We start from the raw sequence: 72,089 nt of genomic DNA on the forward strand, positions 1-72,089 counted from the left end.
GATTCACAATGGACTATTAAACCATTACGTCACTGAATCTGGGGTAATTGTGATGTTGTGATACTTTCCCTACCTCATTTACAAAGAACCACTTTTGACTCGTTTTTGGAAAATTGGACAAAAACCTTCACTGTGTTGAAATTCTTCAAGTTTTAATGAACATTCACCAAAAAACTGCATGAGGTTTTCAAACATTGCACCATCATAAAATAAATGGCGACCAATTTAGTTCTGTTTTTTCATGGAACATGTCCTTCAAGGGACTGATAACTCAGCTGTGTGAGCTTTATCCATCATTTCTCTTGGGAAATCATTTCCATTTTTCTGCTGAACTATGTGTCTGTAAATGGTGTTCCCAATTGCAGCTCTTCTTCGTGCACATCTGCTCAATTTTGCAAGATATCATGTGACCCATGACTGCTTGCAAACACCTAAAATGGTGCAGATTCTGTAAATTATTCTGGAACTTCGTCCTCCTTGGTGAATGGCTGTGGATGGCGCGAAGGGGATTTCTCTCATCCTAACTACTCTACTGACATTTAATTTTAAACTGCCCGGGGTCTTACCCGGCCAATCGGCCATCTTTAAACTATGTGGTTCTAAAAACCGAATTCCCATTGACCACCTGGTGCCTTCCAAAATTTGGGTCTCACTCCCACTGAATTTTCATACTGTGCCCTTGCACAATTTCGGGGCTGGGTCGTGTGGCTCCACTAGCAGGTCCAACTACCTGTGCACCTCCGCCCCTGAAGTCACCACCCGAGCTTACCTGCTCCTGCGACTACCTAAACTGGGGAAAGTCCTTCCTGGCAGTTTACCCCCTGATGCCCACCTTGGCATTGGGCAACCCGGGTCCTTCCCTTGGATCCTCGGGCCCCACTGAACAACTCATAACTACCATAACTGGCTCCCAGAGCCTACCTGCGGCCTCACTTGGCCGACAAACTACCAGTGGCGGAGTGCCCCAATAACCATACGCACCAATTAAGCCACACGCCTAGTCATTTCACTGACTCATGCACCCTCCAAAGCACTACATTGCCACTACCTGCACCACAGGTGTCAATATCCAAACAATTTACCTGAGCCCTCTACCTGACTTGACACTACCCCCCCCCCCCCACCCCCCCCCCCCGGGCTTTCGCGAATGGGTTCCACTCTTCCCTCATTCAATCCTTCGCACCATGCACTCCAAACCACTCATTCCACACAAAGCTTTCCACACTACTCATTCCACACCATTTATTTCACACACCTTTTATCTCACACACCAAATTCGCACACCTTTTGTGCTCACACACCTTTTTCCATACACTTCAACACAATTCCTTTGGTTCTCCATACACAATTCCTCAAACACACAGCATCATCTATCTAGCTGCTTTTCCCCTAAAACTCGTGCTTCCCCGTCATCCCATTAAACTAAGCACTCCCTTCGTCATTAACATCCACCTAATCTCTCGACGTCCCCAATACAGTACAATGATCTTTTCTACCCCCGCTAATTTCACCCCAATTCCACTTTTTTGAAATACCAACTTCTGTCCTGGAAGTCGTTGGTGTCCTTGTGTTTTATACTTCTCCCACCCCCCCCCCCCCCCCTTCCCACGCCTCCTCCCCCCAAGCCCTCTCCCTCCCACACATCTCCCTGCTCTTAAATGTTGTGTGCTCTCAAGTATTTGTGTGCTTCCCCTTCTCTTGGCTTCCGCTCCCTCTTTTTATATATTTTGTTTGTCTGGTTGATTTGTTTGTGAAGCAAATGTCAGCTCTTTCACGAGCCTCGATTCAGTATACAAAAAAAAAGAAAAAAAGAATGACAATAGCATGGCATGTGTCCACAAATGATTTCTTCTTCGAGTTCATCGCCTTCACACATTTACGAGGAGAGATTAAATGAAGCCATATTTAAATCGACAGCAGATGAGCAAATTCAAACACAATATTCATCTGTTTAATCAGTTTTATTTGCAGAAACAAGACATTCATGCAAGAGCATTACACAAAGAGTATAGGATGAGCAAGCAAATCAGAAGAAGAATGATAAAAGGTTAATTGACGTGCATAATATGAAGAATTTGTCAAAAGACTGCCCCATTATTTCACTGATGAACCCAACAGAATACCATCTCCCAATTATTCAATAAATCATTCATATAATTATGTTAAGCATAGCATTTGCACAGAGACAACATTAGCAGAAATGCTGAATGATCACACATTTGTTTCATGATAACCGCCACTTTGTTTTGGAGACCCGCCGCCAATTTTATTTGCATACCCGCCGCCAATTGAATGCCCGTGGGGTGGTGGCTCCAGGTCCAATTCGATAGGGTAATGGTCCATGATACACAGGCCCTGTGGGAGTGTGAGCAAGAGGAATGCATCAGCAAGGTTACTGTCAACATGTCATCATAAACATTTCAAACCTCATCTTTTCCAAAGCAACCTGTTGACTTGTGAGATAACATCTATTGTTGAGAATTTTACACTCTTCTCTGAGTATTTCTCATCACAAACAAACATTGATCATCTTATGTGTTTACGATGGACATTTATCTCCGCCTGAAATTTTGGTCCAGGTTTATTGAACCCTCAGTTACAATGGGGAAAAAGTGTAATCTTAAAACAGAGATTTCCATTAATTGGGATAACCAAAAAAATAGTTGTGTCCATGGAACACACACAACTGTATTAGTTGTAAACCTGATAATTCTAAATCAAGTAAAAATACAACATTTTCATCCTTTGAGGCCATATAAAACCCGATTGGTGTACCTCTGCGGATTGTATGGAACGCCAGGTATAACCAAGTACAAAACTATGAACCGTCAATATCAAACTTCACGATGAATAATCGGTATGTTCTGAATCTCCCACCGGTGGTAGGTATACACTGCATCATACCTCCTCCTGACTGAGAGAGTAATTGATCAAAAAGTTGAAAGGTTTTGCTGATCCAGGTACAACAGCATTTTGTACTTCCGTTCCGAAAGCAACAAATCTGTAAGTTGAATAACACGTGAGTATTATGTCTCAGAAATGAAGGGGAAATGTGGGGGCAATAAACCCTTACACACAGAGGAGGGCAAAGAGGATGATGGGTATTTTTTTTTTTTTTTTTTTTTTGTATACTGAATCGAGGCTCGTGAAAGAGCTGACATTTACTTCACAAACAAATCAACCAGACAAACAAAATATATAAAAAGAGGGAGCAGAAGACAAGAGAATGGGAAGCACACAAACACTTGAGAGCACACAACATTTGAGAGCAGGGAGATGTGTGGGAGGGAGAGGGCTCGGGGGGAGGAGGCGTGGGAAGGGGTGGGGGGTGGGAGAAGTATAAAACACAAGGACACCAAGGACTTCCAGGACAGAAGTTGGTATTTCAAAAAGTGGAATTGGGGTGAAATTTTCGGGGATAGAAAAGATCAACGTTTTGAATGGGGGAAGATAAGAGATGGTGGTGAACAGCTGTTTTGAAGACCTGGAGGGTGGAGTGGGATTGAAGAGAGTGAGGGAGTTTGTTCCAGAGGCGGGAGAAAAGAGGAATGAAGGAGCGAAGGTGAGCAGAGAGTCTTGATTTTGGCAGTTTAACCATAAGAGGGTTGCAGGCAGATCTTGTGCGACCTGTAGGAATATTTGCGGGACAGAGCCCAGAGAGAGCTGGGGGGGCAAGGCCAGAGAGGAGTCGGTAGAAGACGGAAAGACCACCAACCTGCCTGCGGTGAGTGAGTGAAAGGCCCTTGGAGTTAGCTTCATCGCGGGATATTCCAATGATTCTGAATGCTTTGCTTTCAACAGCGTGAAGACGAGCTAGGTGTGAGGCAGGAGCACCAGCCCAGAGGGGAGAGCAGTATTCCATTGAGCTGCAGATGAAAGCCTTCCTTGTACGTGGTGAGGAGCTCAGGTGTGCCAAGGAAGGACTTCGCACGACGGAGGATGCCCAGTCGGCGACTGGCTTTGGAGGCCAGATTTGAAATGTGGTTTCCCCAGGAAAGATCATGGCAGATAGTGAGACCCAAAAGTTTGAGTGACAGAACTTCTTGGAGAGGATTATTCAGAAAGTAGATGAGAGGGTTGTCCAGTCGGTCTTTTCGGAGAGACATTGTAAGAGTGTGAGATTTGTCAGGATTGAAAGACATGTTCCACTTGTTTGCCCAGTCTGTGATTTTGTCCAGGTCTGCAGAGAGTGAGGAGGCTGCAGACTGTCGATCTGAGGGATGAAGAATGGAGCGACAGAGAGTAGAGTCATCAGCAAAGAGATAGAGAGGATTTTCAAGAGAGTCGGGGAGATCATTGATGAAGACCAGAAAAAGCACAGGGCCCAGAACACTGCCTTGGGGAACTCCAGCCTGAACAGGAAGAGGAGATGAGAGAAACCCATTCAGCGCCACACGTTGTGGGAGTCAAAACGGGAGTCAAAACGGAGTCAAAACGAGATTTGCGATATACTAGGAAAAGCGACATGGTGTGTCCCAGAAATAACTGGTCACATGGGTCATGGGCACCATTTGGTATACATTGGCTGCTCATTCAATGAAAACAAGACAGCTCATCGTTATTTCTACATTTAAAAAAAAGGAAAAACCTTGAGGGATGAAAGCGCACAAAACAACCAAACAAGGAAGGAATGACACCACAATACAACACCACAATGCTCTTATGGATGACCATATTTTGACATTTTGCTTTTGTTGTGGGATTGTGATGGAATACAGTTTCCCTTGTTTCCAATAAGTGATACTCATTTTGCCAACCTCAGAAGGATGACAGGCTGAGTCAACCCACCTGGTGTTATTGAATAGCATGACAGGGGTTTGAACTCAAGACCCTAAGATCTTCAGCCAGCCACCTCAACCGTAAAGCCAACACCAGGCTTGCGTATAACAGCTGAAGGTATGTCATTGTTGCAGGAAAAGGAACCAAAAGGAAATAGGTTGAGACCAAGGGATACAAAGGAAAGGGAGTCGGGGTAGGTCATGTTTAAAGAATCAGGACAGAGTGTGGACGGGAGAACTGCAATTTAGCGATTTTTGTGAATGTTGAAACTGAATATTCCCAAATAGTATCATCATAAAGTATTGTCGGTGCTCATACTATATAATGTCCCAATGCAATTGAGGAATAGCAAACAAACCGGTCATTTGCGTAGTTGATATCCGTTTCCACCATGGTGTCCATTTTGCCATCAATAAGCCATTGGAATTTGTCATAATTGTTCATGCTTTGCTTTTGCGTATCCAAATATTTTGCGATGGTGGAAAAGTCTCCAAGAAACATGACATTCTGTATGTAGAAGAAATAGAAAAAGGTCACATTATCTCTTTGAATCCTCCATCACCAGAATTATATATTTAATTTCCATCCTTCTTTCCAGTTTAAGGATTGAGGGATGTCTGATCGTAGTTGTGAAAATTTATTTGAATCCAAGAAACTCCTTTAATGACAGCATTAATGGCGTTTGCTTGTTGGATCCTTAAAATAAGGAATGCATCCAAACACACGTACGTATTCAAGCCGAGTCTTTACAACATGGGTATTAAACTTTATGGAGCACGTCTCAAAGTTTCGCCAAAGATTAAAGGAACAATATTTGATTATAACCTCTTGAATTTATAGTTGTGATAAAAATATTTCAAGAGTCCGAGAGTATGTAGAAAGGCTATTCAATTTGCAATAGGACAGCTGCCCAAGTGATAAAAACGAGTTATATATTGTTCTTACCTTGTTGCACCAATGCTTTTCAACTGAATCAAACATATCAAAAAGTTCATCAACTTCTTTTTTCACGTTTGTAGTTGTCAAAACAGGGACAAGAATGCAATCACTGATACCTGAGAAAACCAAAATTTATTGTAGTTTCTAATTGAGAAACTCAATTCAGTAACAGACATGCACAAAAGGTAACACCAGGTGCATCTCCAATAGAAACAATATATTTTTTCTATTTTCCAACTAAACATTTGTAAGTGTATGTTGAAAATATAATATTCCTTGGTGTGTGCAGGGCTGTTCTGAGTCTCGCTCATAAAGCTTTTTGAATATAGCTCATATCAAAATGTATTCGCATGTTTATAAATACGTCAAAAACAGAATATTTCCATTTCCTCTCGGTATCCATCCTTCCCTGTCGTACACAACTTCTCCTGTACTCTGTCTCTGACTCTGACACAGGCAGGGCCGGCGCTACCATTAGGCCAACTAGGCAGCCACCTGGGGCGCAGACATCAGAGGGGCGCATTACTGAACTTGTAGCAATAGCTCGAAGACTTCCAAAGTCTATGCTGCCACAAGAAGTACTTCTCTTCCGACTACAACAAAAACTCCTGGATAATGTGCCCAATGTTTCCGTTGCTTTGAGGATCCTTCTCACACTTCCAGTATCAGTGGCACGTGGTGAACCTAGTTTCTCAAAGCTCAAAGTTATAAAAACTTACATACGCTCTACAATGTTGGAAAAGAGACTAGTTGGCTTGGCAACGATATCAATTGAACATGCCCAGGCATCAGCACTTGATCTGGTTGAATTTGTGACAAAATGTGCAAAGGAAAAGGCACGCAAAGTGAGATGTTGATGTGTCTGAAATTGAAACTTTTATGAGACATTTTTAACTCTGTTTGTCTGTTTTTTTGTTTGTTTCTCTGTCTGACTGTAAGCGAAATATTGTGGTGACATGACGGGTTGGTTACGCCAAGTATCCTTAAATGGTATATATACTTAAAGGTGTGTGAAGTAAAAGGTTTGAAAGTTGTGTTGCCAATGGCTGAGGTATGCATTATACCGAGTGCCCTTTAGTTCAAAATGATGTGTGCCAAAATATTTTATTTTGTATTTGCGAAAGATAATCAAAGATTGATTATTTAAAATTTTGATTTTGCATATCTAAAACTTATTGCTCAAACCAAAAACTGTTTTGTTTATCTGTAATTTCCATTGACACACTCATAAAGGGACCACTTTGTTTATTTTGCATTGCAAACCACATGAAGTGTCATATTTTTTTTAAGTGAAAGCCCATTTGCCCCAAAGCGTGGGGTAACAGGGCCACTGCCATATTAATGGATATTGCGCCTTTAATATTGGTGCTGTTGGCATCTTATGGTACTTATTCTTGCAATTTAAAATAAATTTAGCAGTTTCAAGTTTTCTGCTTTTTATTTTTTCTACAAAACATCTTTTTAATAATCGAAGTTGGCAAAAAAATTTTTAGGGGGGAGGGAGGGGATGCAAGTAGCTGGCCTTGCAGAGGACGCAAAATAGTCTGGCGTCGGCCCTGCACCCAGGACCAGACGGCATCAGCTCACGTTTCCTGAATACGAGCTCTGCTTGTCTTGCACATCCGCTGTCTTCTGTTTTCACCCTTTAATTTACGCTCAGTCATCTCACATCTGCTTGAAAATCTGCCAACATCACTCCATTCAATAAAAAGGTGCAAAAACAGATCCCACTCAACTACAGACCAATCAGCTTACTTCCAATCATCAACAAGGTCATGGAATCCATCATCACAGTTGATGTTAAATCCTTCCTTTTGTCCAAAAACCGCACCTTGGATTACCAATTTGGTTTCAGTCCAGGTCACTCCACTTTGGACATGATGCTTCTATGTTCCCAGCAATTGATGGAGGTCCTCGATGTCAGACATGAGATCTTTGCCATCTCTTTGGATAAATATTGTGTTTTCAACAAAGCCTGGCATCCCACCTTGCTCTCCAAACTTTCTGCCTATGGCATCCGAGGCCAACCCCACATATGTCTTACTGACTACTTCTACTCTCGTAGTCAATGTGCATCCATTAATCTCCTCTTTTTGTCAAGGCTGGAGTGCACCAATGCAGTGTTTTTTGCCCAGTCATATTCCTGATATTCAGAAATGATCTCGCTGACTCTCTGAAAAGTCCTCTTTAGCTATTTGCTGATGACTCCTCCCTCTGCCATGACATCCTCCATCCTTCAGACAGAGAGCCAGATGGGCTCTCTTCAGACCTTGAAAATAATCACAAGATTGACAAACACATGGAACATGTGTAACAATGCTGACAATCTCTATCATCTCTCAATCTCTCTCATGATCTCTTTCTGAAAGGACCATGTGGCAAACCCTCCTATCTACAAAACCTCTTGAGGAAGTGCAGTCATTCAAACTCCTGGGTTACACTATCAGAAATGATCTTTCTTGGAAAATTATATTTCAAAGTTGGTCTCCAAAGCCAGCCACCGAATGGACATCCTCCATCAGACAAAGTCTTTCCTGCCTCTATCTTAGCCTTCAGCGCTGCTGTTGGTGGTCCCTTCTCTACTGTTCCTTTTGGCCTGTTGTGGCCTGACCATATTAGTACTCGCTCTTCCACGAACCTCGACTATGTATACAAAAAAAAGAGTTCAGGTAATTCCCATTACTCATCTAGACTGCCTAAACCTGAAGTAAATGCAGAACTCCCTGATTGGAAGAATGATTGTTGTGTCATCTTTTTAGAACTCTGATGGTGCAAGATAAACCAAAAACAAGAATGTTTCTTTATTTTCTGACACACTGGCGAATGTCTCCACCCAACAGAATGATGATGTCTGTCAAGCATAACCTTATCACCTCCACCACAGAAGGTGGATAGAGGTTACGTTTTCACCCCTTTCTGTTTGCTTTTGTCCATTTGTGAATGGGATATCTCATAAAGTTGTGGACGGATTCAGACAAAATTGTCTTTCGATTCGATTTTGGTGAAGATCCGGATCCACATCTGGATCCGATCACTTCGCCATTGAGAGATAAGGGGAAAAACCGATATATAGCATGATATTTCATGAAGTTGTAGATGGATTATGACAAAACTACAGGGATGAGTTGGGAAGGCGACAAGAACAAGCCAATTCGATTTTGGCTCCGGTCCGAATCCGGATCTGGCCCATCAGTGGGATACAAAACGTAAACTGTTCAGCCTGGCAGAGGTTTGCGCTCCACCAAGTGTCGTTTTAGTTTTGTTCATCAATTCATCCTGACATGAGATGCAAAGGAGAGTTCAAAGTTGATACACGCATTCAACAAAACGTTCTCCTCCCCTAATATCCTTGGGTTGTAACGGAAAATAATTACTTTATATTTAATTTAATCCATATTTTTGGACACAAAATCTGGGCTGAGGGAAAGGGGAATATTGGCGACATCCATGAGGACACAAGTGTTCTCGACTTTTGTAGTATTCAGATCTTCGTGAACTCTGATAGAGATGCTTTTTATGAAAAATATTGGTCAATATTTTATTTCTCCAAATGTATGCTTCCACCTCTGGAATCTTGTCTCAGGATGGCATATTTCAATTTATCATTCGGCTTTTCGAAAATTACGACATTTTATCTTGCTTCTACATACACATTTAAATACCTTTCCATGGAATTTAAAAAAAATCCTTTTCCTTCCATGGGGTGCGTAAGGCTACCGAAGCAGTTTCATTTGGAATGTTACAATCTTGGATGGGTCACCATTCTGATGCAGCATGGCCAACTAGATGTGCAGGAATTTGGAACTTGTTCAGGTAAATAATGCTGGCAGATGAGAGGCCCAGTTTAACATCCATCTGAAGGACGGAACACACATTGATGAATCACCCTGTCTATGAAACCCCAGGATGACAGTTTATAGCTTGGTCAGCTTCGAACCCAGGCGAGATAGCTTGGAGGTGAGTGTGCGTATGTCTCAGCGATATTGTTCGGCCATTTTATACTCCAAGTACAAAACATCAATAGAATACAAAAGGAATCCTTTCTCCACAAAATAATAGTCAAAACCATCTGATCAAACACATCTCAGAACTATGGCTGGAATATGTGAATGATCCCACAGTCACTGGGTGAATATTTAGGAAGCAATCACCATCACTCTGACCAAATTCCAAATATTCCTGCCTAACCAGACAAGAGGCTCTCATTGGTCACCATTTATTGGGGGCTCTTGATGCACTCAGTCCACAAAGAACCAAAACCCTCCGGCAATAAGACATGTGTGATATTTCAGCGCTTTATATTCAAAGCTACGTCTGAGTATCGTCAGCTATGAAAATATATTTTGACAACCTGAAGCGCTCCTTAATTTCAAAATTATATTTGTTCAGAGTAGCAAATATTGTTTTGTACCAATAAAAGAGCATTATGTAAAGTAGAGCGAAGGTTTTTCATACTGACCGCTGTTCTGGGCCTGAAACCTGATGAAGAATCTCCTTTTATCAAAGTTTTCATAATGTTTCATTCGCCGAGCTTTTGTTGAAGCAATATATGTCATCTCTCCCAAGTCTGACCTGCAAACATAAAAACACCATTAGAGGCCATTGTTCCCCGCAGAGCAGGGGTTGGCCTTTTTCGGGCACCTTGGTCCCCTTTTTGAAGCAATGTTTTATGGCCGGATGCCCTTCCCGCCACCAGCCCTGTGAGTCGCCTCTTGCGACACACAGGGAATTACCAGTGAACTGGTACTCAATTTGCCGACCTCGGAAGGATGACAGGCTGAGTCAACCCCGCTGGTGTTAATTCAGCGATCGATCGCGATGCAAACCCAGGATCCGAGGATCCCAAGCCGACACCCTAACCGCTAAGCCAACACCAGGCTAACCTGCAAACATAGAAAACGAGTCATTAAACTTAGATTGACTCATGTACCTGATGTAATACAAACGTCCTGCTCACATTTCTTACATGAAGGGTTTTCAGCTTATTTAATGTTTGGGTTTACCCCATGACACCAGGATTGCAAAAGCAAAGACCCCTTTCAGGGACTGGTCCCTCTCAGGAAATTAATACTTCTTTCAGACATGAAAGTTCTTTGTTACTGACAAAAGCGCACAATTTCAAAGGATTATTTTTTCTACTTTGACTCAGACTCCTGGAGAAGTTGCACAACAAATCACACACACACACACACACACACACACACACACACACACACACACACACACACACACACACACACACACACACACACACACACACACACACACACTCATGCAGACAAATACACATGAAGCAACCACTTGTTCCATGATTTTCAGTCATCTCACTGTTCTTCATATCCGTTGAATTTTTCGTTGTGGTCACATGGTAACTGTTGGGCCGTACTTCCCTGGGTCATACTTCCAGCACTAACTAGATTATACTTAAATTGTTTCAATGTAGATTGTTTCACTCTTGGCCATTTATCTCATGGTGTTGTACCACTTCATAAATGTTCTTTGACTGAATGTTTTTCTTTATCTCCTGAAAATTGCCCCTTGAATCTCGTGAACCATTTTACTCATGTGCATTTGTCTGGTGGTCTGCTGAAGAATATGTGCTCAGGGATGTTATCAAATTGGTTCCTTCGTCTGAAGACTTGTAACCTCTCGGCTGTCTTCTTCCTCTTCTTTAAAATTGGGATGGTTTTTTATCTTTTTGCTGAATGAAATCCTTCACTTCATCGATAAGTTTTTTTTCATTATACTTTGCATCATTTCCAGTGTTTCCTCATCTTTATTTAGGACGGGATTCCAGACTCGTGAACAATATTCCAACTTGTGCGTCACAATGACTTCTAAAGCAGGATAAATGTTCTTTTGTCCACATATTTCAATTATCTCTTTTTTCTTTTTCTTTTTTGTATACAAGATTGAGGCAAGTGTAAGAGCTGACATTAATCACAAAAAAACCGGACACATAAAACATATAATAAAGGGAGCGGGAGACACGATGGGGAGAGAAGGGGAAGGACACAAACACAACATTTGAAAACAGGGACGTTGGGAGATCTGTGGGAGGGAGAGGGCTTGGTGGGAGGAGGCACGAGAATGGGGGGGGAGGGGTGGGAGAGGTATAAGACACAAGGACACTGCTAGGACTTCAGGAAAGAAGTTGGTATTTCACTGGCTCTGGGGCTCTGGCTGGCTGGCTCTGGGGTGGCTCTGGGGTGAATTACGAAACGAAACTGGCTCTGGGGTGAATTAACGGGCGTAAAAAAAGATCAAAGATTTGGAGGGGTTAAGATAAGAGATGGTGGTGAACAGCTGTTTTGAAGACCTGGAAGGAGGAGTGGGATTGAAGAGAGTGGGGGAGGCAGGAGAAAGAGTCCAGAGGCAGGAGAAAAGAGGAATGAAAGAGTGAAGGTGAGCAGAGAGTCTTGATTTTGGCAGTTTAACCATAAGAGGGTTGCTGACAGATGTTGTGCGACCTTCAGGAATATTTGGTGGACAGAGCACAGACAGAGATGGGGGAGCTAGGCTTGAGAGGAGTCGGTAAAAGACAGAAAGACCACCAACCTGCCTGCGATGAGTGAGTGAAAGACCCTCGGAGTTCGCTTCATCGCGGGAGATACCAATGATCCTGAAAGCTTTGGTTTTCCACAGCGTGAAGCCGAGCTCGGTGTGCGGCAGGAGCACCAGCCCAGAGGAGAGAGCAGTATTCCATTGAGCTGCGGATGAAAGCCTTGTAAGTGGTGAGGAGCTCAGGTGTGCCAAGGCGGGACTTCACACGATGGAGGATGCCCAGTCGGGGACTGGCTTTGGAGGCAATCTTGGAAATGTGGTTTTCCCAGGAAATGTCATGGCAGATAGTGAGACCCAAAAGCATGAGCAACAGAACTTCTCGGAGAGGATTGTTGAGAAAGTAGATGGGAGGGTTGTCCAGTCAGTCTTTTCGGAGAGACATAGTGAGTGTGTGAAAAATGTCAGGATTGAAAGACATGTTCCACTTGTTTCATCAGTCTGTGATGTTGTCCAGGTCTGCAGAGAGTGAGGAGGCTGCAGACTGCTGATCTGAGGGATGAGGTATGGAGTGGCAGAGAGTGGAGTCAACAGCAAAGAGATAGAGAGGATTTTTCAGGAAGTTGGAGAGATCATTGATGAAGACCAGAAAAAACACAGGGCCCAGAACACTGCCTTGTGGAACTCCAGCCTGAACAGGTGAACAGGAAGGGGGGGAGGGGGAGAGGGGGATGAGAGAAATACATTCAGGGCCACAATTTGAAGGAGAAAGGGTTGAATGAGTATGGTGAAAACTAGAATTGGAAAGGTGAGTTTCAGCTGGAGATGGAAGGAAGAGGTGGAAGAAAAGGAGATAAAGGGGGTGGGGCGAGACAACAGCCCTCAGGCAGGGCCTGCGAAGAGAGAAGGAAATAAGAATTTTTATTTTATTTTATTTTTTTCGTATTTAAAACGTTGGACAAAGGGGAGATGTTCGGGGAAGTTCGGGGGAGAAGAGAGAATCAAAGAAACAAGCAAATACAGCGAAGCAAAGAACTTAAATTCACAAAAACACCGACGGCGGGTGGAGGGGGGAGGGAAGCCGAGAGAGACCAGGCCGTGCAATGCGGTGCAAACATAAAACGATTAATTACACACAAGTTGGCATGAATTACAAACCAACACTAACTAGAAACACACAGTAACACATACACAATAAAATAACCAATGGAAATTTGACGAAGACACGAATGGGAAAATACTTAAACTTTGATGACGTGGAGAGATCGGAAAACGCTTCCTCGCCATGGGAACCAGAAGCGGAGGTCCCATCTCTTATTGACCCAATGTATAGAGTTACCTGTTGTTGCAGCTCTACCTATGTGCCCACTTATTTCAGTGATGGGTCTTATGTTACTCTGACGTCTCTTTCTTGCAAAGTTTATATTATGGCAAAGGTATGATTAAAAAAAAGACATGAAGAGATCGTTATCTTCCTTGTGTTCAACATTGGCATCCCTCGGTATCGTTTCCTTGAGTTTGCCTGCAACAGAGCTGAAGTTTTACAGGTTGATAATTGTCTTGTTCATTCCTCTTTCCTTTTTTTGAGCAACACTTCATCAGCTTTACTCCAGGCTGATGGAACTCTGCCTTTGAGAAGGGATTTCTGATAAATTAAACAGATGTATGTACCGACTTCATTCAGAGCCTTGGAATGGATCTTATCTTGTCCTTGGAACCTGTCTTGTTTCAATCATTTCAGTTGTTTTGTAACTTCCTCCTCAGTTGCGTAAATGCTCTCTGCAATATCTGTGACATGTACCTGATCTGGTTCTAGAATTACTTGTCGATATTCAATGGTGTACACTTGACAAAAAATAGTGTTCACACTTCATTGAATAATTCAGCTTGGTCCTTGTTTGGTTCTTCACGTAAGTCTAAATATTGTAATGTCGGTTGGGTAGGCATATCTAGATCTAGGTAGATCTGTGTAGGTATTATGCTACGTCTGTCGTTATAGCTAGAACCACCTAGATGTTCAATAAGTAGTTCTGTGTTTAGCCCGGTTTGTAGGATCAAGTGTATACCTGTGATCATACAAGGATGTTCGTGTGTTAAATAGTTGTAGGGACTAAGATAAGACCCCTGTGTGTCAGACCTGGTGATCATTCCTTTGTCCCTTATGGCAACGCACTCTTATAGACATCAGATAGGCCCTTAGTGCACACCTTCATTAAATCACCCCCCTTACAAGAACTGACTGGAAAGACAAGCAGGCAGCGGCCGCGCAGTGGTACACCATGGCTTTCACGCATTGACCAGGCAGGCTGGGATCCACGCCCGGGAGAACTCTTGATTGGACAGGCGGACAGGCGAGCAGCAAACACCACACCGATTGGCAGAGTAGGGCAGAGAGCTTCCTCGTGATTGGAGAGAAAAAGAAGGACTTGTGGTTGGCCATCGACCAACGGCATGGAGCAGGGCACCAAGAGCTCGGCCAATGGGAAGGGACGGAGGAGATCAGAAGATTTGGGAAGGTTAGAAGCGCCGCACTGGTTGGAGGGGAAGGAGCTGACGTCGGAAGACCGGAGCGTAAAACTGCTCGCTCGCCAGCATTTTCCTCTCTCTCTTCTTCCCTTGGCCTTCTCGTTCCTGGTTCCTTCCTGCCCAGAGTTGTTCCTTTTGCCTCTTGCTTTCCCTTGACTATCCCTTCGTGTTGGACCTGTTCCAATGTGTGGACATTCGTAGGATGGTGGAGAGACCACCGCTGACGCTCATCCTCCCCTGTGCCGTGCTCCTGGTGCCTGTGTGCTGTGCTGTGTAGCGCCAGACGGACCATGCAGAGTGGGGTGTTCGCGCCAACGCCCAAGCGGTTCGCGCCAATGACCGAGCCATTTCGCGCCAACCGGAGCCATGCCCAGACTGCACACTTGGGTCCCGAACACCGGAGCCTGGACGATTCCTGACGGACGCTATATCTACACACAGCTAAGGCGCATCACACACAAGCACAACAAAACGTTAATTTTATTAATTAATTCCTGTGTTGTGTATTTGAAGTGAGTTGTGGGGATGTCCCTATTTAGGACATTTATTTTCTGGCATGTTTCCCTGTCCTGATATTTATTTTGAATAAACCCTTTTATTATTTTCCCTTTCATTCCAAATCCCGTGTTTGTGTGAGATTAATTTGCAGGATTGAAGACTGCTCGGATCGTGTCAGGTAAATCCCCACTTCTTATTCTTCCCCTTCTTCCTCCCGTAGTTGCATAGTCAAATCCGCCATTGACCCGGACGCCTCGTTAAGCCTGATTAGCCATCCGTGGCGTCCTCTCGGTGTTAAATGAGCGAGCCACAGGACAATATTATTGGGGTTTTCCTTTATGTCTGCTGCAATCCCTCTCTCAAATAATTTTCATGAAGACCTCATTTCTGCCATAGTTTTGTCCTTGCTTGTTTACAGCTTTCCCAGTTTCGTGCTGACTTGATATTTTGGTGCTTGTTCCAAACTTTGTGTTTTCCTCCAATTCCTTTATGCTGGGATTTGGGTAAACGTCTCTCTAATGTCTGGCTGCCTCTGTCTTTGAACAGGTTCCAGGCGTCCTCAGTCCTCATATTTGAGTTCTTCCTCCTAATTAACATTGCTGATGTATTTTATCATAGTCTCAAGACCGACCTTGCAGTAATGCATGTGATAACACCAGACTTGACTTCAAACAAACACAGCCACTGAGCTTGAGGCACATGACGAACTTCCCAGCAGCATTGTGTTTACTTGCGACGCCATCTTTGTGTTTCTTTCTCTTCACACCCGGATAAGATTGAGATTTCCTCCTTCCCATGGATGCCAATATATGGTGCTTTTCATTGATCTATTCTTCAAATGTTGAGCATCAAGCAAGGAAGTCGTACTCACCATTTATAAAATCATTGCTATGACTCGCTGAAGTGCAGAATCACACCGCTGACCTCCCATACTCACACCAGATGCGCTCACCATACTTACTGGGGTCTGCTTTAGTATTTTAAAATGATTGGTATTTTATAAATTTGTGTAAGCTGATGGTTGTAACAGGAAACAAAAATTGAAATCAAAGCCATATTGTGCAACAAAAATGTACACATTCCAATTGAGATTTAAATTTGATACTTTTGATACTGATAATAAGACACGATCGAGGAAAGACACGATTGTTCTCCCTCTTTAATGCCTTCATCCTCCCTTACCTGAACTATTGTAACCTTGTCTGTGCACGTTCTAGTTACAATCAGCTACACTCACTCTCAGTTATTTAAAAGAGTGCTGCAAGGATCTGCACCCTCTCTCATCCACGTGACCACACTGCACCTTTTCTTTCTTTTTACCAAACTTAACACATTGACACTTATTGACATTTAATAAATTACATACAGGGATATTTATGTTCAAGCATATCAACAAACTTCTCCACAAGTCTTTTCATGATATTTTACAGCAGCTCATGATATCCACACTCATTTCACGAGATCACAAGATGACTTATTTCTCCCTTTTTCTCGCACATCATACTCTATTGATACACGACGTTATTTTCGGCGACGTCTTGGGAATAGAACTGATGGAGCAGTGAAGGCAAAGTCGTCTGTGTGCCGGTTTAAGTCTTCATATAAACAAAATTTGATCTCGTGTTGTTGAAAGTTTCCTTTCCACATGTTCATTTGTTGTTCACTCTTGTAAATCTCTGCGTTATTGCTATTTCATTATTTTTATCTGTTTATTCTAGTTATTGTTATTTCCTGTATTCTTGAATGTTTTTTCCTTCATTTTTTACCTTTCGGTAGATTTAAACGAATTTATCGTTTGTCATTTATATTGTGAGTGCATAAGCATATCAACACAAGCCTTGGCTTCTGATGATGCCTCCATATTTGCTTCTCTTCATGTTGTCTTGATTGTATCCTTCTGAGGTCATCAAGTTCCGGATGTATTGCTTTCGTATATTTTTGTTTGACTCGTTATATTGGCAACTATGGAAATAAATGTTTCTTTGAATTGAATTATTGAGATGGTGGGAATGGAGTTGTGAGTCAAAAATCCTAGTTTTTGCAGATGTAATGTGCAGAAAGCCACTAAATAAGGTTTTTTGATCCACGATTCATGTCCAATTCTCAAATAATCTTGGTGCACCAAACGTCACCTCTCGATGTTTACAGCAGTGAATACAATTAATGTCACATCCTTGTATTTAATGATCAGGATGATGAGATGACGTACCGATAGATGATCAAACACACAGACTTCTGGGATTTCCTCGAGCCGATTCTCTCGTGCCGATATCCTGTCGATCCTGGGAAGATGTCACACTTGATGTAAGCGAAGGTCTTTCCACTGTATTTCCTGTGGGAGATGCCTCAATTAATAACTAACAGTAAAACCTGAGTCTTTGTAAGTTTGATTTCAATGCCTTGTAAATGTTCTTTCAAAGATTCCAGGCATTTTCATGAATACTCCTTTCAAAGGACCAGGTAAAGGTAAATATAATCAAAAAGGTACTAATCACGTGAAGATATGCAATGAAAAACAGGCAATCTGCAAAGTAATTGTAAAATGTGATGAAATAAAGATCCGATCATGAAGCATGCTCTACACCGAGCCTCGGTACTGCCGAAGCAGTTTATATGGCTCGAGTTACAATCCTGGACAGGTGGCTACTCCGACATAAGAAGTCAGGAGAGAAATTTGTAATTTGACCAAAGTGCTGGAGATCGCTCGTCAACCCTTCGCTGACACTGTGGGATCATTAATGTCCAAAAACTAATGCCAGCAGATGAGATGTCCAGTTCAACGTCCACCCAAGGCATTGCACACACACACACTGCATGTGAAACACCGAGATGACAGTTTATAGCTGTGCTGAGATTCAAACCGAGACGAGACATATTCGAGGTGAGTGTGTGTCGCTCTGGGTCTGGGCCATCCTGCCAGCCCATGACATAATGGAGTAAGTAAATAAAATAGATTAATAAATTTAAACTGAATTATCCATTAGTTTAACATGATGAAACATAACAAGATATTTAGTCTCCAGATCTGTCTCAAAACATGCTGTAGAAACCAAAGCTTTCATAATCATTGGAATCTCCGGCGATGAAGCTGACTCTCAAGGGCCTTTCACTCACTCACCGCAGGCAGGTTGGTGGTCTCGCTGTCTTCTATCGACTCCTTTCTGGACTAGCTCCCCCAGCTCTGTCTGTGCTCTGTCTGCCAAATATTCCTTCAGGTCGTACAACATCTGCCAGCAACCCTCTTCTGGTAAAACTGCCAAAATCAAGACTTTCTGCCCACCTTCACGCTTTCATTCTTCTTTTCTTCCGCCTCTGGAACAAACTCCCTCACTCTCTTCAATCCCACTCCCCCCTCTAGGTCTTCAAAACAGCTGTTCACCACCATCTCTTATCTTCCCCCATCCAAAACCTTGATCTTTTCTTCCCCCGTTAATTCACCCCAGATCCACTTTTTTGAATTACCGACTTCTTTGCTGGAAGTCCTGGCAGTGTCCATTTGTTTTATACCTCTCCCACCCACTCCTACCCCCCTTCCTGTGCCCCTCCCCCCAAGCCCTCTCCCTCCCACAGATCTCCTCATGTCCCTGTTCTCTGCTGTTGTACTTGTGTGCTTCCCTCTCTCTCTCCCCATCTTGTCTTCCGTTCCCTTTATTATATGTTTTCTGTGTCCACTTATGTTTTTTTGTGATTAATGTTACCTCTTGCACGAGCCTTGATCTCATATACAGAAAAAATAAAATTTATTTTTTCCCCTCTTGTTCATCTACACGTGCAAAGTTCACACAAGTTCTTGTTCATGCTCATATAGCCACTTATAGGGTCAGCAAAAACATCGATTTTGTAAAATCAGTTTTTGGTGAAGTTTCCAAACCTGTTCAGGTTGTCGACAAACATTTGTTCTTTGTTTATTTTTTCATGCTTTCGAGATTTCTTTCCAGATCCGCCAACCCTCGCTGGAGCAGGGAAAATGGCCTCAAAATGCCTGTTGTGTTGTTGTTGAGATTTCTTTCCAGATCCGCCAACCCTCGCTCCAGCAGGGAAAATGGCCTCAAAATGCCTGTTGTGTTGTTGTTGAGATTTCTTTATAATCAGGAGGCTGATGTCACAGCGTGAAACCATCTGAAGAGAACAAACAATAATATACTGATGATGGGGTGCATTTGAAAAGACAAAGTAAGCACAAGGATTGATGCAGGTCCATATTTAGACTCAATTAACCTTAATTCATTCAAAACAATGGATAAAGTAAATTTCACAATAGTAGTGTAGAATGGTCGGTTCTGGGACAGGCCACATCCCCGTATCCCCCCTTGCCCCCAAAACAGGAGGTGACTCACCACAAACCGCAAGTGGTCGAATTATTTAATTAATTAAATTATTAAATAATTAATTTCACCTTTTCGCATTTTCACGATTTCCCCAAAATGTCCCAAAATTTCACATTTTCAAATTTCTATATATGACGCAAGTGGGGTAAAGGGTGCACCTAACTAACATGTGACGCAAAGGGCAGGCTTCCACATCCCTCTTGTTTCCCAAAATAGTAGATTTTGAAAATAACATGTAATGTTTCGAAAAAAAATCAATTTTTTTGTTGGTATATATAAAATGAATGAACAACAAGACAGAATATTTCAATATACACTTAAACGCAATTAAGCGTTTGGTTGAGAAACTTCTAATATGTATAAACAATTATAATGCAAATAGAGATAACGCACAGGATGAATGATTAAACGTTAATTCTTTTTAAACATATATAAAATGAGTGATTTTTTACCCGTTTGGGAAAGTAAGAGAAAATTTAACAATCATGAGAATATCCCAAATTCATTAAGATGTCTAATTCGTTGGTTTAAGCAGCTGTGGGAAAACCTGTTTGCTTTTAAAGATGCTCCTTACCCCAAACTTTTTAGACTATGAAAATTTAATAATTTTCACAAAGTCAAGTTTTCAACCAGAGTATCAACTACTATCACAAGGTTTTAATGCAGGGCTTAAAAAAGAAGATATAATCGGGTATTTAAACTTCAACACAAACTAAATGATTATAACATTGAAGATGTAATACAACTATTTTGTGATACTCAACAAAAGGGTAAAAATAAATCAAAACCCACATCGTCTATACCTATAACTTGTATTCTCAGAGATAATACGGATGATATACCTTTACCCCAAGATTTAGATGAAACAAAAGAGAATCTCGTTATCTTTGACGATTGTGTTAATGAGAGAAACCAAACGGTTATGGACAGTTACTATACAAGGGGGCGACATTCTTCTTGTAATTGTATTTATCTCAGTCAGTCATACTTTCAACTCCCTCGCCGCTCAATAAGAAACAATGCTAATACTTTTATTTTATTCAAACTAAATTCAATAGATATAAATAATTTTTGGAGAGATAACTGCTCTACCTTATGTAGTAAATAGGAATTTGAGGGTGTTATGAAACATACGGTTGGAAAATATAAATATATTGTTGTTAAAGAAGATGATATAATAACCAATAATTTTCTCGTATAAATAAAATGAATGCCGAAGACCAAGCAAGAAAATTTAAGGAATATAATCAATTGCTTTCAAAAGTTGTTAAACAACAGGAAGAGATAAAGAAGAAATGGAGTCGGAAAGTATCGGGTGAAGAAATATTTGAAAGAAAACAAGAGAGGTTTTTTTAAACCTCTTTTAAAATCTGCCGAACAAAAAGCGGTTTCATTTCAAAATCCAACAGTGGAATTTACTCCCCAAAAACGACAAATGTAAGAAGACCTTAGCCAAAAAACAGAGCAAGAGCTTAGAGATATAAGAGATATAAGAGCTAGAAGAGAATTAGAATATCCAAAATATGATGAAGGATTACTACTTCAAGAAATTGAAGAGGTAAATTTAACACCATGTTATGCCACAATCATAATCCCGATTATGTTGTAGCAGCCATTCAAACCAGTGATTATATAGAAGACTAAAAAACCATAACGGGTCTCATTCCATCAAAAAACAAACCAGGGGTGTTTTTTCTTGTGGAAGAACCGATATTGATATTTGGTGATGAATTGATGTTTTTAAATTCTACTCACCCAAATGTTAAATTAAACCCAAGATTAATGTTTCTTCTCACAAGCGCGGGGTATGCTAATTCAAAATATTTTGATAATCCCCTTGATATAGAAAAGGATGAAGATATGGGGTATATTGAGTTGTTAAACTCACTTGGTTATAGTGATTATAATAAAAATAAAAAGAATAAGAAATAAAAGCATATTAACGATGCTTTAGATATGCTTGGAATGGCTTCAGGCTCTGGCGTTAGTTTTCTTCCGAGTGGCTTATCACAATTAGTTAATAGATTATTACTGTTGTTAGGTAGTAAGGAGGTGGGAAACAACAATTGTTTTAATGAAACATCTGCCATTCTAGATCAGTTGATGAATATGAAAATAATTAATAAATGTCAATACAAAGATATTTTATCACATGTTAAATAAAATGAGAAACATACCTTTAAGTTTTAACTTTACAAAGAGTGATTACACGGCTTCATTGCCATACCCATTACAACTTGATCCCACAAAGGAATATGGAGCGGCGTTAGTGTCTGTGGGAACTTATAATACATTGTTTAATATCACGGGAAAAAATAACAAGTTTAGTTATAATCCAGGGAGTGGATATAAAACTATAGACGTTAAACCCGGAGCTTTCGAGATTTCTACATTAACTTCTGAAATTGGTCGTCTTATAAAAGAACAGGGAGATGAACCAAAAAATATTGTTATAGGGATTCAAACACACATCAAAATCAACCATTAAACTTAAAAATAATTATAAAATTGATTTCACGATTAATAATTCATTCAGAGAGCTATTGGGTTTCTCCTCAAAAAATATTGAAGATAATAATACGTTTGTCGGTGATAACGTCATTGATATATCCTCAGGTACAATTTCAATGTTAATTCACTGCGATTTGATTGATGGTGCTTATGACGACGGTGTGAGAACAAATACAATATTCTCATTTATCGCTTACTCGACCCCGATTGGTTATAAATTCAGTATGGAACCAACAAATCCCAACTATTTGCCCGTGTCAAGAAAAACCATTAATAAAGAACATTTTAGGATAACCGATCAAAATAATCGTCTGATTTATTTCAATGATGAAATTATAACCATCAGAATTCACCTACATACGTGAAGTTGTTCAACAAATAGATGGAACCCACCTACGTGGAGTTTTTCAAGAATTAATTGACAATATAAAACAATATAACATGGAATTTTTTTTTTTTTTAGTAAATAAAAACACGATGGTTGTTGTTTAAAAACATGAGTTGAGAAAATATAAAATCATTACGAAAGATGGAGATGGGATTGAGGAAGGTATGTATCTTTCACCGTACTATAAGGTTGAAGGTATGTTTCTTGGGAGAGGATACTATAAACCCGAGAGACAATGGGGCGTAGGACAACAATTTAGAAATAAAGGAGATGGGTTAATTGATACTCTGGTTAGATGGGTATTGGTTCAACTATTCTTAAACATAAAGATCTAATTGGTCCAGTCGCTTCTGCCGTAGGAAATGTAGTGGGTGCTGTAAAGAGTATAAAAGATGCTCAGGAGTCTCATAAATTACAGGCTCTCAAAGAACTTAAAGAAATTAAAAGGAGTAAAACCGAACTAACCCCGCAAGCACGACAAATACTAAAACAAATACTTCTCGGGTCGGATTTTCAAAAGTTTTAAATATTTTTTTATGATTCTTAAATATTGTCACGCAACTCCAATTAACATCAGAGTTGCGGATAGCCTAAACGGTCTTATTCAGAGGCAACTATCCAAACACGGATTCGGCTATGGCCGCGCGGGAGGAAGAAGGGAAATGGAGGCTGCGGCGAAAGCACTTAACTGCAGCTCCGGTCCTGTGAGAGGAAATTAACTCAAGCGGCACAGGTTTGAATGGGAAAGGAAACAAATACAAGGGTTTATTCAAGGAAAAGCAAAGACAGTGAAAAAGCACGTGTCAGCAATAAAATAAGGTAGCTAAATTGGGATCCCACACACAACAGATATCAAACACGATACAAGGGAGATCAATTAAAGAAAAGAACACGTCACGTCGTGTACAGTGTACGCGGAGCTTGGCCTTATCTTGTCTTTGTCGTCTTGGTGGCTGCCGTCCAACACCGCTCCTTCCGGCCCGATCGCACACCATGAGGTCCCTCGCTCCAAGTCCCACAAGGCCTCGCTTCAAACGCCACGCATCCCACGCAGGCTAGCGGCTCCACACGAGGTCGATTCGGACCAAAGTCCTGCCGCATCTCAAACCAACTGCTCAAAACGGACTCGGGCTCTGCACTTGAACTGCGAACTGCGCACTGCTTGGGCTCTCTGTGCTCAACTCGAACTCCTGATCCAACCTTTGGATCATCCAGCTCTACCTTTGACTCATCTGTACAGAGCACATTGTTCCAGAAGTGCTGGTCTTTGCCGAGGTGTTCATTGGCAAACTTTAGTCTTGCCCTGATGTTCTTTCTGGACAGCAAAGGTTTCCTCCTGGCACACCTCCCATGGAGATCAAATTTGTGCAGCCTCTTTCTAATGGTAGACTCGTGCACTTTGACATCAACAGTGGCAAGAGCTACCTGTAGGTCCCGGGATGACATTCCGGGATTCTTAGAGACTTCTTTCAGCATCTTGCGGTCTGCTCTCGGGCTGAACTTGGTGGGGCGGCCTGGCCTGAACAAGTTGGCAGTTGTTTGGAATCTTCTCCACTTGTAGATGATCTTCCGGACAGTCGAATGGTTGATTTCAATTTGTTTGGAGATCTTTTTAAATCCCTTCCCAGACTCATAGGCATCTATATCATTCTTTCTGAAGGACTCAGAGAGCTCTTTTGATCTTGGCATGGTGACGCCGCACACTTCAACAACAAAGATCAAACCAAACTAAATGTCTGAGGTTTAAATAAGACAGGTTCCTCCAAGATCCACTCTAACGATGTTCTAATCATTTGCACCTGAGCTGGTGCACCTGATTCTAATTTTAGGTATTTGAAGTAGTGATAAATGTAGGGGTATACTTACTTTTTCCACATGTGAAATTTGCATTTATGTTTATTTAAATTATACAATGGACTACAAAATGTAAATGTTTCATGATATTTGTTATATTATATCACCTTTATCTCTCAATATTGTTGAAATGAAGATCAAATAGCTGTATGTTGAAATATGTTGAAAAAGTCAAAACTTTACATGGGGTGTAGTTACTTTTTCACGTGACTGGAAGACATTATAAATATTTGTTTGCATGTTTTTTGCGTGTCTGTTTGTGCGTTTCTACGTTACTCTTTCACAGGCGATCTCTAGGCGTACCAACAAGAGACCACAAGTTTTGGGTGTAGGTACTTCAGAATCTGGCTTTAAGCCAGATTCTATGTATAACCACTGATTCTATAACCACTGGTCTATATAGTCATGGAGCAACTCTTCAGAATTTGTCTTTACTCCTTCAGAGGGATCAGAGCACCCTCTTGAGGTGACACATATTTCGTAAATCATGATGTAACACTCGTTGAAATCGCATGATTCTTCTGAACTCCTTCATATGATTTTGCATTCGAAACCATTAAAATAAATGTACAGCCTTATAATCTATCTATAATTCCAGTAATCTCTGTACGTCTGTACGTTTGTTTGTTTGTCTGTGACCGCTGTTTCTCGACAACTACCGGTCCGATATACTTGAAACTTGCCAGGTATATTGCTGGGGACCCGAGGATGTGCCTTTTCAAGGTTTCATATTAATCGGACAATTACTTACCAAGCTATGTCCAAAAAAAGATTCAACCTTCAGATCTCGCGAGATCTTGGAGACGGCGGCAGGGATTTTCGAAGCTCCACACGGTCTCCACGTTTTTCGAAGTTAAGTCTGTTCACAATTGTATTTTGTCGAAACTGTATTTATCTTTCGGTGTGTGAAGTTATTGTGTGCAACTTTGGTTGTTTCTCGGTGTTTATCTTTCATAAATTGATCGTCTGTTTGCCGTGTCGTGTCTTGAGGCCTTGTACAGTGTGCACTGTACAACCTTGAGGCTTTGTTTTTCTCTCAGTGGTCCGTCGTTTGTGATCCAATAACTTTCGTTCTCTGTATTCCCAGGCTTTTCACCCAGAGCCTACTTCCTTGTGTAAATCTCAACTCAAAAAAAAAAAAAAAAAAAAAAAAAAAAAAAACAACAACATTTCTTTCTCTGTTCTCATTCGTTTATTCATTCTTATTCGTTCGTTCGTTCTTCGACCACGTGTTTCTCCCCCATTTCCCCAGATAGTTTTCACTCATTAACCTTCAATGTTTACACTTTCCCCTCAAGTTATGTATTCCGTCATATTTTATAACACCTTTTTCTTCTTCTTCTTTAAAAGGCTGCTTTCGACTTGCTCACCAAATCAATTCATCCCAAAAAAAAAATCCATCTCCTATAGTGCCTTTTTTCTACATTCCCTAAACTCTCCTGCACTCCATCCTCCATCCAGCGTCCTTCAACGTATTTTTAACTCGAAGGTCACAAGAAACTCATTTTGCAATAAATGTTCGTTTCCCATAAATCGTACACTTTCAAAAATCCAATCTCACCCCTCCCCTCCAAATCTTCCCCATAACCCCTCCCCTCCAAATCTTCCCCATCACCCCTCCCCTCCAAATCTTCCCCATCACCCATCCCTTTCAAATCTCCCCCCTTGCCCCCTCCCTCCTAAACTACCCCCTCACCCCTCCCCGCCAAGACGCCCCCTCGCCCCTCCCCTCCTAGACTCCTGCCTCACCCCTCCCCTCCAAATCTCCCCCATATCCCATCCCTTTCAAATCCCTCCCCTTGTCCCTTCCCTCCCAAACTCCCCCCTCACCCCTCCCCTTCAAATCTCCCCACCCTCATTGCTTCTCAATTTCCCCCCTCTCACTCCCCCTCCTCAAAGCGTCCTCCCCGCTTCTTCCCCCTTCAAACTCTCACCTCCATCTCCCCCAACCTTCTGCCTCGCTCTTCCCCCTCCTCAAATAACACCTCATTGTGGCTCACCCAATCACCATCAAACCTTTTGTCCGCCCCATCCTTCCCTTTCTCCGAGCTATTCTGAAATCTCTGACACACCTTCAACAGCTCTCCCTACCTCTTCCACCTCTTCCACATCTTACCCTACCCCTCCTCCCCCCTGTTCTGTATCTGATGCTCCCCCTTCCTCTTCATTAACGGTATGGACCTCAAACATCCGGGGCCTTCGTTCAAACTTAACTGATCTCTCCATACAGGTTGCTTCTGTCAAACCAGACGTGATCTGCTTAACAGAAACTTTCCTCCTTTATGATGTCTCTGATTCCATAGTATCTCTCCCGGGCTACTCCCTCCTCCGGTATGATAGACCTGAGCCTCGTCCTGGAGGCGGGGTTGCTATCTTTATCAAAAACTCTCTTCCTCACTCGCCCTGCACTGCACTCTCTCCACCTCACCCCCAGGAATACCTCTGGCTACGGCTTCCCCTTCGCTCCCACCTCTTGTTCATATGTGTGTTGTACCGTCCACCAAACAGTGATGACTCCATCTACATCTCGCTGTCTGATGATATGGACCAACTTCTATCTACTCATCCCAACTCTCTCTTCCTCATATGTGGTGATTTCAACTGTCATCATGCCAGTTGGCTGGGTGTGGGTACCTCTCTCACCAGCCATGGTTCCTCAGCAAAGGACTTCTGCGACTCACTGGGACTGACACAATCTGTCAATTTCCCGACCCGGATCTCAGTCAACGGAACATCTTCTCTTCTGGACTTGGTTATGACTAACTTCCCTGAAAATGTCTGCTGCTCTTCTTCTGCTCCGATCGGATCATCTGATCATGTCCTTGTTAAAGTGGACATCTCTCTGACCATCCTCAGGGAGCCTGCTCAGCGTCGACGAGTCTGGCATTTCACTCAGGCCAACTGGCACGGTCTTCAAGCAGCCATCAATCATCTGGACTGGTCTCCCATCTCTACCACCTCTGACATCAACTCATCCTGGGAATTCTTCCAAAGTAAATTGCTCTCTCTCATGCACAGATTTATCCCATCTCGTCTTCAGTTGTCATACCCTTCCTCCCGTCCATGGTACACGGAATCTTGTGGTGAGGCTGTTGCCCAGAAACAACTTGCCTTCGTCTCCTGGAAAGCAAATCCAACGGAAGGAAATCTCATTTCCTTTCACAAAGCCCGAAACAAGTGTGTGTCCACCCTCAGGAGAGCCAGGAAACAATATCTCTCCGTTCTCAAGACCGAACTCTCTTATCTGTCTCCCTCTTCCAAATCCTGGTGGCGTCTGGTCAAATCCGTTTCTGGTGTTTGTTCCCCCTCCATCCCCTCCCTTACCTCAAACGGCTACACAGCTGACTCCGCACGTGAAAAAGCTGAATGCCTCAACTCTGTGTTTGCCTCTAAATCTTGTGTCCCAAACCCATCCCTCTCTGTACCCACCATACCCAGTCGTACCCTGCTGCTCCTGGACTCCGTGTCCTTTCCTCCTGACAAGGTGGAAAAGTTTCTGTCAACCCTCGACTCTGATTCTGCAACTGGACCCGACGGCATCAGCCCACGGGTCCTAAAATCCTGCTCTGCTGCTCTATCTCACCCTCTCTCTGTTCTCTTCAACCTCTCTTTTGCTCAAGGTCAACTGCCATCTGCTTGGAAATCAGCCAACATCACCGCTTTGCACAAAAAAGGTGCAAAAACAGATCCTAGCAACTACAGACCAATCAGCCTTCTCCCAATTATCAGCAAAGTCATGGAATCCATCATTGCTTCGGATATGAAATCTTTCCTCTTCTCCAATGGCTTGATCTCTGATCATCAATTTGGTTTCAGACCAGGTCACTCTACTCTGGACATGCTGCTTCTGCTGTCTCAACAATGGATGGAGGTCCTCAATGCCAAACAGGAAATTAGATCTGTCTCCCTCGACATATCACGTGCCTTCGACACGGTCTGGCACCCCGCTCTGCTCACCAAACTCTCCTCCTTTGGTATCCATGGAAATCTCCACGCATGGCTGGCGGACTTCCTCTCTAGTCGTCGTCAACGTGTGGCCCTGAATGGGTTTCTCTCATCTCCTCTTCCTGTTCAGGCTGGAGTTCCCCAAGGCAGTGTTCTGGGCCCCGTGCTTTTTCTGGTCTTCATCAATGATCTCTCTGACTCTCTCGAAAATCCTCTCTATCTCTTTGCTGATGACTCCACTCTCTGCCGCTCCATTCCTCTTCCCTCAGATCGGCAGTCTGCTGCCTCCTCACTCTCTGAAGACCTGGACAAAATCACAGACTGGTCAAACAAGTGGAACATGTCTTTCAATCCTGACAAATCTCACACTCTTACTATGTCTCTCCGAAAAGATCGACTGGACAACCCTCCCATCTACTTTCTCAACAATCCTCTCCAAGAAGTTCTGTCGCTCAAGATTTTGGGTCTCACTATCTGCCATGATCTTTCTTGGGAAAACCACATTTCCAAGCTGGCCTCCAAAGCCAGTCGCCGACTGGGCATCCTCCGTCGTGCGAAGTCCTTCCTCGGCACACCTGAGCTCCTCACCACATACAAGGCTTTCATCCGCAGCTCAATGGAATACTGTTCTCCCCTATGGGCCGGTGCTCCTGCCTCACACCTAGCTCGGCTTCACGCTGTTGAAACCAAAGCTTTCAGAATTATTGGAATCTCCCGCGATGAAGCTATCTCTGAGGGCCTTTCACTCACTCACCGCAGGCAGGTAGGTGGTCTTTCTGTCTTCTACCGACTCCTCTCCGGCCTTGCACCCCCAGCTCTCTCTGTGCTCTGTCCCCCAAATATTCCTACAGGTCGCACAAGATCTGCCAGCAACCCTCTGATGGTTAAACTGCCGAAATCTCGGCTCTCCGCTCACCTTCACTCTTTCATTCCTCTTTTCTCCCGCCTCTGGAACAAACTACCTCACTCCCTTCAATCCCACTCCTCCCTCCAGGTCTTTAAAACAGCTGTTCACCACCATCTCTTATCTTCCCCCATCCAAAACCTTGATCTTTTCTACCCCCGCTAATTCACCCCAGATCCACCTTGTTTGAAATTCCAACTTCTTTCCTGGAAGTCCTGGCAGTGTCCATATGTTTTATACCTCTCCCACTGCCCCCTTCCCACGCCCCCCCCCCCCCCCAAAGCCCTCGCCCTCTCTCAGATCTCTCGATGTCTCCATGTCTCTCGGTCCCTGCTCTCAAATGTTGTGTTTGTGTCCTTCCCCCTCTCTCCCCATCTTGTCTACCGCTCCCTATGTTATATGTTTTATGTGTCGGTTTGTCTTTCTGTGTGATTAATGTTCGCTCTTTCACGAGCCTCGATCTTGTATACAAAAAAAAAAAAAAAAAAAAAAAAAAAAAAAACCAATCAGAGAGCAGCGAACGATCGCGTGTGCCGAACGTGGAGGACACACTCTGCCTCGGATGGCACATTTGAGAGCGTATTCATTTATTTCACGTTTGCAAACTATGTTGGCGTTAAACTATGTTTTAAAACTAATAAAACCGAATTTGCGATTCATTCGCTTTCCTGCGCGTTTGTGCACGCGATGGCGATTTCTTTACCAAACTCCGGAAGCCGTTCGCTTTGGACCAAACCATTGCATGTAAATAGAGGGGGGGGGATTGTCACCGTACTCGCAAGCCGTTCGCTTTGGACCAAACCATTTCATGTAAATAGAGGGGGGGGATATAATTTTAGATATAGATATAGTACGGGCAATGCCCTAGTATCACTAATTTGACTAAAATGTGTGGATAATTATGATAGAATTTGACCACGTGACAAATCCAAATCCGTCCACAAATAAAGACAGTTTTAATGGAACTGTCTTAACTTTTGCAACGAAAAAATCATCTTCCCTTTTAAAACCTCCATCAAAAGCCCTTAGCATCAGAGAGGTTTTTACTTACATCGAGCAGGGTCGTTTCAGGGTGAGGACAGCTCGTTTTTCTTCTGTTGAGATTCAGCCCACTAAATGAACAAACTTTGAAGGCATGGTTGATGTCAAAACAGCAAGCAAGGATGAAAAAGAACAAGAACAAAGACTTATCCATCTTTTTCTGGCGAGTAAAAACAGTCTCCAAACTGTAGAAACTGCAGACTCAAAGGGTTACACAAACAGTGAGGTCTAACCTGGTCCTTATATAGCACCTCTCAACACTTTTTGTCCTCTCAACATTTTTTGACCTCTCAACACTTTTATTGTCTGAGGTGTGGCTTTGCTGATGAAAGATGCTGACACCTGCTTTCTTGCAGGGAGTACATTGTGAACGAGAACAGCACGGGCAGAGCACATACATCCGCCAGCCTGTACAGTTTGTTTTGTATCCCACTGATGGGCCTGATCCGGATTCTGATCGTCACCAAAATTGAATCGGCTTGTTCTTGTCTTCTAATCATCTCGTCCACCAAGTTTCGCCTAAATCCGTCCACAACTTTTTGAGATATCATGCTATATATAGTTTTTGGCCCTATCTTCCAATTGTGAAACATCACTTAAAGCATTCTACTGGCCGGATCCGAATCCAGATCTTCACCAAAATGTAATCATTTCGTCCTTGTCACATACACGACCTCAACGAAAATTTTCGTCTCAGTCTATCCACAACATTTTGAGATATCTTGTTCACAGGCAGACAGACAAACAGACAGGGGTGATAACATAACCTCCATCCACCTTTGGTGGCTGAGGTAAAAAATAACAGCCTTTCAAACAGTGCTCCTTTCATGCAAAAACAAAATTACACCTTAAACATTTATTTTACAACATGTTTTGTTCCTTCCTAAATCAAGAAGGAAGCATTTTTTTCCGGTTGAACAAGCACACACTTGTTGCAAGAAGGAAAGGGCATTTTTGTTCAAAGGACATTCTCTACTGTTATGTATTACCTCCCCAAACCCCGGTTACGGTGCACCTCAGAGTCTGGAGCGGCACACGGCAGAAAGATTTATTATTTTGCGCTTTCTAATAAACCTTGGTAAAACCACACCAATGTAATTGTAGAACAAAACAAGTCATTGCATGAAGAACTCTCACATACACAATAATAACACTGTTAAATAAACGACAATGAAAATGTCACTTGCATCAAATGAACAATACATATGATGGTACCATCATTCCCCAATGCTCTCGAAGCAATTAACTCAGGATACGCCAACCGTGAGTAGAATGTAACATTCCCCAAAATCCGTGCACGAATCTCCACGTGGGGTGAAGCTCGAGTTCGTGTAGAACGGCAAAACAACAGGCAGGTTTTGGCGCGCCTGTGGATTAAGAGTTACGAGCTGAGAGGTCGATATGGGAATTGAGCCCAAAGGTAAACCAACGGCATTCAACACGATGAGGTCGATATGGAAATCCCAAAAGCAAAACAAGATGCACCAAGTGGACAGCCTCTTCTTCTTCGAGGACTGAATGGCGTACAGGCCAGTAATGGAGGTGCTTGATTTCTCCAACAATGACTCACACTTGGTGATAAAACCTGAGACGCAGGTTTAATTGCACTCGCAATATATGACGATGTCGCGCAATCCCTTTCATGGGAAACCTCAACTCATTCGCGACCAATATAGAAAAACAAGTCCGCTCGCAGCCTTGAGGTGACTCACAGCTCTCTCGTCCTCTCTTTGCCCATCTCGATCTCTCCACTTCCGGTCTCTTTGCCGCGTTTTCCTTTTTCCTTCACAAACATTTATTTTTACCTTTTACTAAAGTCATCTCCATTTCACACAAAAATCTTAACAACAATATTACCTGAAACTAAAAATCTGACAAGTATATAATAACAACAAACGCGGAAGTGATGGATCCGTAACACTACCCTCGAGAGTTGATATGGTGAATAACTGGTTAAAGTTGAAGTGACAAAAGTCTCATTCAAAACAACTTAATAACAGGTGAAATTGATCTCTTTTTTTATACATTTTAATAAGAAGTGAAATTGATCTCTCTTTTTCAACAATTTATTTGCAGGTGAAATTGATCTCTCTTTTTCAACAATTTATTAACAGGTGAAATTGATCTCTCTTTTTAAACATTTTAATAACAGGTGAAATTGATCTCTCTTTTTCAACAATTTAATAACAGGTGAAATTGATCTCTCTTTTTAAACAATTTAATAACAGATGAAATTGATCTCTCTTTTTAAACATTTTAATTACTGATGAAATTTATCTCGCTTTTTAAACGATTTAATAACAGGTGAAATCGATAAAAAAAAAGTAAAGGTTTGTGAAGGAAAAAGGAAAACGCGGCAAAGAGACTGGAAGAAGAGGATCGAGATGGGCACAGAGATGAGTAGATGGCCATGATAGAGATACAGCCGTTAATCGCGTCGAGGCTGCGAGCAGACCTTTTTGATATTGTTTGTGGATGAGTTGAAGCTTCCCCGGGGAGGGATTGCCCGTGACATCATCCTATATTGCAATTGCAATTAAACCTGCGGCAGGTTTTTATCACCAATAGTGAGTTATTGTTGGAGAGAAATCAAGCGCCTCTTTTTCAGGCCTATACACCATTTTGTCTTCGAAGAAGAAGAGGCTGTCAGTTTGGTTCATCTTGTTTTGTCATTGGGATTCCCATATCAACATCTCCGTGTGGATTGCGTTGGTTTCCATGTCGGCTCAATTCCCATATCGACCTCTCACCTCGTAACTCTTCCTCCACAGCCACGACAATACCTGCCTGCTGTTCTCGTCTTTTTTCTTTCTCGTCTTTCCACTTTTCAATAGCGATCAATGCCCCTGGACAACAGGCAAGCAACCATATATTGGTAATAATAGCGCATGTTTTGATGCGCCTAATGGCCTCCTCGTGCACTACACTTCCTTACAAGGGAACTTCTGTGTTTTGCCAGAAGACTAAATAGAGTTTGTGTGGTGTAAAGGGTGTAAAGGGTATGTTCCAATTATAGTGAGGGTCTGAGGGGTCGAAAGTGTCTCAAAAGTGTCAAAGTGGAATAAAGGTCTCAAGCTCTAAATAGTAAAGGGTCCAAGCAATGGAAAGCTGTGTAACAGGTCTGAAGTGTTTGAGTTGGAAGGTGCCTAAAGAGTATTGAGGTCAAAAGGAATTCGATGGACTTGAGGGCTGTAAAAGTCTAAAGGGTCTTGGAGTTTAAAAAGGGGTCTAAAGGATGAAGATGTCTTAAAGATAAAAGGGATCTATGTGGTTGTAGGGTCTAACAGGATCTTAAGAGTCTTAATTGTCTTGGCTCAAAGATTGCAGACCCTTGGCAGGACTTGTTTTGTGTATATATGAATATATGAATGAATGATCGTTTTAAGGCAATTTTCCCCGCTAGAGCGGGGTATTTGTGTGTGATGTATTTTATTTGGCAAAAAAATGGAAGTATGTGCTAAATGAGAGGTTGCTGATTGCAAATGAAAGGTCTAAATGGTCCAGTTGTAAATGTGTAAAGGACAAAGATCTGAGAAGGTTTAATGGTCTAAATGGGTCTGAAGGGTCGAAATAGTCTTAAAAGATTGAAGGCGTCTGAAGAGTATGATTTAAGGTCTGAAGGTTTGGAACTATCTGAAGGGATATAAACAGTCATAATTCTCCAAAAAGGATCGAAAGGTCAAAGGGGTCTACCGGGTCTAATGTGAAGTGAAGGTCAAACTGTGAATGTCGAATGGTCAAAATGGTGGAAAGGAGTCTGAGGGTCTTATTCGTCTAAGGGTTCTAAAGGGTGTCATGGGGTCTGTGGGGTATTATGAGTCAAAATGGTCAAATGGGTCTAAAAGGTCTTTGTGGTCTAAATGGTCTTTGGGTGGTCTTTTGTGTCTTTTTGGTCCTCTGGGTCTTTGGGGTTTTTTAAGGTATGTTGGGTCTTCTGGGTCTTTAAGAGTCTTTTGAGTCCTCTGGGTCTTCAGGGTCTTTTGGGTCTTTAAGGTGCTTAAAGAGTCTTTAGGTTATATAGGGTCGACTGTAATTAATACACATACTAATGTTTTGTGCGGACAAACAGACAAACCAGGAAGCCGTTCCAGAAAATATGATTTTTGAGAAAGTTTTCATTTTCAATCCAACATGACCCCGAACCATGTGACCAATGACGTCATCAATTTAATTCTGCCAAGCTATGCTTGTGTATATCATGTTCAAGAAATTTAAAACTCCTTGGATCAAGCATTCTACTTGTCTAATTATGACGTCATAATGAGGCACTGATGATATCATCATGATTATATGTTGTTCACCATGGGGAGTACTTGACAATGAGGCATATTTCCTTTTTTCAATAAAGCGGTTTTGGAGATATAGAAGTGCAAAGTTTTTCAGGTGTTCCAAAATGGCGCCCGTACCACACGACCTATGACGTCATAAAGACTCGATCATTTGATTAATCAATGAATCAAAAATACCCTTCACAGCCAAATCACTTGGTCACTGTCCCAATTAGTCCTGCAGGGAAGCAACGGGTAGGATCCGCCAGAAAATAACAATACGAGTTCCGTTGCAATGAACTTCGATGCTTGAGGAGGCCATCTTCAAAACCTGCACTTACGCACTTACTAACGCACTCCCATCTTATGGTTGTTAGAAATGGCATTGCCATCATATTTCATCTTTTGAAATTCTGATCATAAAGCAAGGAAGCAGCACATACCATTTTAAAGTATTTGGTGTGACTCGGCCGGGGTTTGAACCACCGACCTCCCAGATTCACAATGGACTATTAAACCATTACGTCACTGAATCTGGGGTAATTGTGATGTTGTGATACTTTCCCTACTTCATTTACAAAGAACCACTTCTGACTCGTTTTGGAAAATTGGACAAAAACCTTCACTGTGTTGAAATTCTTTAAGTTTTAATGAACATTCACCAAAAAACTGCGTGAGGTTTTCAAACATTGCACCATCATAAAATAAATGGCGACCAATTTAGTTTTGTTTTTTCATGGAAGAAGTCCTTCAAGGGACTGACAACTCAGCTGTGTGAGCTTTATCCATCATTTCTCTTGGGAAATCATTTACATTGTTCTGCTGAACTATGTGTCTGTAAATGGTGTTCCCAATTGCAGCTCTTCTTCGTGCACATCTGCTCAATTTTGCAGGATATCATGTGACCCGTGGCTGCTTGCAAACACCTAAAATGGTGCAGATTCTGTAAATTATTCTGGAAGAATGACAATAGCATGGCATGTGTCCACAAATGATTTCTTCTTCGAGTTCATCGCCTTCACACATTTACGAGGAGAGATTAAATGAAGCCATATTTAAATCGACAGCAGATGAGCAAATTCAAACACAATATTCATCTGTTTAATCAGTTTTATTTGCAGAAACAAGACATTCATGCAAGAGCATTACACAAAGAGTATAGGATGAGCAAGCAAATCAGAAGAAGAATGATAAAAGGTTAATTGACGTGCATAATATGAAGAATTTGTCAAAAGACTGCCCCATTATTTCACTGATGAACCCAACAGAATACCATCTCCCAATTATTCAATAAATCATTCATATAATTATGTTAAGCATAGCATTCGCACAGAGACAACATTAGCAGAAATGCTGAATGATCACACATTTGTTTGATGCTAACCGCCAATTTTATTTGCATACCCGCCGCCAATTTTATTTGCATACCCGCCGCCAATTTTATTTGCATACCCGCCGCCAATTTTATTTGCATACCCGCCGCCAATTTTATTTGCATACCCGCCGCCAATTTTATTTGCATACCCGCCGCCAATTTTATTTGCATACCCGCCGCCAATTTTATTTGCATACCCGCCGCCAATTTCTATTGAATGCCGTGGGGTGGTGGCTCCAGGTCCAATTCGATAGGGTAATGGTCCATGATACACAGGCCCTGTGGGAGTGTGAGCAAGAGGAATGCATTAGTAAGGTTACTGTCAACATGTCATCATAAACATTTCAAACCTCATCTTTTCCAAAGCAACCTGTTGACTTGTGAGATAACATCTATTGTTGAGAATTTTACACTCTTCTCTGAGTATTTCTCATCACAAACAAACATTGATCATCTTATGTGTTTACGATGGACATTTATCTCCGGCTGAAATTTTGGTCCAGGTTCATTGAACCCTCAGTTACAATGGGGAAAAAGTGTAATCTTAAAACAGAGATTTCCATTAACTGGGATAACCCAAAAAATAGTTGTGTCCATGGAACACACACAACTGTATTAGTTGTAAACCTGATAATTCTAAATCAAGTAAAAATACAACATTTTCATCCTTTGAGGCCATGTAAAACCCGATTGGTGTACTTCTGCGGATTGTATGGAACGCCAGGTATAACCAAGTACAAAACTATGAACCGTCAATATCAAACTTCACGATGAATAATTATTCATAGATTTATAATCGGTATGTTTAGAATCTCCCACCGGTGGCAGGTATACACTGCATCATACCTCCTCCTGACTGAGAGAGTAATTGATCAAAAAGTTGAAAGGTTTTGCTGATCCAGGTACAACAGCATTTTGTACTTGCGTTCCAAAAGCAACAAATCTGTAAGTTGGATAACACGTGAGTATTATGTCTCAGAAATGAAGGGGAAATGTGGGGGCAATAAACCCTTACACACAGAGGAGGGCAAAGAGGATGATGGGGACGGGAGTCAAAAGGAGGCTTGCGATATACCAGGAATAGCGACATGGTGTGTCCCGGAAATAACTGGTCACATGGGTCATGGGCACCATTTGGTATACATTGACTGCTCATTCAATGAAAACACGACAGCTGATCGTTATTTTTACATTAAAAAAAAGGAAAAACCTTGAGGGATGACATCGCACAAAACAACCAAACAAGGAAGGAATGACACCACAATACAACACCACAATGCTCTTATGGATGACCATATTTTGACATTTTGCTTTTGTTGTGGGATTGTGATGGAATACAGTTTCCCTTGTTTCCAATAAGTGATACTCATTTTGCCAACCTCAGAAGGATGACAGGCTGAGTCAACCCACCTGGTGTTATTGAATAGCATGACAGGGGTTTGAACTCAAGACCCTAAGATCTTCAGCCAGCCACCTGACCCGTAGAGCCAACACCAGGCCTGCGTATAACAGCTGAAGGTATGTCATTGTTGCAGGAAAAGGAACCAAAAGGAAATAGGTTGAGACCAAGAGATAAAAAGGAAAGGGAGTAGGGGTAGGTCATGTTTAAAGAATCAGCACAGAGTGTGGACGGGAGAACTGCAATTTTGCCATTTTTGTGAATGTTGAAACAATATTCCCAAATAGTATCATCATAAAGTATTGTAGGTGCTCATACTATATAATGTCCCAATGCAATTGAGGAATAGCAAACAAACCGGTCATTTGCGTAGTTGATATCCGGTTTCACCATTGTGTCCATTTCGCCATCAATAAGCCATTGGAATTTGCCATAATTGTTTATTCTTGGCTCCTGTGTATCCAGATATTTTGCGATGGTGGAAAAGTCTCCAAGAAACATGACATTCTGTATGTAGAAGAAATAGAAAAAGGTCACATTATCTCTTTGAATCCTCCATCACCAGAATTATATATTTAATTTCCATCCTTCTTTCCAGTTTAAGGATTGAGGGATGTCTGATCGTAGTTGTGAAAATTTATTTGAATCCAAGAAACTCCTTTCATGACAGCAATAATGGCGTTTGCTTGTTGGATCCTTAAAACAAGGAATGCCTCCAAACACAAGTACGTATTCAAGCCGAGTCTTTACAACATGGGTATTAAACTTTATGGAGCACGTCTCAAAGTTTTGTCAAAGATTAAAGGAACAATATTTGATTATAACCTCTTGAATTTATAGTTGTGATAAAAATATTTCAAGAGTCCGAGAGTATGTAGAATGGCTATTCAATTTGCAAGAGGACAGCTGCCCAAGTGATAAAAACGAGTTATATATTGTTCTTACCTTGTTGGGCCAATGCTCTTCAACTGCATCAAACATATCAAAAATTTCATCAACTTCTTTTTTCACGTTTGTAGTTGTCAAAACAGGGACAAGAATGCAATCACTGATACCTGAGAAAACCAAAATTTATTGTAGTTTCTAATTGAGAAACTCAATTCAGTAACAGACATGCACAAAAGGTACCACCAGGTGTATCTCTAATAGAAACAATATATTTCCAAAGCTTTCAGAATAATTGGGATCTCCTGCGATGAAGCTAACTCCAAGGGCCTTTCACTCACTCACCGGAGGCAGGTTTGTGGTCTTTCTGTCTTTTACCGACTCCTCTCCGGCCTTGCTCCCCCAGCTCTCTCTGTGCTCTGTCCCCCTAATATTCCTACAGGTCGCACAAGATCTGCCAGCAACACTTTTGGTTAAACTGCCAAAATCTAGGCTCTCTGCTCACCTTCACTCTTTCATTCCCCTTTTCTCCCACCTCTGGAAAAAACTCCCCCACTCCCTTCAATCCCACTCCTCCCTCCAGGTCTTTAAAACAGCTGTTCACCACCATCTCTTATCTTCCCCCATCCAAAACCTTGATCTTTTCTACCCCCGCTAATTCACCCGATACACTTTTTTTGAAATTCCAAGTTCTTTCCTGGAAGTCTTTGCAGTGTTGATATGTTTTATACATCTCCCACCTCCCCCCAAGCGCTCACCCTCCCACATTTCTCTCGATGTCCTTGGTCTCAAATGTTGTGTTTGTGTCCTTTCCCCTCTCTCCCCATATTGTGTTCCGCTCCCCTTATTTTGTGTTTTATGTGTTGGTTGACTTTTTGTGTGATTAATGTTAGCTCTTTCAGGAGCCTCGATCTTGTGTACAAAAAAAAAAAAAAAAAAAAAGGTCCCCAATGTCAGACATGAGATCTTTGCCATCTCTTTGGATAAATATTGTGCTTTCGACACAGTCTGGCATCCCACCTTGCTCTCCAAACTTTCTGCCCATGGAATCCAAGGCCAACACCACATATGTCTTCCTGACTACTTCTGCTCTCGTAGTCAATGTGCATCCATTCATCTCCTCTTTCTGTCAAGACTAGAGTGCACCAATGCAGTGTTTTTGGCCCAGTCATATTCCTGATATTCAGAAATGATCTCGCTGACTCTCTGAAAAGTCCTCTTCAGCTATTTGCTGATGACTCCTCCCTCTGCCATGACATCCTCCATCCTTCAGACAGATAGCCAGACGTGCTCTCTTCAGACCTTGAAAATAATCACAAGATTGTCAAACACATGGAACATGTCTATCAATGCTGAGAAATCTCTCTCACGATCTCTCTGAAAGGACCATGTGGCATGTGGCAAACCCTCCTATCTACAACACCTCTTGAGGAAGTGCAGTCATTCAAACTCCTGGGTCTCACTTTGAGGCATGATCTTTCTCGGAAAATTACCTTTCAAAGTTGGTCTCCAAAGCCAGCCACCGAATGGACATCCTCCATCATACAAAGACTTTCCTGCCTCTATCTTAGCCTTCAGCCCTGCTGTTGGTATTCCCCTTCTCTCCACTGTTTCTTTTGGCCTGTTGTTGCCTGACCATATTAGTACTCGCTCTTCCACGAACCTCGACGTTGTATACAAAAAAAGAGTTCAGGTAATTCCCATTACTAATCTAGACTGCCTAAACCTGAAGTAAATGCAGAACTCCCTGATTGGAAGAATGATTGTTGTGTCATCTTTTTAGAACTCTGATGGTGCAAGATAAACCAAAAACAAGAATGTTTATTTATTTTCTGACACACTGGCGAATGTCTCCACCAAACAGAATGATGATGTCTGTCAGGCATAACCTTATCACCTCCACAACAGAAGGTGGATAGAGGTTACGTTTTCATCCCTGTCTGTTTGCTTTTGTCTATTTGTGAATGGGATATCTCATAAAGTTGTGGACGGATTCAGACAAAATTGTCTTTCGATTCGATTTTGGTGAAGTTCCGGATCCACATCTGGATCCGATCACTTAACCATTGAGAGATCGGGGGAAAGAACCGATATATAGCATGATATTTCATGAAGTTGTGGATGCATTATGACAAAACTACGGGGATGAGTTGGGAAGGCGACAAGAACAAGCTAATTCGATTTTGGCTCCGGTCCGAATCCGGATCTGGCCCATCAGTGGGATACAAAACGTAAACTGTTCAGCCTGGCAGAGGTTTGCGCTCCACCAAGTGTCGTTCTAGTTTTGTTCATCAATTCATCCTGACATGAGATGCAAAGGAGAGTTCAAAGTTGATACACGCATTCAACAAAACGTTCTCCTCCCCTAATATCCTTGGGTTGTAATGGAAAATAATTACTTTATATTTAATTTAATCCATATTTTTGGACACAAAATCCGGGCTGAGGGAAAGGGGAATATTGGGGACATCCATGAGGATACAAGTGTTCTCGACTTTTGTAGTATTCAGATCTTCATGAACTCTGATAGAGATGCTTTTTATGAAAAAACATTGGTCAATATTTTATTCCTCAAAATTTATGCTTCCACCTCTGGAACCTTGTCTCAGGATGGAATATTTCAATTTGTCATTCGGCTTTTCGAAAATTACGACATTTTATCATGCTTCTACATACACATTTAAATACCTTTCCATGGAATTAAAAAAAACCCCTTTTCCTGCCGTGGAGTGCGTAAGGCTCCCGAAGCAGTTTCATTTGGAATGTTACAATCTTGGATTGGTCACCATTCTGATGCAGCATGCCCAACTAGGTGTGCAGGAATTTGGAACTTGTTCAGGTAAATAATGCTGGCAGATGAGAGGCCCAGTTTAACATCCATCTGAAGGACGGAACACACATTGATGAATCACCCTGTGTATGAAACCACAGGATGACAGTTTATAGCTTGGTCAGCTTCGAACCCAGGCGAGATAGCTTGCAGGTGAGTGTGCGTATGTCTTAGCGATATTGTTCGGCCATTTTATACTCCAAGTACAAAACATCAATAGAATACAAAAGGAATCCTTTCTCCACAAAATAATAGTCAAAACCATCTGATCAAACACATCTCAGAACTATGGCTGGAATATGTGAATGATCCCACAGTCACTGGGTGATTATTTAGGAAGCAATCACCATCACTCTGACCAAATTCCAAATATTCCTGCCTATCCAGACAAGAGGCTCTCATTGGTCACCATTTATTGGGGGCTCTTGATGCACTCAGCACACAAAGAACCAAAACCCTCCGGCAATACGACATGTGTGATATTTCAGCGCTTTATATTCAAAGCTACGTCTGAGTATCGTCAGCTATGAAAATATATTTTGACAACCTGAAGCGCTCCTTAATTTCAAAATTATATTTGTTCAGAGTAGCAAATATTGTTTTGTACCAATAACAGAGCATTATGTAAAGTAGAGCGAAAGTTTTTCATACTGACCGGTGTTCTGGGCCTGAAACCTGATGAAGAATCTCCTTGTATCAAAGATTTCATAATCTTTCATTCGCTGACTTCTTGTTGAAGCAATGTATTTGACCTCTCCCAAGTCTGACCTGCAAACATAAAAACACCATGAGAGGCCATTGTTCCCCGCAGAGCAGGGGTTGACCTTTTTCGGGCACTTTGGTCCCCTTTTTGAAGCAATGTTTTATGGCCGGATGCCCTTCCCGCCACCAACCCTGTGAGTCGCCTCTTGCGACACACAGGGAATTACCAGTGAACTGGTACTCAATTTGCCGACCTCGGAAGGATGACAGGCTGAGTCAACCCCGCTGGTGTTAATTCAGCGATCGATCGCGATGCAAACCCAGGATCCGAGGATCCCAAGCCGACACCCTAACCGCTAAGCCAACACCAGGCTAACCTGCAAACATAGAAAACGAGTCATTAAACTTAGATTGACTCATGTACCTGATGTAATACAAACGTCCTGCTCACATTTCTTACATGAAGGGTTTTCAGCTTATTTAATGTTTGGGCTGACCCCATGACACCAGGATTGCAAAAGCAAAGACCCCTTTCAGGGACTGATCCCTCTCAGGAAATGAATACTTCTTTCAGACATGAAAGTTCTTTGTTCCTGACAAATGCGCGCAATTTCAAAGGATTATTTTTTCTACTTGGTCTCAGACTCCTGGAGAAGTTGCACAACAAATCACACACACACACACACACACACACACACACACACACACACACACACACACACACACACACACACACACACTAAGCAACCACTTGTTCCATGATTTTCAGTCATCTCACTGTTCTTCATGTCCGTTGAATTTTTCGTTGTGGTCACATGGAAACTGTTGGGCCGTACTTCCCTGGGTCATACTTCCAGCACTAACTAGATTATACTTAAATTGGTTCAATGTAGATTGTTTCACTCTTGGCCATTTATCTCATGGTGTTGTTCCACTTCATAAATGTTCTTTGACTGAATGTTTTTCTTCATCTCCTTCCGAAAATTCCCCCTTGAATCTCGTGAACCATTTTACTCATGTGCATTTGTCTGGTGGTCTGCTGAAGAAAATGTCCTCAGGGATGTTATCAAATTGGTTTATTAGTCTGAAGACTTGCAACCAACCTATCGGCTCTCTTCTTCCTCTTCTTTAAAATTGGGATAATTTTGGGTTTTTCATCATTTTGATGTATGCAATCCTTCACTTCATTGATAAGTTTTTTTCATGATACTTTGCATCTTTTCCAGTGTTTCCTCATCTTTATTTAGGAGGGGATTCCAGACTGGTAAACAATATTCCAACTTGGGTGTTACCATGGCGACTTGTAAAGAAGGTCAAATGTTCTTTTGTCCACATATTTCAATTACCCTCTTTATTTCTTTTTCTTTTTTGTCTACGAGATCGAGGCAAGTGTAACAGCTAACACTCATCACAAAAAAAAAAAAACGGACACATAAAACATAAAATAGAAGGGAGCGGGAGACAAGATGGGGAGAGAGAAGGAAGCACACAAGTACAACAGTAGAGAACAGGGACATCGGGAGATCTGTAGGAGGGAGAGGGCTTGAGGGGAGGAGGCATGGGAAGTGGGGGAGGGTGTGAGAGGGGTATAAGACACATGGACACTGAGTGGACTTCCAGGAAAGAAGTCGGTATTTCAAAAAAGTGGATCTGGGGTGAATGAAGAGAGTGGGGGAGTTTGTTCCAGAGGTGGGAGAAAAGAAGAGTGAAGGTGAGCAGAGGGTCTTGATTTTGGCAGTTTCACCAAAAGAGGGTTGCTGGCAGATCTTGTGCTACATGGAGGAATATTTGGGGGACAGAGCACAGACAGAGCTGTGGGAGATAGGCCGGAGAGGAGTCGGTAGAAGACAGAAAGACCACCGACCAGCCTGTGGTGAGTGAGTGAGTGAGAGGCCCTTGGAGTTAGCTTCATTGCGGGAGATTCCAATGATTCTGAAAGCTTTGGTTTCAACAGTGTGAAGCCGAGCTAGGTGTGAGGCAGGATCACCAGCCCATAGGGGAGAACAGTATTCCATTGAGATGCGGATGAAAGCCTTGTATGTGGTGAGGAGCTCAGGTGTGCCGAGGAAGGACTCCGCACGATGGAGGATGCCCAAGCGGCGACTGGCTTTGGAGGCCAGCTTGGAAATGTGGTTTTCCCAGGAAAGGTCATGGCAGATATTGAGACCCAAAAGCTTGAGTGGCAGAACTTCTTGTCGAGGATTGTTGAGAAAGTATATGGGAGGGTTGTCCAGTCGGTCTTTTCGTAGAGACATAGTGAGATTGTGTGAGATTTGTCAGGATTGAAAGACATGTTCCACTTGTTTGCCCAGTCTGTGATTTTGTCCAGGTCAGCAGAGAGTTAGGAGGCTGCAGACTGCCGATCTGAGGGATGAGGTATGGAGCGGCAGAGAGTGGAGTCATCAGCAAACAGATCGAGAGGATTTTCCAGAGAGTCGGAGAGATCATTGATGAAGACCAGAAAAAGCACAGGGCCCAGAACACTGCCTTGGGGAACTCCCACCTGAACAGGAAGAGGAGATGAGAGAAATCCATTCAGGGCCACACGTTGAAGGAGAAAGGGTTGAATGAGTATGGTGGAAACTAGAATTGGAAGGCGAGTATCGGCTGGAGATGGAAGGAAAAGGTGGAAGAAAATAAGATAAAGGAGGCGGGGCGAGACAACAGCACACATGCTGAAATCTGCTGCATGTATGCTGTTGTCTGCTGCAATCCCTCTCTCAAATAATTTTCATGAAGACCTCATTTCTGCCATAGTTTTGTTCTTGCTTGTTTACAGCTTTCCCAGTTTCGTGCTGACTTGATAGTTTGGTGGTTGTTCCAAACTTGGTGTTTTCCTCCAATCGTATCCTTCGCAGATTAGGGCATCCAGCCAAGATGATTGTTTCCTTTATGCTGGGACTTCGGTAAACGTCTCTCTAATGTCTGGCTGCTTCTGTCTTTGAACAGGTTCCAGGCGTCCTCAGTGCACATATTTGAGTTCTTCCTCCCAATTAACATTACTGATGCATTTTATCAAAGTCACATGACCTACCTTGCAGTAATGCACGTGATAACACCAGACTTGACTTCAAACAAACACAGCCACTGAGCTTGGGGCACATGACGAACTTCCCAGCAGTATTGTGTTTACTTGCGACGCCATCTTTGTGTTTCTTTCTCTTCACACCCGGATAACATTGAGATTTCCTCCTTCCCATGGATGCCAATATATGGTGCTTATCATTGATGTATTCTTCAAATGTTGAGCATTAAGCAAGGAAGTCGTACTCACCATTTATAAAATCATTGCTATGACTCGCTGAAGTGCAGAATCACACCGCTGACCTCCCATACTCACACCAGATGCTCTCACCATACTTATTGGGGTCTGCTTTAGTATTTTAAAATGATTGGTATTTTATAAATTTGTGTAAGATGATGGTTGTAACAGGAAACAAAAATTAAAATCAAAGCCATATTGTGCATCAAAAATGTACACATTCCAATTGAGATTTAAATTTGATACTTCCGCCACTGAAGGTGGATATAGGTTTTGTTTTCACACCTGTCTGTCTGTCTTTTTGTCTGTCTGTCTGTCTGTGAACAGGATATCTTAAAAAGTTGTGGATGGATTTGGACGAAATTTGGTGGACAGGTTTGGGATGTGACACAGCCCAAGTGATTAGATTTTGGTTAAAATCATTATCCGGATGCGAGAGTTAAAAAAAAATTTTTTAAGTTATTCTTCACCATTGAGAGATGGGGTCAAACACGATATAAAGCAGGATATCTCAAAGAGTTGTGGCCTGATTGTGGCAAAACATGGTGTACGAGTTGGTTTGGTGACAAGAACAAACAATTTGATTTTGGTTCTGGTCCGAATCCAGATCCGGTGGGTCACAGAACGTAAAGTTTTTAGCCTGGCAGAGGTATGTGCTCTGCATACGTTAGAGTTTCATTCTATATTTTCTTCCTATTTTGCAGCTTTATCCTTTCTCTTCATCACAAATCGACAATTCATTAAATTGTACATCTTTGGTAAGTGCGTGCAGTGAAAAAAGGAAAGGATGTGATGAGAATTGAGTCAGGAAGAATGTCGGTAAGACACGATCGTGGAAAGACACGAATGTTCTCCCTCTTTAATGCCTTCATCCTCCCTTACCTGAACCATTGTAACCTTGCCTGGGCGCGCTCTAGTTTCAATCAGCTACACTCACTCTCAGTTATTTAAAAGAGTGTTGCCAGGATCTGCACCCTCTCTCATCCACGTGACCACACTGCACCTTCTTTTTTTCTTTTTTTACCAAACTTAACACATTGACACTTTTTGACATTTAATAAATTACATACAGCGATATTTATGTTCAAGCATATCAACAAACTTCTCTACAAGACTTTCCATGATATTTTACAGCAGCTCATGATATCCACACTCATTTCACGAGATCACAAGATGACTTATTTCTCCCTTTTTCTCGCACATCATACTCTATTGATACACGACGTTATTTTCGGCCACGTCTTGGGAATAGAACTAATGGGGCAGTGAAGGCAAAGTCGTCTGTGTGCCGGTTTAAGTCTTCATATAAACAAAATTTGATCTCGTGTTGTTGAAAGTTTCCTTTCTACATGTTCATTTGTTGTTCACTTTTGTAAATCTCTGCCTTAGGCTGGTTAAAAAATTTTTTCCTGTTTATCATCACCTTTTTTTCAAAAAGGTGGGTAGGGAGTGAGGGTTTGTTTTTTTTTCAGAGTGAAATTTTAATGGATTATTTAACGCACAATATGTTTTTTTCTTAAATATACTTGATCGGACATACATGATGAATCATGTTATGATTTCTGAACTAGTAAACCTTCGTATGTACGCACTGATATGATTCAAATAAAGAAAATAAAGAAACCTATGTCACATTGAGTTCTGTTTACTTTTCATATTTCCTGATACATATAACAATGGTAGACCAAAACTTCGGCTTTTAAGAATAATGTCCGGTTGCCATACATGTATCTATCAGCAGCTTTTGCCATAGCACTCAAGGATGTTTGACTAGAATTCCTCGCCACGAAATATCACTTCATGGTACCGGTACATGCATATTGAGCAGTTTGGCAGACATGGAAGAGGACATTAACCACATCAAAAGGATGTCTGGTTCGCATTTATACATCTATCTATCAGCAGTTACAGGGAACGGATTTTACTGACTTCGTGAGCAGGAAAAAAAAGAAAAAGATTTTTTTAGAGGCGGACGACTTTTATGGGGCGGGTGGCGATGATAAACAGGATTTTTTTTTTAACCAGCCTTATTGCTATTTCATTCTTTTTATCTGTTTATTCTTGTTATTGTTATTTACAATATTCTTGAATGTTTTTTCCTTCATTTTTCACCATTCGGTAGATTTAATCCAATTTATCGTTTGTTATTTATATTGTCAGTACATAAGCCTATCAACACAAGCCTTGGCTTCTGATGATGCCTCCATATTTGCTTCTCAAACTCAAACTCCATATCCATCGGTTTTCTACTTATGGGTGAAGCATTCCGAGGGCTGCACCAGCCTACCGTAATGACTGCCTCGGGTGGACCCACAAATTTCCTGGCAGGACCTACGCGGTAAAACTCACCACACCTAAAATGAATACGATCGCAAACAAGTTGTGCACGCAACTCGAGATCGAATGTTTATGAAACAGAAATAATTGTACTCCAAAATAACTTGCAGGGCAGCATTCTTCCTACCCTGAAACTTCTCTTTATGTTGTCTTGATTGTATCCTTCTGAGTTCATCAAGTTCCGGATGTATTGCTTCCATATATTTTTGTTTGATTCGTTATATTGGCAACTATGAAAATAAATGTTTCTTTCAATTGAATTGAGATGGTGGGAATGGAGTTGTAAGTCAAAAATCCTAGTTTTTGCAGATATAATGTGTAGGAAGCCACTAAATAAGGTTTTTTGATCCACTATTCATGTCTCATTCTCAAATAATCTTGGTACAACAAACGTCACCTCTCGATGTGTATAGCAGTGAATACAATTAATGTCACATCGTTGTATTTAATGATCCTCATCAGCATGATGAGATGACGTACCGATAGATGATCACATGCCAAAACTTCTGGGATTTCACCGTGAAGATGTCACTCTCGACGTGAGCGAAGGTCTTTCCACTGTATTTTCTGTGGGAGATGCTTCAATTAATAACTAACAGTAAAACCTGAGTCTTTGTAAGTTTGATTTCAATGCCTTGTAAATGTTCTTTCAAAGATTCCAGGCACTTTTATGAATACTCCTTTCAAAGGACCAGGTAAAGTTAAATGTAATAAAAAAGGTACTAATCACGTAAAGATATGCAATGAAAAACAGGCAATCTGCAAAGTAATTGTAAAATGTGATGAAATAAAGATCCGATCATGAAGCATGCTCTACACCGAGCGTCGGTACTGCCGAAGCAGTTTCTATGGTTCGAGTTACAATCCTGGACAGGTGGCTACTCCGACATAAGAATTCAGGAGAGACATTTGTAATTTGACCAAAGTGCTGGAGATCGCTCGTCAACCCTTCGCTGACACTGTGGGATATTTAATGTCCAAAAACTAATGCCGGCAGATGAGATGTCCTGCTCAACGTCCACCCAAGGCATTGCACACACACACACTGCATGTGAAACACCGAGATGACAGTTTATAGCTGTGCTGAGATTCAAACCGAGACGAGACATATTCGAGGTGAGTGTGTGTCGCTCTGGGTCTGGGCCATCCTGCCAGCCCATGACATAATGGAGTAAGTAAATAAAATAGATTAATAAATTTAAACTGAATTATCCATTAGTTTAACATGATGAAACATAACAAGATATTTAGTCTCCAGATCTGTCTCAAAACATGCTGCAGAAACCAAAGCTTTCATAATCATTGGAATCTCCGGCGATGAAGCTGACTCTCAGGGGCCTTTGACTCGCTCACCGCAGGCAGGTTGGTGGTCTCTCTGTCTGCTGTCGACTCCTTTCTGGACGAGCTTCCCCAGCTCTGTCTGTGCTCTGTCTGCCAAATTAAATATTCCTTCAGGTCGCACAACATCTGCCAGCAACCCTCTTCTCGTGAAACTGCCACCATCAAGACTCTCTGCTCACCTTCACGCTTTCATTCTTCTTTTCTTCCGCCTCTGGAACAAACTCCCTCACTTTCTTCAATCCCACTCGTCCCTCCAGGTCTTTAAAACAGCTGTTCACCACCATCTCTTATCTTCCCCCATCCCAAACCTTGATCTTTTCTTCCCCCGTTAATTCACCGCAGATCCACTTTTCTAAAATACCAACCTCTTTCCTGGAAGTCCAAGCAGTGTCCATTTGTTTTATTCTCCCCCCCCCTCTCCCCCCACACTCCCCCGCCTTTCCCGTGCCCCTTCCCCCTTTCCCGTGCCCCTCCCCCAAGCCCTCTCCCTCCCACAGATCTCCTGATGTCCCTGTTCTCTGCTGTTGTACTTGTGTGCTTCCCTCTCTCTCTCTCCCCATCTTGTCTCCCGGTCCCTTTATTGTGTTTTTTTGTGATTAATGTTGGCTCTTACACGAGCCTTGATCTCATATGCAGAAACAAATAAAATAATAATAAGTGGTTCATTCTGTGAATTATATTAATTCCCCTTTCCCTCTTGTTCATCGACACGTGCAAAGTTCACACAAGTTCTTGTTCATGCTCATATAGCTCATATAGACAGGGTCAGCAAAAACATCGATTTTGTAAAATCAGTTATTGGTGAAGTTGCCAAACCTGTTTAGGTTGTCGACAAACATTTGTACTTTATCTATTTTTTTATCCTCTGGATAAAACCTTGGAGAAAAGACGCTGATGTCACAGCGTGAAACCATCTGAAGAGAACAAACAAGAATATACTGATGATGAGCTGCAGTTGAAAAGACAAAGTAAGCACAAGGATTGATGCAGGTCCATGTTTAGACTCAATTAACCTGAATTCATTCAAAACAATGGATAAAGTAAATTTCACAATCAACAACTACTGAATGCATTTTCTATACTACAGGTGTATGATACATTTCCACATTTGTGAAGATTGTGCATAAAAATTCCCAAGTCTACGGTTTGAGTGTGGATTCCAAAAATGCAAGAATTCATTTTGTATGGTTACAAAAAGCAAAACAATTATAGGACATAAATATTTGTTTTCCTGTTTTTTGCGAGTTTGTTTGTGCGTTTGTACGTTACTCTTTCACAGTCGATCCGTACCACCAAGAGACCACAAGTTTTGGGTGTATGTACTTCAGAATCTGGCTTTACGCTACCACGCATTGTCCTCGACGTCCGTTTTGCTGTCTCTGTCTCTCAGGAAAAGGTAACAACCATGAGTCCAATAAAACCAAAGCTTTGCAATGTCCGACACGTTCTGAAACCAACGTCGGGAAAAGCTCACCAGCTGGGTACCCCACCCCTCCCTGCATCGGGTAGCGCCGGGTAGCCCCTTGTATAGTATTAAACATTCCCAAATGAAACGATGTTATACTCTTCAAAGCAATCATTGACCATATTGACCTGTTATAAGGTGTTTTACCACATTGAAAGTTTCTCTTACTGTCTGTACAGTCATGGAGCAACTCTTCAGAAGTTGTCTTTCCTCCTTCAGAGGGATCAGAGCACCCTCTTGAGGTGACACACATTTAGTAAATCGTGATGTTACACTCGTTAAAATCGCATGAAGAGACACTCCTTCAAATTATTTTACATTCGAAACCATTAAGATAAATGTACAACCTTATAATGTCACTAATTTGACTAAAATGTGCGAATAATGATAGAACTTGACCACGTGACAAATCCAAATCCGTCCACAAATAAAGACAGTCTTAATGGAACTGTCTTTATTTTTGCAACGAAGACACAACAATTACTTTCCTCGTCCCTTTCATCATCTTCACTTTTGAAACCTCCATCCAAAGCCCTTATCATCACATAGGTTTTTACTTACATCGAGCAGGGTCGTTACAGCGTCAGGACAGCTCGTTGTATTTCTTTTGCGATTCAGCCCACTAAATGAACAAACTTTCAAGGCGTGGTTGATGTCAAAACAGCAAGCGAGGATGAAAAAGAACAAGAACAAAGACTTATCCATCTTTTTCTGGCTGGCAAAAACAGTCTCCAAACTGTAGAAACTGTGGACTCAAAGGTTTACACAAATAGTGAGGTCTAACCTGGTCTTTATATAGCACCTCTCAACACTTTTTGTCCTCTCGACACTTTTTGTGCTCTTAACACTTTTTGTCCTCTCAACACTTTTATTGTCTGAGGTGTGGCTTTGCTGATGAAAGATGCTGATACCTGCTTTCTTGCAGGGAGTACATTGTGAACGAGAACAGCACGGGCAGAGCACAAACATCCGCCAGCCTGTACAGTTTGTTTTGTATCCCACTGATAGGCCTGATCCGGATTCTGATCGTCACCAAAATTGAATCGGCTTGTTGTTGTCATCTAACCATCTCGTCCACCAAGTTTCGCCTAAATCCGTCCACAACATTTTGAGATATCTTGTTCACAGGCAGACAGACAAACAAACAGGGGTGAAAACATAACCTCCATCCACCTTTGGTGGCCGAGGTAAAAAAAATAACAGTCTTTTAAACAGTGCTCCTTTCATGCAAAAACAAAATTACACCTTAAACATTTATTTTACAACACGTTTTGTTCCTTCCTAAATCAAGAAGGAAGCATTTTTTTCCGGTTGAACAAGCACACACTTGTTGCACTAAGGAAAGGGCATTTTTCTTCAAGGGACATTCTCTACTGTTATGTATTACCTCCCCAAACCCATCCCCAAAAGGTTACGGTGCACCTCAGAGTCTGGAGTGGGAACACGGCAGAAAGATTTATTATTTTGCGTTTTCTAATAAACCTTGGTAAAACCACACCAATGTAATTGTAGAACAAAACAAGTCATTGCATGAAGGACTCTCACATACACAATAATAACACTATTAAAGAAACTACAATGAAAAGGTCACTTGCATCAAATTAACAATACCTATGATGGTACCATCATTCCCCAATGCTCTCGAAGCAATGAACTCACGATACGCCAACTGTGAGTCGATACGCCAACCAGGCAAGTATTGGCACGACTGGATGAGGAGTTACGAGGTGAGAGGTCGATTTGGGAATTGAGCCGATAGGTAAACCAACGGCCATCAACATGATGAGGTCGATATGGAAATCCCAATGGCAAAACAAGATGCACCAAGCAGACAGCCTCTTCTTCTTCGAGGCCGAAATGGCGGAAAGGCGTGTAATGGAGGAGCTTGATTTCTCCAACGATGACTCACACTTGACAGGGGTGATAGAGTAGCAGTAAGTTCTCCGAGTGAGATGCCAGGCTCCAGTTGTTGTTGCTGGTCTTCAGACAGATGGGAGCAGTTCAAACATCCTGTTTCTGTTTTCCTGGCTCACCGTTCTCAAGGCAAACAGCTTTGAATAAAAGTTTCGTAATTCATTCTTGATGTCACTTTGAGAAGACAGAAGCGCACCGGCAGAAGAGCGCAAAGCGTGAATTTGTTGAGGGATCTTGGCTGTCTTTTCCAAATTGAAAAATGTGTTTGTTTGGTTTTTCAAGTTGGATATTGTGCATTCGTAGTCGGACGAAAGCACCAGATGCACGCTCTTTCACCATTTCAGCCAGTAGTGTTCTTTTCTCTGACAACTGCTGGACATTTTCGTTGGACATTCCAGATTTCTGCTCACAATAAAGTATATCGTTTTTTAAGGCAGATATCACACCAAGTGTGTTACATGTATTATAACGGCAGTATTGCTGGCAAAAACACTTAATTTGGGATTTTGTGTAATCCCACCATTGCCTAAAATTTAGGTAGGAAAACTTTTGCATTTCACATTCCTTCCATACCATTCTGAATGCTTCTTTGAAGTGCTCACATTGTAAAAGTTTGACATTGAAAGTCCAATATGCACTTCTACAAACGTGATGAGGTAAGCCACATACAACAACGACCATGTGATGATCAGAAAAACCAGATGGCCTTATATAAGAATTCTTGACAAGATTTACCTTATCATGGTTAACATAAATTCTATCCAAACGAGCCATTGTCAAAAGATTTCTTGCGGCACAAACCCACGTGTACTGCCGGATGTTAGGGTTCTGTACCTGCCACAAATCCACAAGTTGAAATTTTTTAATGAGCTGTGCCAAAGGCCTTGCACTCGGTGGATGAGGCTCAGGAGTATTTCTATCAAGTTGTGGGTTGAGGGTACAGTTGTAGTCTCCCCCCAGACAAACCAACATGGACAGGTCAATAGTGCTTAAAAAACCCGCTAACTTGTGAAGAAAAGCACTTCTTGCAGAGTTAGCACTAGGGCAGTATACATTAGTCGTGCAAATCTTTTGATTACCACTGACAAACTCCACAGATAGTAAATGGCCCTTGCAAATTTCCCTACATCTGATCTCCAACGGCTGGAGTCTGGGATGTAACACGACTGCCACACCAGCCTTGGCATCAACGAAAGCACTGGAGAAAAAGTGACAACCTTTAAAGATTTTACGCCACTCAACCTCAGAAGACTGATTTGCATGCGTCTCTTGTAACATCAGCACATCATTTTTTTCATTCTGAAAAATTTGAAACACCTGGAGACGACGTACACAACTGCGACCACCGTTGACGTTTAAGGATGCTACTTTTATCTCCATTCTGTTAACTATTCATGAAGTTCCTTACCCGCTCGAGTTACACATTTTCTTAGCCTCCGGAATTGAGGTTCTGACATGTTAACCTGATAGGGTTCACGAGTCATGTTCTTTGCAGTCAAAGTAAAATCATCCAGATTCGGAAAGTAGTCTTTGATTTTTACATGTCTTTTCCTCAACGTTTCATCAAGGAACTTAATAACATTTTCTTGAGAAACCATGGTGACTAGCCGAAACCCGTGGAACATCCACGGAAGGGAGGATGTGGTGTATGGATAGAGTGTACCATTATGGATGGCATAGGGGATTTGCTTGTCCGAGTAAGAGTTAGGAAGAAAGATCAATTTTCACTTGTGCAAAAATGCTACTCACAATTACATCGCCTGTGCGTCGGCCTGTGATTGAGCCAGAGAGTTGGCCTGTGAGTCAACTTCCTTTCCAATGTCTGCAAGAGTTGAAATACTGATTGTGAATGTGTAAAATTATATGAAAGAAGAACATGCATATCAATAGACGATGCCATCGAAAAGGAGAGCAGCTGTCAATAGAAAAGGATGTCTGACTTATCAATTTGACATTATTGCACAGGAAATGACAAACAAAGAAACAGTTCATTTCCATCGGGTAATATTACAATGAGAGATCAGCCGATACCTTTATTATGTCCATCAGCATCCATGGCACTTAGAAAAAAAAAACGTGGCATCAGCCAGCCGCAGCCAACTATCACGTACCGTCTCGAAGTCAATGCCATTCTTTTATCTCTTCGTATACAACTCACTGATCGCAACGTCACTCCATTTAACTTTATTAAAATGACGATAAAGACATGAAACCCGTGGAACATCCACGGAAGGGATATCGTTCGTCTGTTTTCAGCTCGTTATCTTTAAGCTTCCTTACGTCTCGCCACCTGCTACACCTCTCTGAGTTACGAGGATTTATGCAACGCACCCCGAGTATCGCGTCACTCCATTTAACTTTATTAAAATGACGATAAAGACGTTTCCTTATATATCCTAATTTAAAATGTTCAAGGGAATAAAAAGACCATTTGGTTCACACCACTCGACTGTCGAATCAGCGGACGGCTCGCATCGCCTTCGCCCAGCAGACGCCAATACGATGGTGTCGTAAGATGGCGTCGTATCGGCCGATAATCGGATGCTTTTGGGTCCCAAAGTCGGCGAATTCAGATTTTTCGAGTATGGCTGTACGTGATAAACAAAGAGCGCGGTTCGTAGATGGAAAATGCATTAGTGCCGTGGGCATCGGGTCACTGGGTGTGGCGTAAAAGGGATAACAAAGTCGAGTCCTTACGGTATTATTATATAGATGGTGTTGTCATCACCCACCTCACTCTCTTGAGCACTTAAAGCACTAAAGAGTGGAGTAGAAGATGTTTCATCAGAATCAAGTGCTTCATCTTGATCTGCTCCTTTTCCTACTATTTGTTGACTACTTCGTTTTGGAAACAGCTGAGATTCAGCTGAGGTGCGACGAACTCCAGCAAGACGCCTGGAGAACGATGCTACTGGGAAACGTCTTGCAGCTGAAACCCCGTCGGGTCGACGGGCGTGCTCGGAACCGAAGGTACAAGACTGGCTGTGACTGCCTCGGTTACGGGAAACGCTAGCGGCTGCTTATGCGAGAATCGGAGTCCTCCTGGATTTGCGTGCCGGGCACGAGATGTGATTTTCTACGCGCGTGCTCATGACTCCCATGTCTATCGCGCCTCACTCCGCCGGCGTACCCGATCATCGCTGGATGGAACCCCCTTCTATGCGCGAATCGCGTGCTGCACCCATAGCGGGCACTACTCTGCGAGGCCGGCGATCCCGATTGCTGCTCGTCAGAATTCCGTCTATGTGTGCTCCTCCGCTAATCCTCTCCAAGAAGTTCTGTCACTCAAGCTTTTGGGTCTCACTATCTGCCATGATCTTTCCTGGGAAAACCACATTTCAAATCTGGCCTCCAAAGCCAGTCGCCGACTGGGCATCCTCCGTCGTGCGAAGTCCTTCCTTGGCACACCTGAGCTCCTCACCACATACAAGGCTTTCATCCGCAGCTCAATGGAATACTGCTCTCCCCTCTGGGCTGGTGCTCCTGCCTCACACCTAGCTCGTCTTCACGCTGTTGAATCCAAAGCATTCAGAATCATTGGAATCTCCCGCGATGAAGCTAACTCCAAGGGCCTCTCACTCACTCACCGCAGGCAGGTTGGTGGTCTTTCCATCTTCTACCGACTCCTCTCTGGCCTTGCCCCCCCCAGCTCTCTCTGGGCTCTGTCCCGCAAATATTCCTACAGGTCGCACAAGATCTGCCTGCAACCCTCTTATGGTCAAACTGCCAAAATCAAGACTTTCTGCTCACCTTCACTCCTTCATTCCTCTTTTCTCCCGCCTCTGGAACAAACTCCCTCACTCTCTTCAATCCCACTCCACCCTCCAGGTCTTTAAAACAGCTGTTCACCACCATCTCTTATCTTCCCCCATCCAAAACCTTGATCTTTTCTACCCCCGCTAATTTCACCCCAATTCCACTTTTTTGAAATACCAACTTCTGTCCTGGAAGTCATTGGTGTCCTTGTGTTTTATACTTCTCCCTCCACCCCCCCCCCCCCCCTTCCCATGCCTCCTCCCCCCAAGCCCTCTCCCTTCCACACATCTCCCTGCTCTCAAATGTTGTGTTTGTGTGCTTCACCTTCTCTCCCCATCTTGTTTTCCGCTCCCGCTTTTTATATATTTTGTTTGTCTGGTTGATTTGTTTGTGAAGTAAATGTTAGCTCTTTCACGAGCCTCGATTCAGTATACAAAAAAAAATAAAAAAAATAAAAAAAAAAAAAATGTGTGACTACTCTGTGAGGCCGGCGATCCCGATTGCTGCTCGTCAGAATCCCGCCTATGCGCGACTACGGATTGCTGATCGTCGGAATCCCGCCTATGCACGACTACTCTGCGAGGCCGGCGATCGCCGCTGGCCTGAATCGCCTGAATGCTTGAGGCTCGATTGGCATCCCTAGCAGACCCACCACTGCATGGAAGGCCAATTCTGAGGACATTGTGCGGGATCTTCATAGACTCCCAGGCACACGGGCGCTACAGGGGAACGTCGTATCAAGCTAGTTGTTGTTACACCATAGCATGATGTATACGGATGATCGCCTAACGGTCTTGCTCACCTTCGACACGAATTTCCTCCCTCGACATGGGTGGCCAGAGATGAAGTTCGATGATTTATCCGTCATGTTTCTGCCGAATACCCCCGCATCTAACTATCCATCCATAACATCTATCATATATCATATATCCATAACATATATCCATAACATCTAACTATCATCTAATGACGCTATCCCCGCATCTAACTCCTGACAAACATGGCCGATAGCTATCGAACGAGACGCTATTTCAGGATGTGCAATTTATCGCTGCCCAGCATGCTCGCCCACTCGACCTGGCATGCCCAGCGCTGGTTCGACAGGCCGCTTTCGATATATTTTGGGCTTTCCTCAAACGCACGGTCTGCCCGAGTAAATACGACCTGCTCGTCAACAAGGTTCGTATTCGGTACCCCAATCCCGAGCACGCTCGTGTGCTGCTGCCAAATGGACGCGAGTCTATAGTTTCGGTGCGTCATTTTGCTCTGTGCGGGGCTACTGCGGGGATTCCGCTAAGCTGGAACTCAGCCCGGGGAATCCGATGATGGGGAATTCACCGTCAACCCCGCCTGCACGCGCTCGATCCAATCGACATTGAGGACCCAATACGCAGTGCCTGGCACCATCGGTCCAGTCCTGGATCGCGGGTCTTACGGCCAGGACGATGGCCTTCTCAAATCACGCGTTTACCCAAAGGCGGCATTAACGTAATTGCATGCGTTGATGATGCGTTGCATGCTTCTCGAGTGCGACCGATGACGTCACCTATCAAATCACGCGTTTGCCCTCAGGCGGCATTGATGTAACTCGAGTGCGACCGATGACGTCACCTATCAAATCACGCGTTGCCCGCATTAATATAATTGCATGCTTTTCAAATCTTCTCAAGATCGGAGATTCGTTTATCTGAGTTTCCATCTACCTTGGTACCTCCATGGTTGCGGACATACTCAAACTGGCCGCTGTAGCTCAATACGTGTGTGTTATAATGTTACTTGCGGCGCTTCCTAGAGGCATGCGCGCCCGAGCAGACTAGCATCAACGAGGACTCATTCCATTATCCGGTAGGACTATAGTGCAGTCGGGGTACACGGTGACCTGAGAGACGATAACACTGCGTGCGGGGCCCGACTCCCTCGCCTCCCGTGCTAGACACGGTGGCACCGCCCGACTGTTCGCCCTTGAACAGAGCTCTTGGATTGTTTACAGCTCATTCGCGCCGGGATCGAGACTGCGAGACGCCTCATCCACTTCTTGCCTGCATAACTTTCCCTCTGACCTAGACAGCGAAGGTCGCTCTACTTCGGTACTCAGGGCGCAGCTGCAATCTCGGAGGAGGGGTGGATGAGAACATCCTCTCGGTTTTGTCAATAGGGGGAACCCATCCAGGACATCACGTGCGAGTCCACGGCGTCAGTGCGTCACTTTGCCATCGGTGCATGGAGCGATCCAGCTAGGTCTGAGCTCATTCGATCAGTATAACTGGGCCGATCCAGTTCGTCCTCCATTCCGCCGCCATAACCTTAACGCTAATTTAGGTTCCGGAGGACAATTTAGGTTAGGTCACGAGACATCGCATGCCGTGCTTGTTCCGTCCGAGGTAATTACCGACCCACAGAGTGCTGTGCTGCTGGGCGGGACGCGTCATGGCCATCGGGCGTGTTTGAGACGAACGGAGGCCTCGTGGGGCCTTTGCTTATCGGCTGGTGTAGGGATCTGGTGAGGGGTGGATCTGGTGAGGGGCATTCGCTGCGGATGTGACAATGTGGGCCGACTGAGCGGGCCTCACCGCAGGCGACATTCTCCGCGATTTTCATGAATCGCCATTTTACGCGAGTACGATATCTTTGACGTTTGACTTTAACGTGCGCAAGGACGTTCGTCGTATGTGCCGAGCGAGGCCTGGTCACGAGGGGCTGCGGCCGCACGTCAGGCATTAGCTATTGGCTCCGAATGGCTCATATCGTTGCTCTCTCTCCCCCTCGATGTGTACCCCTGCTCTCGCTATTGTTCCATGCCAACATGGACCCTTGGACGCTTCACTGCATGCGGCTCCTGCTTGTTCGGTTGCGATTGTGCATCGCTGCCAGTGATTGGTTAGCACGAATGATCCGCTGTAGGCTTAGTACAGGTAAAGGCCGACGTGGAGGTGGATCTGTTTCCTGTAAATGAGCCGTGCGTCCAATGACGATTCGTTCTTCGCCGTGGTACAAATCATCCGACCTAGCTACTGTGCCCGGCTACCCCACTGTAAGACTACTGCGACGTTTCATCTCAAGTCTAGCGGAGAATTCGATGGGTCCAGTCCGTAGGTTCCGCCAAAGGGCTCTCCGTCTTCTCTCGGGATGCACGGGGTGTGCACTGCTTGCTTTGTTCGATATCTTCTTGTTTGGGATTTCCTTTCTCTACATATATATCTAGAAACTGATTGCTAACCAAACTATGAGTGTGCGGTTGAATTGCAGTAACCCATGGAAATCTCCACGCATGGCTGGTGGACATCCTCTCTAGTCGTAGTCAACGTGTGGCCCTGAATGGGTTTCTCTCATCTCCTCTTCCTGTTCAGGCTGGAGTTCCCCAAGGCAGTGTTCTAGGCCCTGTGATTTTTCTGGTCTTCATCAATGATGTCTCTGACTCTCTTGAAAATCCTCTCTATCTCTTTGCTGACGGCTCTACTCTCTGTCGCTCCATTCCTCATCCCTCAGATCGGCAGTCTGCAGCCTCCTCACTCTCTGCAGACCTGGACAAAATCACAGACTGGGCAAACAAGTGGAACATGTCTTCCAATCCTGACAAATCTCACACTCTTACGATGTCTCTCCGAAAAGACCGACTGGACAACCCTCCCATCCACTTTCTGAATAATCCTCTCCAAGAAGTTCTGTCACTCAAGCTTTTGGGTCTCACTATCTGCCATGATCTTTCCTGGGAAAACCACATTTCAAATCTGGCCTCCAAAGCCATTCGCCGACTGGGCATCCTCCGTCATGCGAAGTCCTTCCTTGGCACACCTGAGCTCCTCACCACTTCCAAGGCTTTCATCCGCAGCTCTATGGAATACTGCTCTCCCCTCTGGTCTGGTGCTCCTGCCTCACACCTAGCTCGTCTTCACGCTGTTGAAACCAAAGCGTTCAGAATCATTGGAATCTCCCGCGATGACGCTATCTCAGAGGGCCTTTCACTTACTCACCGCAGGCAGGTTGGTGGTCTTTCCGTCTTCTACCGACTCCTCTCTGGCCTTGCCCCCCCCCCCCAGCTCTCTCTGGGCTCTGTCCCCCAAATATTCCTACAGGTCGCACAAGATCTGCCTGCAACCATCTTATGGTTAAACTGCCATAATCAAGACTTTCTGCTCACCTTCACTCCTTCATTCCTCTTTTCTCCCACCTCTGGAACAAACTCCCTCACTCTCTTCAATCCCACTCCACCCTCCAGGTCTTTAAAACAGCTGTTCACCACCATCTCTTATCTTCCCCCATCCAAAACCTTGATGTTCTCTACCCCCGCTAATTTCACCCCAAATCCTACACTTTTTTGAAATACCAACTTCTGTCCTGGAAGTCCTTGGTCTCCTTGTGTTTTATACCTCTCCCATTTCCCACGCCTCCTCCCCCCAAGACCTCTCCCTCCCACACTTCTCCCTGCTCTCAAATGTTGTGTTTGTGTGCTTCCCCTTCTCTCCCCATCTTGTCTTCCACTCCCTCTTTTTATATATTTTGTTTGTCTGGTTGATTTGTTTGTGAAATAAATGTTAGCTCTTTCACGAGCCTCGATACAGTATACAAAAAAAAAACCCCGTAATTGGGAATGATGATGCCCCGGGCATTTCGACTGGCAGTAACATCCTTTCAGATGTATTTCGATTCTTTGCATTTCTATATATCCATCTGCTGTTTATCAATATCTGCCTACTGTTCAATGGCCTGCTAGTAAAGTTTTAAACGTGGGGAGAATGTGGTGAAATTGTCACCTAAGTTACGACCCTGATGTTATTCTACTCATTGCCGCTACGCGACTCCTCCGCGGCTCCTATAAAAGAGACTGCCTTTCAGCGCAGAAGGTAGTTCTGTGCCATGCAACTCTATAGCACCTCCAGGCTTCCATAGAATGGTAAGGATTCTGCATTGCGCGCTGCATGCTCGCTTCATTAGATATCACCTGTACACACCTGAATGTACCTGTAGTGACACTGATACTATGATTGCTGATTCTCTCTAGATGCTGTCTGAGATCGATCACGATTAAACTCTACTTGAGACAATGTTGTATCTCTGATTCTTACAACAACTGCAATCCACAACCACAATCCCTCATTAGACAAGCAGAGTTTCCTGGAGAGCTCTTCATCACATTCATTCGAGTCATTAGACAAGCAGGGTTTTTGCCATTTTGCGCGGAGAGCCCTTCATTCGAGTCATTAGACAAGCAGAGTTTCCCTGAGAGCTCTTCATCCCATCCATTCAACAACACAACAAGAGAGATAACAAGACAACAAAATGAATGACAAGATGTACTTGCATGATAAAATACTTTAGGCCACAAACACAGTACAAACAACACAGCAAGTTAATTAAATTGTCCCTTCATTCATAGGTATACCCGCGTCTTCAGAGGTCCACAAAATACAAATGCCGGCCAAGTAGGTCTTACCTTGTTCGGCATGGGATCTTGGTAGATCTTTGAGTTGCGGAGTTGCCTGGCTCGCCAACTGATGTGGCTATTTTCTCTACTCAATAAGATGACTGAGAGAGAAAACCACATTCTTGAGGGCAATATATTTAATACTTGCTAACACAGATTACAGTCACACAAAAAAAAAAAAAAAAATTTTTTTTTTTTTTTTTTTATTACAGATTACAGTCACATGCACTTCATCCCGACACCACACAGTGGACGGCCACATAGATTCTCTCTTCACTCCGAGAGTTCTGTTGGTTCATGAGTTATCAAACAGAGTGACCACTATATTCGTCATGGGTGTGCGTCTGTCTGCCTGTCTGTCTGTCTGTCCACAGCATAACTTCCCAATGATATCATCTGATCTTGATGAAACTTGGGTGGGAGGTTGACATCATGATCTAGTTGTGTCCTGCCTAGAGTGGGCGTATTACGCCCATTGTGGGCGGAGCGACGCCCGAAAAAGATGTATTTTTAGGGGGTAATCGAGTTCAAGCTACATCTTATTCGAGGGAGTTGGTGGAATCTGACAGGGGTTTCAATATTTAGTCAGGCTAATGTCATGTGTTAGGGCTCGGAGCCCCACGCAGCTCGATTTTTCATTTTCGGCCCAAGGTCAAGGTCACAAGGTCACGAAATTTAGAAAAGTCGATTTTTGATGGTTTTATTACATTGTTCGCTTCCTCATGGGATGAAATGTCGTACATTCTTATATTATCACATACATCATGGAATACAAGTTTTGAAACAAATTTCAGAATATTTGACCCTTGACCTTTGAAGGTCACAAAGGTCAAATTTTCAAAGTTGTCGGAATCGAACTGAATTTTCGGTATTGTGTCGCTAACTAAACTCATAACTGATTATACATTATTTTCTATCTCATTTCAAGGTCAGTAACCTTCGTTTTGACATTTGAAGGTCACAAAGGTCAAATTTTCAAAGTTGTCGGAATCGAACAAATTTTCGGTATTGTGTAGCTAGCTAGTCTCATAACAGATAATACTTTCCTATTTATATATTTTCAATGTCAGTTTTGACTTTTGTCATTGAATACCGCTAGCTCGTGAACCATCGTCGTCTCCTGACTTGTCTCTATTAGAGTTGTGTGGTTTCTTTGAAGACAGTGGAGAGAAGCAGATGGGTCTTAAAATGTCATCATAGTTCATTTTATCCCAGACAAGTAGGCGCCGCCGTCCAGAATTTTCACAAGTTACAGACTGGAAGAATGTGCAGTCCGAGATAAGAGGACGAGTTTGCACTTTAGCCAGCAAACTGCTCAGAGCAGGTCAAAAAAAATCACCACACGAGCCTCTCTCTGCTCTAAGCTCTAGCACGTTTCATTTCATATTTCTAATGATTATATAATTTTCCCAAAGCTCATCTTCATTATTATTAGCATGAGCACAAAAATAATTGTAATATCTTGCTATTGTCAGAGTTTTAGACCCAAGCAGTTTGGATGTAAGTGAAAACTCACTTAGATGGACATATTCAGAGAGTCAATCATACTGAAGTCCTGAAATACTTTGACAACACACACACCTTCCCCACCCAAAAAATCCCCAAAACACATTTCCTCCCCCGCTGCCATTCAATTCTCAAACACATTTCCAATCAAAAGATGGTACCATAAAGATGTTATGGCCTGCCTCATGTGAAATCCCCATTTACATTTAAATCACATTACATCTCAAAACACAATAATAATCACTCAATCCATTATCTCCAACCTCACGACCACACAAAAACACCAAACCTCTACACATAAACAAACGCCACCGACAAGACACTGTGGCACACATTGCATCCCCCTCACCGACCATGTCATCACACTCACCCGCCCCCGACTCCAAATTACATGTCCCCAATTTCTCAAGCAAGTCCTGAAGCCGGGACAGTAACCATCAAGGCCTTACCCCTACCATGATATGTAGGTATTTGCCAGTTCGTCAGGTCCAAAGTGTCATCCACCCTACAGAATCCCAAAATTTCTCATTGGGCCGATCAAATTCCACCAAATTTCACTTTTCTCCCCACTGTACTGGCAGGTATGTGGATCCACATCCAAATGTGAACTGTTCTAAACAACTACATGTGGCTACAACAGCTCCGCACCTCTACCGTGCAAGGGTCATTGGGACAAGCTGAGCAGTCGAAATGCCAACATGGCCCATGAGTGTCCATAAGGGTGTGACCCACCATCCATCCTTTGGCCCCCCTGCGAGGAACACAGCTGCTATAGCCACAGCTGACCAACGTGGTGAGCACCTGCTGCCAACAACACAACCACACTCACAACTTTGGCCCTGGGGGAGACGGTGGCAGTGCGTGGCATCCACCTTCAAATCATCTCCGCTGCCCTCATCCCCCAGTCAACACAACTGCAGCCCCCAGTGCCCACCCACACTTGACCATGCCAAGGTCCAGTCGACGGCCATGCTCCACCAGGAGACTCCTCCAGAAGACATGGTCCACACACCTTGGACACCCATAGCACCACATTGACCCCCAGACCCCCAACTACATCACCATAACCCCGCGTTCCAAATATTGGCGCAATCGCCCCCACAACCAGTTGAAAGCTGTGTCCTGCTAACCTGTCAAATTTTATCACAGCCTCCAACACTTTGGTCTAACACACCTGGATCAATAATGGTGTCACGGCTGTCAGTGACCACCATTGCATTACAAAATTCACCCTTAAATTTGCATCTACCCTCAGATTACCCATGCCAAACATTTCTCACATTTTACTAATCTCACCAAAGAAGGGTGCTTCACCATACACTTGCCAGCCGAGCATGGCCCATATGCTCGGCTCGTTACCAATTCCCATGGCTCACTTCCCAAGCTGAGAGTCCACAAATCACAACAGGACATCTGTGGAAGATCATTCTCATACCATCATGTTCCACAGATGCTCTAATGGTTGTCCGGTGGTCTATAATCCATCCCTGTCCATGCGGTTTGACCCGCTTCCTTAGAGCAGCAGGCAGGTCATCACATGCTGGCTGTTGCAGAGTCTCAGGGAGAGGGTGTCAGGCCACATGCCCGGGCGGTCATCACATCAGGCCCATGTTGGCCGTCCGCGATGCCACCACCAAAGCGTGACCCACAACACCTCCCCCCAGTGGTCCTCAATATATGCCATCCCAGGCCTGTGAGAAACCACCCCGGACCCCATGGATGTCTTAACCCCCACGAGGGTCCGGTGACCCTGCCGGCCCAAGCCACCTGCTCGGGTGGCACCCCGCTGGACAAGGGACGCCACCCTCCACCAGACCCCGATGGGGCCCAAGTCGTACCATGACACCCATGGCTGGACCCCACGTCCTAATCTCGCCTGCCCAGCCCCCCAGCTGGCTGGCATAACAACATTTCCAGGGGGAAAATTTCCCCCAAGGCCATCCCCAATGACCTCTCCTGGTCCAAATTCCGCAACCCGGGGACCAACTCCCACCAAGGCTGCTCCAATTCACATTCCCATTTAAATCTAAGTTTATTTTTCGTTTAAAAATTTTCATCCCCACTGCCAAACCGCAGCTGCAGGTAACAACCCCTCCATGTTGTTCTGCCCCTCCCTGCAGCTGTTCCACATTCCCTACAGGGACCAAATCCTCCGAGACTCTATCTCACGACTCTCCCAAGTCCAAATCCATTTCGGAGCCAACACACTCCCCCTGCTGGGTATGTAATTTCGGAGCCTCTGTTACCAAATTGTAGTGCATGGTGAGGGTCCCCTCGATCACCTCCTCGGACCGACTCACCTCATCCCCCAAACTCCTTTGGGCCTAATCAACCTTGTCCTCCATGGGACTGTCCCAGGTCCTCAACCGCTGGATCAAATCCTGTACATCATCATCATCACTCACATTCCCAATCAGTTCTGATCCCCCACAGACCTTCATCATTACACACCCAGTCCGGTTCTGCCACACAGACCTCCAATACCCCTACCCCCTCTTGCTCTGCACCACTGCACTTGTGCAGCAAGGATCCAAATTGCTCCCCCTTTTGGTGTGTTGGGGCATGCACCCGGCCCCGATAAACCTTCCAGTTCCAGGCCTTCATTCCTCAAACATTCCCCATTTACTTCCAAATTTCCTTCCCCAACTTCCCCCAAATACATTTTTACATTCCCTATTCACCTGTAGACACTCCCCATTCACCTCCAAACAGTCTCCCGTTTTAATTCGAATCCCGTTAAAATTCCCTGCTCCTGTGCCCCACCGGCACCATTCTTTCGTCCTTCCTTCAATTCTTCATTCGTCCGGGCATCCATTTTGTTAATCATTCGCTTCATGTCTCCCTTCAATTCATCAATTTATTTTCCAATCGCTCACTCTGAGCATTTATGTCATTCCTTTGGGCATCCATCCTTTCATTCAATCCCCCTATCTGCTCACTCTGAGCATCCATTTTGTTATTCCTTCGCTCCTCCATTCCCTTCGTAAATTGCATTAAGGCCTGGGTATCTATTGGGACCGTCTCGGAAGCGAGGGAGGTTCCATCCCTATGCTCCTCCCCATCTACAATCGGCTCACTTCGAACCAAAGATCGTAAAGCGGAGCAAGTTAGCCCACTCGTGCGAAACAGTGAAGTATCCAATGGACGCGCTCGGCGGCCATTTTAGCAGGCAGGCAGAGTGAGCTTGCGCTCGCCAACAACCCGGAAGCTGTTCACAACACACATGTTCCAGATGGTAACAATGGTGTCTCGTTCCTCATCTCAGAATCACAGCAATCTATTTGAGTACAAAGAACTAGAACTATGCAGCGACCAAGTGAAATCAAAAATTGTTTGTACTTTTGTGAGTTTGCGTATTCACTATGCGCTGAAATTCAGGAACAGAAACCTGATGGAATTAAGCAAACAGCGAAAAAACAGGAAAGCACAGAAAGTAATGCACAAGTAAAACTTTGGGATGGTCATGACATCAACTAAAAGCATATTTTGGAATGCATTTGTATGGTTACTTCACTTGTAAGGCGTCCTGAGCATTGATTCAATTTCAAATTTAAATGCTTATCATTGGTAAAATCGGCAAACGTAAAATGAACGACCATTATTGTGTCTGTTACGAAGTCTCCAGGTGTCAATATTCTGTTGTCTTGAAACAAATATCCTGTCATAATTTTTTTTGCTCATATATCCCATCATAATCACCATAAGCAGGGTACATTAACATGCATTCTAATGAATTTGCACTTTTTAAAGTCAAATCTTACTGCATATTTCAGTTATGACCATCATCATTTTGTATAGCACAACCCATAAATCCATAAACATGGATTTCACTCTAGCAGCATCCCTTTAACCCTTTGAGGTACATATACATTAGGGTGGTCCAAAAATGCAAAAAAAATCACTTTTTTATCTGGATTTTGATGCTCTATTGGATTATTGTTAGTAATGGTCTAAATCATTCACCCAAAAAATATTTTGCATCTGAGTCATCTATAAACTCATATACACTCAATATATAAATTTGTCATTTTGGTCAATTTTAATGAAAATCGTCCATGTTGAGAGGCTTACAAAGACTTTAGAAATATTTTTTTCCTAAATAATGTCATTGATGGTACATACCCCTGTGAAGTCCTCATGGTCGAAACACGAGTCAGACATGTATGAACATGTTTCAAACATGTTTCAAGCATTGTCAAACATGTTTCGACCATGATAGTCTCGTAGGAAGACTAGGTCCCCCTGCACCCCCCGGAGATATACTTCTAATCAGTGTTTCTAGATTGGAAAAAATGTGTAGAAAATGACTAGCTATGGCCCCAAGCTGATAAAATGTCCCACATACCATTTTTATGCAAATTACTGCTGCCATTATCAAAAAAACGATTTTTGACATATCTCAGCCAATATTGCAGATAATTGAAAAATGAAGGTGTCTAGACCCATGTTTTGAAGGGCATAGATCATGATAGAACTATTCATAACATGATTACATGTGTCTATGGTATACTAGTATGCTAATTAGTGCTTTATTTACAAAATAATCACAGTTTTACGAAATAATAGACTCATATTAAGGTCCGTCTACACAGACGTTAACACAAAGTTTTATTTTTCTAAATATTACAACTGTCAAAATAGTCCTAGCACTCAATGTGACCACTCTTCTCTTGCTTGTTTTAGATAAACATCATTAGCATTAGTGATTCTACACTGAGTCAGTCATCATCATTTTCATCGAAATCGTCAGAGTCAAACTCTTCTTCTCCTTCCTCTTCCTCCTCCTCTTCGTGCTCTCCTGTGTTCAGAAGATCCACCAGTGAGGTTGGTAGGATGGGACCACTGGACCACATTGGTTTCAACAGTCCTTCATCAGTCCTTATCCATCCTTGCTCCTCATAAGGTTTTGGCTTTTCGATGATAGGTTGATCGGCTCTTTTGTACAATGCTACGCGGTGGTTCACACGCTGGATGTGCGGCTTCAGGGCAGACTGGCATGGAGGAAGGCGAGCCAGATCAACCTTGGACTTGGATGTGAGGGTCTCGTCCTCTCCCACCATTTTTCGTAGCAGCTTGGCACGGACAATGTCCACTGATGACTCGCGACTCTGGCCGTACATCACACAGGTGAATTTTTCTAACTGCCTCTCCACCTCAGGGTTGGCATCCCAGTTGTCACCCAGTTCACCGAATGCCCTGTGAAACCTGGGATTCTTCTCCAGCTTTTTCAAGGGCCCGACTTTTCCCTTCCCTTTGAAGGCACTGGTGCAGTCTTCTCCGCTGAACACATAGTACCCCAGGAGAGTGGCACAGTAGTCCTCTCCCAGGGATTCTGCCAGCTCAGAGACGTTGACAAGTTGGCGATGCTTCCCTGACCCTGTATCCAGGTACACCGTCAGCTTGATGTTGTGGGCATGGTGGAGCAGGATCAGGAGGATGTCTGTGTCCGGTGTTCTGACTACAGCGTTCTTGTATCCGATGGTAGCAGCATGATGGAGGTACAGAACCACCCTGGTATCAGTCTCTTCCTGGTTGCTGTAGATCGTGGGGAGTTCACGTACCTCGACCTGAAACACAAAAACCTTCAGGCTACGCTGTTGTGACCTATTGATGGTAGGTAGCATTCGGTCCTTGCTGCTCTCGAACCCGGGCTTGACCTCCTGCACCATGATTCCTCCAGCACTGTTTACAATGTTGCTGCCGTGCACACTGGTAGTGGTTTTATTCAAGTTGTCCCACTCACAGTGGAATACAAGGTTGCCCTCTCCTGTCACAATTTGTGGTGTACGATAAGTTGAGACTTCATCCAGGACCTTGGCGAGAGCAGTTTCCAACTCCAAGGCGAAATCGTAGCTCTCAGAGTGTCCAAGCCTGTGTAGTATTGTGGTGAGCTGTTTGCTTCGGAACAGGTGCCTTACAGTCACACAGAGGAGAATGTGCTTTGGTAACTTCCATTTTCCATCTGACACTGCACGGCACAGATCTTGTCCAATGGAGAAGACCAGACGCTTCACCTTTTCTGTCTCGATGCCCTCCTTGCCAGTCATTAGCACGCTGAGAAAGCGGACAAGGTCTGGAGGTAGGATGTCTTCAGGATTGAGCTCCATGTCTTCAGCTGTTGGTGGCCATGGTTGGTCTTTACACTCTCTGAAAGCCTGTAGAATACCCTGGCGAAGTTGGAGGGCAACATTTTGGTTCTTGTTTGTGCTTCCGAGTGTGAATGCTCGTGCGAGAGCATTGGAAACTGTTATGTTTGAGCTGTGCACAAGCCAGAAAGAAATGACATCACATTTGTCATGATCAACCTTCGTGAAGTGGATATGCTCCTTGATTGGGTCATTCTGTAGGCGTTTCAGTAGTTTCTCTGACCGATAATTTGAGTTCTCATATCCATTCAGTTTCAGTTCCTCGACATAGAGCAAGCGCAAGGAAGAAAGCTGTAGAACTTTATTCTGCTGGATGACCTGGGTTTGAATGTGTTCCAGTACTGAGTTGAATGCCTTTTCATGGGCGGCTGACATGCAAGCCTGCTCCTTTGGTGCTTCGGCTCTGTGAATCGCACGCTCATAGTTGTAGAATGCTGTGCGGAAAGCTTTAAAACATGACGGATGGTGTTTGGCCTCACATGCAAAGAGGTCTTTGTTTTTCACCTTTCGATGGAGTCGATAGAGACCCATTTTCTCAGCCCGTGTTTCGATTTGCTCCCATGCATTTTCTTTGTTTTTAAAGGATGGGAAGGTTGTAGGCCTCTCAGTATTGCGATGAGCATCTTTGGTCTCAACTTTCTCACAAAATATACACTCTGGCGGGAAGATGGGTTCAGCAGAACCTCCTGGTTTACGAGGAGAGTGATGCCATGATGAGGTTGATGGCCCTGGTTCTGTATCATCTCCCAGACGATGAAAGTGGCGGACAAAGTGCTTATAACACTTGCTGTGATATCCTACTCTTTCTAGGTCATCAGGAAGAGTTGCCGGGATCTGATCACATACTGATTGCATACGACATGGGGAGTCATGCGGTTGGTTGAGACGTCTATCCCGGATCTTTTGAAGCAGTTGCAGTTTTTCTGAAGCAGATCCTTTAATTTTACGGAGGGGCGTGAAATCCCCATGATCAGACATGGATGGTACATGAAGGATGCATGTAGGAGGAGAGCTTTGGGCTGCAGGTTCTACACTCCGTTTTCTTTTGGGCATGCTTGCTGTCGATGTCTACCATCACTGTTAAATGACAAATAAGAAATCACGAATGATGTTAAAAGTGCCTGTGAAAGGAGGCTCTGAGTTTTCAGTGAGGTAACAGAGGTTCTGAGTCATGTTCTACACTAGGGTACTTTTTAGCTGACTAAACCATGTTTAGTGGCATCAAAAGTGCTAATAGCTAAAACATCTAAATTCTTCCACACTAACGTTAGCTATCTAGGCCAATGAAACATTGTGCTAAGTTACTGTAGCTAGCTCAGCTGTCGTGCCTCTTTCTGGTTCAATTCATATACAGAAGTCAACAGATATGTCTCATGTTTGGCATTAACAAAAGTTTAAGTTACACCGACATTAGGAACATACTGTACATAGATGAGGCTAGCTTTAACGTTAGCTAACATGGTGCTAGCTGGCTCAGCTGTTATTCTGCCTGTTTATGATTTCATGCAGAAACTGAAGTCAAGAGTGTGAGTAACATTATAGTTAGCATCTTACCTGGCTAGATTGGAGGATGAATACCAAGAACAACACACAGATGGAATGGAAGACTGAACTTTCAACTGAGGTATTCAATAACATCAACGTTACCAATTGATACGAGCGCGCGACATTACCAATTGATACGAGCGCGCGAGCGCGCATGTTACATGGATGGAAATGTAAAATGGCAGCTATAGCAGCACTAATTTGGATCTCTAGTCTGTCATTTCTGCACTGTGATTGGATAACATAAAAAAATATGTTTGGGAGTTAACAGCAGGAGTTGGTAGATTTTACGTGGGCTGGGTGAGAAACCTTTAAATAAGCAAGTGAAAATCTCTCGCAATACAAAGTCAATGGTGGGAAGAAAAGTTGAGTGGTACCAATGTTACTGCCAATGTCCCGCCCCTATGCAAGACTCAGGAGCATCTTGTTGACATTTAACCTTGAAAATACCTGGGTTTAGACCCCTTATGTACCATGTTAAGTTATCTGCAGTATTAACGTATCCTTATCATTTGTAAAACTGATTATTTTGTAATTACAGCATTAATATGCATACTAGTATACCATAGACACATGTAATCATGTTATGAATAGTTCTATCATGATCTATGCCCTTCAAAACATGGGTCTAGACACCTTCATTTTTCAATTATCTGCAATATTGGCTGAGATATGTCAAAAATCGTTTTTTTGATAATGGCAGCAGTAATTTGCATAAAAATGGTATGTGGGACATTTTCGCAGCTTGGGGCCATAGCTAGTCATTTTCTACACATTGTTTCCAATCTAGAAACACTGATTAGAAGTATATCTCCGGGGGGTGCAGGGGGACCTAGTCTTCCTACTAGACTATCATGATTTCACACTCACAGGCGCAAGCGCATGCAAAAAGTCATGAACCACAGAATGGCTCAATACAATAGTGCATGTACTTTTTCCACCCTAGGTTGCTATTGGATTGTTCTCATTTAGCCAAATTTGGTGAAAAACGCCATATTTCAATTGAAGTGTGTATGAGTTTCTAGATGGAATTGAGCGAAAATATTTGGTGGGTGAATGTTTTAGACCATTTCTAACAATAATCCAGTAGAGCATCAAAATCGGAGAGATCGATGTTTTTTGGACCACCCTAATATACATGTACTAATATATCCAGTGTAAATGCTTTGAAGGAGTGATTCACGTCTCATAATGCTTGCTAGGACAACTTCTTTCATACTCTGTGATCTGCATGATTTGAACTACAGCCTACATTTATCTATATTTGATCTACATGCAAATATATGGATATTAAAGTTCTTGTTTAATGAAGATCATTAATCTGATTTAATAATGGTTTCATGATATTTGCATGTAATAACATATTGTAACGAATGTGGAAACGTTACAATGTGAACGTTACAAACGTACGGTACCACCCTGTAATGTAAATAATAGTCGCAGTCAGCGTCCTAGTTAATTGCATGAAATGTACACGCAGGTCACGATATATCTTTTAAATAGTGTATTTCCTTATTCCATGTAGGCTAAGTATGTGTTTTCCCACTAGATTGACTTTGCATTGTATCAAACAAAATAAGCGTAGGCCCTTCCAATTTCCCCAAAACCTCCCTTCCAATTGCCTTCCGCATTTTGGCCGGTTTTCTTCAAACCACCATTGGCCACGAGGTAAGGTTGGGGAAGAAAGGCGTGTCTCCACCTCGTCATAAGAGGGAAGGAGTG

At 43.1% G+C, this 72,089-nt stretch overlaps 2 protein-coding genes and 1 long non-coding RNA gene across 3 annotated transcripts; all 3 read right to left on the bottom strand.

Annotated features, from left to right (window-relative positions):
- Positions 1-1,942: 1,942 nt before the first annotated feature.
- On the bottom strand, positions 1,943-19,806 carry LOC137422528 (deoxyribonuclease gamma-like). The gene is made up of 8 exons (XM_078772875.1): positions 19,735-19,806; positions 19,115-19,362; positions 17,453-17,575; positions 10,178-10,290; positions 5,725-5,834; positions 5,138-5,286; positions 2,905-3,001; positions 1,943-2,355 (listed from the first exon to the last, which is right to left on the bottom strand). The coding sequence occupies exons 1-8, from the start codon at positions 19,804-19,806 to the stop codon at positions 2,212-2,214; spliced, it is 1,056 nt and encodes a 351-aa protein (XP_078629001.1). The 3' UTR covers positions 1,943-2,211.
- A 16,245-nt stretch (positions 19,807-36,051) lies between these two features.
- On the bottom strand, positions 36,052-38,237 carry LOC144890929 (deoxyribonuclease-1-like). Its single transcript, XM_078772823.1, has 4 exons — positions 38,202-38,237; positions 37,615-37,763; positions 36,704-36,800; positions 36,052-36,136 (listed from the first exon to the last, which is right to left on the bottom strand). The coding sequence occupies exons 1-4, from the start codon at positions 38,235-38,237 to the stop codon at positions 36,068-36,070; spliced, it is 351 nt and encodes a 116-aa protein (XP_078628949.1). The 3' UTR covers positions 36,052-36,067.
- Positions 38,238-38,262: 25 nt separating this feature from the next.
- Positions 38,263-47,826, bottom strand: LOC144890930 (uncharacterized). Its single transcript, XR_013622588.1, has 3 exons — positions 47,753-47,826; positions 41,627-41,739; positions 38,263-38,311 (listed from the first exon to the last, which is right to left on the bottom strand). It is a non-coding gene; the product is annotated as an uncharacterized LOC144890930 (long non-coding RNA).
- Positions 47,827-72,089: the final 24,263 nt, after the last annotated feature.

Source organism: Myxine glutinosa, chromosome 2 (genome assembly GCF_964187855.1).
Source record: "Myxine glutinosa chromosome 2, kmMyxGlut1.1, whole genome shotgun sequence".
Lineage (NCBI taxonomy): Eukaryota > Metazoa > Chordata > Myxini > Myxiniformes > Myxinidae > Myxine > Myxine glutinosa.

Excerpts from the sequence above, each read along its gene's own strand:
- LOC137422528 (XM_078772875.1), bottom strand. The coding sequence starts at position 19,806 with ATGTTATTTTCAAAATCTACTATTTTGGGAAACAAGAGGGATGTGGAA. Across the intron at positions 17,576-19,114 it reads TTTGTCGACAACCTGAACAG|GAAATACAGTGGAAAGACCT; the intron begins GTTTGGAAACTT and ends CATCTCCCACAG. Across the intron at positions 2,356-2,904 it reads ACTCTCTCAGTCAGGAGGAG|GGCCTGTGTATCATGGACCA; the intron begins GTATGATGCAGT and ends ACACTCCCACAG.
- LOC144890929 (XM_078772823.1), bottom strand. The coding sequence starts at position 38,237 with ATGTTTGATGCAGTTGAAGAGCATTGGCCCAACAAG. Across the intron at positions 37,764-38,201 it reads AAGAGCATTGGCCCAACAAG|AATGTCATGTTTCTTGGAGA; the intron begins GTAAGAACAATA and ends TTCTACATACAG. Across the intron at positions 36,801-37,614 it reads ATCAACTACGCAAATGACCG|ATTTGTTGCTTTTGGAACGC; the intron begins GTTTGTTTGCTA and ends TCCAACTTACAG.